This window comes from Hyla sarda, chromosome 2 (assembly GCF_029499605.1).
Source record: "Hyla sarda isolate aHylSar1 chromosome 2, aHylSar1.hap1, whole genome shotgun sequence".
NCBI lineage: Eukaryota > Metazoa > Chordata > Amphibia > Anura > Hylidae > Hyla > Hyla sarda.
The window spans coordinates 108,441,919-108,513,215 of record NC_079190.1 but is presented as its reverse complement, the minus strand read 5'-3'; the positions used below and the strand labels follow the sequence as shown (position 1 = coordinate 108,513,215).

At 43.3% G+C, this 71,297-nt stretch overlaps 1 protein-coding gene across 1 annotated transcript; it reads left to right on the top strand.

Annotated features, from left to right (window-relative positions):
- Positions 1 to 26,391: 26,391 nt before the first annotated feature.
- COPZ1 (COPI coat complex subunit zeta 1) lies at positions 26,392 to 69,756 on the top strand. The gene is made up of 9 exons (XM_056562791.1): positions 26,392 to 26,597; positions 51,164 to 51,232; positions 53,222 to 53,303; positions 59,565 to 59,656; positions 61,764 to 61,819; positions 63,544 to 63,621; positions 64,263 to 64,314; positions 67,023 to 67,061; positions 68,662 to 69,756. Exons 1-9 carry the CDS (start codon positions 26,574 to 26,576, stop codon positions 68,707 to 68,709), a joined length of 540 nt encoding a protein of 179 aa, XP_056418766.1. The 5' UTR covers positions 26,392 to 26,573; the 3' UTR covers positions 68,710 to 69,756.
- The last annotated feature ends 1,541 nt before the right edge of the window (positions 69,757 to 71,297 follow it).

Here is a 71,297-nt window from a genome sequence, read left to right as displayed (position 1 = left end):
ACACAAAATAAAGGGTAAAATACTACATATACAACCCTTACACTGTCCCCCCCAATAAAAATAAAAAACTTATCGTACAGCAGTGTTTCCAAAACAGAGCCTCCAGATGTTGCAAAACAACAACTCCCAGCATTTCTGGACAGCCACTGACTGTCCAGGAAAGCTGGGAGTTTAACAACAGCTGGAGGCACCCTGTTTGCGAATCACTGGCGTAGAATACCCCTATGTTCACCCCTATGCAATCCCTATTTTAGTCCTCAAATGCACATGGTGCTCTCTCACTTTGGAGCCAAGGAAACAGTTTAGGGCCACATATGGGGTATTTCCGTACTCAGGAGAAATCGCGTTACAAATTTTGGGGGGCTATTTCTCCTTTTACCCCTTATGAAAAGGAACAGTTGGGGTCTACATCAGCCGGTTAGTGTAAAAACATTTTATTTTACACAACCATGCTGGTGTTGCCCCATACTTTTTATTTTCACAAGAGGTAAAAGAAAAAAAGACCCACAAAATTTGTAACGCAATTTCTTCTGAGTACAGAAATACCCCATATGTGGGCATAAAATGCTCTGCGGATGCACAACAAGGCTCAGGAGTGAGAGCGCAATATGTACATTTGAGGTCTAAATTGGTGATTTGCACAGTGGTGTCTGATTTTACAGTGGTTCTGACATAAACGCAAAAAAATAAATACCCACATGTGATCACATTTTGGAAACTACACCCCTCACGGAACGTAACAAGGGGTATAGTGAGCCTGAACACCCCACAGGTGTTTGACGAATTTTCGTTAAAGTTGGATGGGAAACAAGAAGAAAATGTTTTTTCACTAAAATGCTGGTGTTACCCTAAATTTTTCATTTTCACAATGGAAAATAGGTAAAAAGCCCCCCAAAATTTGTAACCCCATTTCTTCTGAGTAAGAACATACCCTATAAGTGGATGTAAAGTGCTCTGCGGGCAAACTACAATGCTCAGAAGAGAAGGAGCGCCATTGGGCTGTTACGCCGAGCGCTCCGGGTCCCCGCTCCTCACCGGAGCGCTCGCTACACTCTCGCTCCCGCAGCGCCCCGGTCAGATCCACTGACCGGGTGCGCTGCGATACTGCCTCCAGCCGGGATGCGATTCGCGATGCGGGTGGCGCCCGCTCGCGATGCGCACCCCGGCTCCCGTACCTGACTCGCTCTCCGTCGGTCCTGTCCCGGCGCGCGCGGCCCCGCTCCCTAGGGCGCGCGCGCGCCGGGTCTCTGCGATTTAAAGGGCCACTGCGACGCTGATTGGCGCAGTGGTTCTAATCAGTGTGTTCACCTGTGCACTCCCTATTTATACCTCACTTCCCCTGCACTCCCTCGCCGGATCTTGTTGCCATTGTGCCAGTGAAAGCGTTCCCTTGTGTGTTCCTAGCCTGTGTTCCAGACCTCCTGCCGTTGCCCCTGACTACGATCCTTGCTGCCTGCCCCGACCTTCTGCTACGTCCGACCTTGCTTCTGTCTACTCCCTTGTACCGCGCCTATCTTCAGCAGTCAGAGAGGTTGAGCCGTTGCTAGTGGATACGACCTGGTCACTACCGCCGCAGCAAGTCCATCCCGCTTTGCGGCGGGCTCTGGTGAACACCAGTAGTGACTTAGAACCGGTCCACTAGCACGGTCCACGCCAATCCCTCTCTGGCACAGAGGATCCACCTCCTGCCAGCCGGCATCGTGACATGGGCTTTTGGAGAGAAATTTTGTCCGGAATTAAACACATAAAATTTGTCCCACATGTGACCCCATTTTGTAAACTACACCCCTCATGTAATGTAATAAGGGGTGCAGTGAGCAGTTACGCCCCACAGGTGTCTGACAGAGTTTTGGAACAGTGGTCCGTGAAAATGAAAAATTAAATTTTTCATTTGCCCAGCCCCCTGTTCCAAGGATCTGTCAAACGCCAGTGGGGTGTAAATGCTCACTGCACCCATTATTAAATTCTGTGGGGAATGTAGTTTCCAAAATGTCATCACATGTGGGGGGTCCACTGTTCTGGCACCACGGGGGCTTTGTAAATACACAAGGCCCCCGACTTCTATTTCAACCAAATTCTCTCTCCATAAGCTCAATGGCGCTCCTTCTCTTCTGAGCATTGTAGTGCGCCAGCAGAGCACTTGACGTCCACACATGGGGTATTTCGATATTCAGAAGAAATGGGGTTACAAATTTTGGGGGGCATTTCTCCTATTACCCCTTGTAGAAATGTAAAATTTGGGGAAAAACCAGCATTTTAGTGAGAAAATGCGTGTTCACATGAATGAGGAGAGGGAGATGCAGGCGGCGGGGATATTTAAATTAAATTTGTTTCCTATACAGGCAGAGAGCGAGCACAGCGCTCGTACCCGTGCGGCACGTGAAATTTAAATAATCCTGCCCCCTGCATCTCCCTTTCCTCATTCATTGCAGCACGCGAGCTGCAGAAGAGAGAGAGAGGAGACAGGCGGAAGAGAGCCCTGGTCAGGCTTCAGATGACGTCGCGCCTGCCGGGCCGCCCACTTCCTGCCCTCACCAGAGAGCTCAACTCTGAGCTCCTTCAGCTCTGTAAAATAAGGTAATTTTATGGGGATTTGGGGAAAAATAAAGACAGGGATAGATGTAGTTAGTGTCAGGGACAAATGGGGAGAGGGAATAGGGAAATTTAATTTAGTGATAGCTACTCTTTAACTGAGACTTCCTGTTCTGTACAGATCATATCCCAGCAGTGCCTTCTTTATTAATTTAGAGAGGATTACAGTAACTTAACACCAGTATAGAGATAACAGAGGTGCACACAGTAACTGTTGCTCACAAATCGGTCTCACCCACCCCTAGAATGACCTATATAAAAATTCACTGAGCACCCCAGACACCTTTCTTATTCATCTGAATGGGTCAGCTTTAGTCTATTGTTGCCTATGTTTATGTGGTCTACTGTATAGCATAGCTTTAAATGCTGTAACAGCTCAAACAAGGTGGCTTAGATTAGGAAAAAAAGGACATGCTTCTTCATCTGAATCTAATCATTAAAAAAAAAAAAAAAAAAAAAACATCTAGGTGATATATTACCTTTATCTTATAAATGTGGTCTATCTGTAGCTGCCACTAGGGGAAGCCTACTGTATCTGAAATTGTACAGCTCCAGAATGAATTTTATATTGTAGGGGAAAAAGTAAAAAAAAAAATTGGTGCTAAAAAGTTGCGCAATGGGTAAAAAGTTTCAACATTTTTGCGCAAATCATTTAGATTCAAGGAGGAAAATTCCTCATTTATGGTCTACTCTATGGCCCTCATTTACTAACATGATTCCGACTCTTTTTGTCGGGTTTTGCACCTAAATTCTGTCGCACGGAATGTCAGATTTGCGACAGAAAAAAACCCGACAGATTCTGAATCACTCAGAGTGGAAAAATAAAAACTACAAAATGGGCGTTGTTTTCGGAAAAGGGGCGTGTTCCCTACATTTCAGCCAAAATCACTCATCTTTTCCTGAAACCACTCTGAAATTCATGTGCATTATCTGGGAAGAAAACCCGATATGTTAAAGCATGTATAAAGTTCCAGAAAGCAGAGTAAATTCTCTGGCTGTTTGCTCCTTTGCCTGCCTCGTCTTTTTCAAGCAATTCTTACTTGGAATTTTTCATTTTTTTTTGCACAATTAAATTTTTAAGCAAGGTTTTAGCTTTATTAACACATTTTTTATGAGTCTTTTCAACAATTTCAATCGTTTCAGTAATGATGGTGATTCCAAAAAAAAGAACAAACAATAATATTAATAATAATAATAATATATATATTTATATATATACTCATTTAATACATGGATCTATATGTATCTCAGACCTGAGTTACAGTGTGTGGATACAGTACTTTATATATACATATTTTCATGAAGACATTAACCCATTAAACATTTGAAGTTTGCCGGGTCTGAATGCCATTGGAGGCTGAATATGACGTCAGCCTCCAGGGTCTATTGGTGGTGTATAGGAATGAATGGGCTATAACATTGTGATTTTTTGCCCATTGTGGTCTATGGGGATCTTGTGGCAAATGGGGTAGAAAGCTAAACAGCAGGGTCCTGGTAGTATTGTGGATGGGAGACCCTGGTGTAGGTTCAGTTCCCAGCTTGATATACAGTGTTAGGATTATACTTTAATTAGGATAGACATATATGGGTCAATTGATAGTTAAGAAAGTGTTTGAACTGTGGCAACTAGGCCAATTGGATACCATAAATGGTAGGTTAAAGGAGTACTCCAGAATAGGAAAATTGTACTCCATACTGCCAGCAGTAAAAAAAAATAAACAGGTACATACCTTCCTTCGCTCCCCCAGTAACCTGCTCCTGTCTCCGCCGTGATCCTCTTCCTGCTTGCCGGTGGTCGGAGAGTCATACTGCGCTCAGCCAATCACCGGCCACAGTGAAGTCCCGACTCAGCGGCAGTGTGACGTTTTCCTCCCCGGCACCTGCTGCCGGGGGCAAAAATGCCACACTGCCACTCAGCCTATCGCCGGCTGAGACGGGACTTCGCTGCAGCCGGTGATTGGCTGAGCGCAGTATGACTTGCTGACCACCGGCAATCAGGAAGAGGAACGCGGCAAAGACCAGAGCACCGGGGGGAGCAAAGGAAGGTATGTACCTCTTTATTTTTTTATTGCTGGCAGTATGGAGTACAATTTTCCTATTCTGGAGTACTCCTTTAATTGAAACAGGAAGTAATGTGTGGTATCCAATTGACCTAGTTCCCACGGTTCATAAAATCATGTCTATCCTAATTAAAGTATAATTCCCAACACTGTATATCAAACCGGGAATTGAACCTACACCAGGGACTCCCATCCACATTACTACCAGGACCCTGCTGTTTAGCTTTCTACCCCATTTGCTGCAAGATCTCCATAGACCACAATGGGCCCATTGAGTTCAATGGGCAAAAAATCACAATGTTATACATCTAGCCCATTCATTCCGATACACCACCAATAGACATTGAAGGCTAACGTCATACTCAGCCTTCATTGGCATTCAGACCCGGCAAATTTCAAATGTTTAATGGGTTAATGTGTTCATGGAATGATTTATATATAAAGTATTGTATCCACACACTGAAACTCGGACCTGAGGAAGGAGGGAGCCCCTCAGAAATGTGTAGTCCTACCATGTATTGACACTTTTTATGATTTTAAATAAAAAGCAATTACAAATCTATATCCGACTCCTGTGTCACCACACCGGTGTAGCGCTCCAGTGCCGATATTCACTGGAAGGTCAAGGAAACCCCTGCTGGGATTCCCACCTCCCACATCTGTACTTCTGTAGAAGAAACCCTGCGACAGAAATAAACCTGCCTGTGACAGAATTTACAGTGCGACAGAAAACCCTGCGACAGAACCCTGTAACAGAAATTACCGTGCGACAGAACCATGCGACAGAAATTACCGTGCAACAGAATTTTTCCCTGCGACTAATAATATCGGGAAAATGCCACAGATTAGTAAATACCAAGTGAAAAAAGGTTGAAAACACAAAAAAGAAACAGAAATGGACACTCCACTCTTAGTAAATGAGGGCCTAAATGTTGGTTTAGAACAGAAATGTTGCAGGTAATTTGCTGTGCATGCGTCAAATTCATCAAATGTCGTATGGCGCTTAATAAATAAGTTGCATGGCCAAATCATGCGGCCAGTTTTGAAAAATCACTAACCACTGCAAATCTCTTCTAAAGCAGTCAAAAAGCGCACTAAAATGCTCTAAATGAAAAGTTGAACAAAAGTCGCACAGGGCCTGACCGTCAATTTATGTAACAAATTTAGACAGAAAAAAAACAGCGTTAATAGTTTGATGAATACCCTCCATGAAAAAAAATGTTGTGCAAGAATTTTACAACTTTTTCACCCATTACATAAAAAATATGCAACTTTTAACAAGAAAAAACATTTTAAAATAGATAATAAATTCCCCGACCCCCACCCCATCAAAGTTTGGATTCGGAATAAAGCAGATTTCCAAACAATATGAGGCTAAAGCCATCTGTGACCAACTTGTTGTTTTCAATTCAAGTTAATTGTGAAATGAACCCTGATTTAGCTCTTAAAACGTTTGTAGTAATTTTGCAATTTACAATAGCCTTCTAACTTCTCCATGTCAGACCGCAGTTTTGCTCTCAGACGTTGTAACCAGAATGCATTACATCCTCTTTCAATTCCAAAAACTTTCTTTTAATGCCAAAAAACTGTTTCTGCGTAAGTAACAAAAGGCTGAGTGTATGTGGTAGTCCTGTAAGACCTACTGTCACAAAGATTTAACATTCACAATGAATATTAGTGTTACAATGGATCAAAATGCACTCAATTCTGGCCAGTCAGTACCGTATATACTCGAGCATAAACCGAGTTTTTCGTGCTGAAAACACCCCCCTCGGCTTATACTTGAGTGAACTCTCCGCCCTCAGTGGTCTTCAACCTGCGGACCTCCAGAGGTTTCAAAACTACAACTCCCAGCAAGCCCGGGCAGCCATCGGCTGTCCGGGCTTGCTGGGAGTTGTAGTTTTGAAACCTCTAGAGGTCCGCAGGTTGAAGACCACTGCGGCCTTCGACATCATCCAGCCCCCTCTCACCTTTAGTTCTGTACTCACCTTCGCTCGGCGCTGGTCCGGTGCTGCAGGACTGTCCGGTGAGGAGGTCGTCCGGTGGGATAGTGGTTCCGGGCTGCCATCTTCACCGGGGAAGCCTCTTCTCCGCGCTTCGGGCCCGGCCCCGGAATAGTCACGTTGCCTTGACGACGACGCAGAGGTACGTTCATTACCAACGTCCCTCTGCGTCATCGTCAAGGCAACGCCTCTATTCTGGGCGCAAAGGGGGTGAGAGGGGGCTGGATGATGTCGAAGGCCGCAGTGGTCTTCAACCTGCGGACCTCCAGAGGTTTCAAAACTACAACTCCCAGCAAGCCCGGACAGCCGATGGCTGCCCGGGCTTGCTGGGAGTTGTAGTTTTGAAACATCTGGAGGTTCGCAGGTTGAAGACCCCTCTATCAGACATTGACAAGCGGTGATGATGATGACATGTGGTGATGATGACAAGGGGATGATGAAGGGGGGGTGTGTGTGTGGGATTATGACAAGGGGATGATAAAGGGGGGGGATTATGACAAGGGGATGATGAAGGGGGGGGATTATGACAAGGGGATGATGAAGGGGGGGTGTGTGGAATGATGACAAGAGGATGATGACAAGGGGATGATGACAAGGGGATGATGAAAGGGGGTCGGGATTATGACAAGGGGATGATGAAGGGGGGGTGTGTGGAATGATGACAGGGGGATGATGAAGGGGGGTGGGGGTGGGATGATGACAAGAGGATGATGACAAGAGGATGATGACAAGGGGATGATGAAGGGGGGTGGGGATGATGACAAGGGGATGATGAAGGGGGGTGGGGATGATGACAAGGGGATGATGACAAGGGGATGATGAAGGGGGGGTGTGGGATGATGACAAGGGGATGATGACAGGCGGTGATGATGAAGGGGGGATGATGACAGGGTGATGATGATGAGGGTGTTAATGACGGGGTCTGGATGATGACAGGGGGGGATGATGTATTTCCCACCCTAGGCTTATACTCGAGTCAATAACTTTTCCTGGGATTTTGGAGTGAAATTAGGGGCCTCGGCTTATATTCGGGTCGGCTTATACTCGAGTATATACGGTAACTGTTATGAGCTCTATTGCATTAGAGATGAAAAGAAAATTAATCCAATGTCAAATCCTGAGTATTTTACTTAATCACATTAAAGGGGCATTCCAGATAGTAAGATATTTTCCTTTTTGGTCCCCTCAGTAGTGTAATGCAATGCAGTAGGGTAATGCAATTTTTGAACCATTTTCTCTGTCCCATAACAGACTCACATGCATGAAAATTGCCTGTCCTCAATTCTCTTTGTCTCAGCCCCTCGACGAAGGCAGAAGAAGCACACACCGCGCAAAATTACCGGTGATAGCCTCTGAGCGCCCAAGCATCTCTGCAGTCTCAGCCCGGTGGCCTTTTCCAGATAGGAGCATCGAGTCCCGTTTCCAGTGGTGAGTGCGGATGTCTGTTTTTTTTCTTGTATACTACATACTTTCCTATATCATTCTTGCAAGCCACATCACTTGATATGTCATTCTAATGGGCGGGAGGGTTTGCAGAAGTCTTGCAGGGAAATGTAGTTTTAGTAAGGGCCTCGGATGAAGAGTGGTGGCAGAGGAGTAAGGCACACCAGGGAGCAACTTGTTATGCTTGAAAGAAATTAGGCCACCAGTGTAAGCACTACCCACAACATATGAAAGTCTAACCTCCACCTCCTTTCTGGAGGAATGAACATGCACCTTATCCCGACCGCAAGCTCAAACCTCAATTCTAAGAGCTTGTTCACACAGGCAAAATCCACACTGAAAATTCCACCTCAAAATCATCCTGAAATCCTCTCTGGGGATTTTGAAATAACTTTTTATATGGATTTGCATAGCTTCCATTTTCCTAAAAGGTAGCTTCTTTGCAGAACTGTGCGCTTAGTGAAATGTCACTTCTTTTACTGCACAGTAAAAATGCAAGGTGTTTTTTTTCCCAACATTTCCCATTGAACCTTATGGGAAATATTTTTGTAGGTAAAACTGCACGGTCTATTATTGTGACAACAGTGCAAATTCCCTGTTCTTTTAATGCAGTATAATGGCTCATCCACATCAGTGTGTGTGCCTTAATTGCTTATGTATGTAAGAGAACTACTCTTGTCCCTCCTTCTTAGAACTTTAGCTGTGTCAGTGGTGAAATCAATTACATATGCAAAATTTTCTACATTTTATCATGGTATAACCACAGATTCCTTTTTATTTCATTGCAACTTTATATAATAGACCAACACAAAATAGTTCATCATCTGGAAACAGAGGAAATATTACATGGATTTCAAAATTTATTATTTATAAAAATGTTAAGTGTTGAGTGCAGATATCTTCGAGGGGGCGTGGCTAGACGCGCTCTCAGCCGGACGTCTTTGAGAGGTGCAGTTGAAAAAGGCTGTTGTGAAGCTGGAACGCGTGTTGCGTCTATGTTTGCTTTGTTTATGAAATAAATGAAAAAGTTTCAAGCATCATTTGAGTGCCGGGATCCTTTTCTTGCGTCTTTGAGAGGAGCTCCAGCATGAGCTGCTCTTACCGAGGACTGTAGCGCATACTATGGGTAGGACTTTCCACGATCTGGTTGCCAATGAGTTTCGGACCCTACCGGACAAGATCACCTGTGTATCCCAGGAGGGAAAACTTACCCCAGTGGAACACAGAGCCCTAAAATCCCTGAAAGAAAACACCAACATTGTAATCCGCTCAGCGGACAAAGGAGGGGGGATTGTATTACAGGATCTGGAGGATTATCATAAGGAAGCAATGAACATCCTGGGAGACACTACTTACTACCAACAAGTACAGGGAGACCCCTTTCCAAAGCTACAACAAAAAATATCTATCCTGGTGAGTGAAGGTCTGAAGAAGAAGGTGATCAACAAGAAGGAGAGGAAATTCCTCCTCATACCCAGCCCCAGTGTACCATACTACTACCATCTACCTAAGGTACACAAGAATGAGCAATGCCCCCCGGGGAGACCGATCATCTCGGGTATCAATAGCGCTACCAGCAATATGTCTCAATACCTAGACCTTATATTGCAGCCCTATGTTAAAAAGCTGCCCAGCTACCTGAAGAACTCGGACGATCTGATCACCATCCTGAAGAGCCAGGCATGGGAGGACGATATGGTGCTAGTGACAATGGATGTCACAGCACTCTATACTAACATTAGGCACGATCTGGGCCTGGCAAGTACTAGAACACATCTCGAAGGGGACACACGGATTCCCCCTGCACAGGTATCCTTTCTTATGGAGTGTCTCCAGATGATATTGGAAAATAACTTTTTTACATATGACGGCAGGACATACCATCAGACGAGAGGCACAGCGATGGGGACCCGCGTGGCCCCCTCCTATGCTAACCTCTTTATGGGGTGCTTCGAGGGTAGCTTCATTACCCCCAACCCCCTTTTTTCCAAACACGTGTCTATATACCGGAGGTATATAGACGATTTGTTCTTTCTTTGGAAGGGGGACATTGATTCTATCTCCACCCTAGTGCAGCAAATCAACGAAAACACCTGGGGTATCAAACTGACCCCCAACATCTCCAGAACATCCATAGAGTTCCTGGATTTACAGATAACTCACATTGAGAATCGGATTACTACGTCCCCGTTTTTCAAACCAGTGGATTCAAACAGTTATATTCCTTTCCAGAGTGGACATCACAAGAAATGGAAACGGAATATTCCGTACGGCCAATTCCGCAGGATTAGAAAAAACTGTGCCGAAGAAAAAACATTCAAAGAACAAGCAGGAATCTTGAAAGATCGCTTCCACGAAAAGGGCTATCCCAAACAGCTGGTTAGGGATGCATTCCAGAGGACCCTCAAATTGACTCAGGAAGATTGCCTACCGGTTCCTGAAGCAGGATCCTCGGCTTGGGTGGCTCTCCCGGAACCAGCAGCGATGGATCCTGTTGTTTCCCTAGTCCATCCCTTGGAAACAAAGGGGAATGAAATAACACCAGTACCCATATCTCCTGGCCCCAGAAAAAGGAAACAGGCAAAGTCAGACAGAAATAATCCAACATTGAATTTTATTACCACATACTCTGGAGGCCACAGAATTATACAACAAATCATCAACAAACACTGGAATGTTCTGAAATCAGATCCCCATCTCTCTGGAATAATTCCAGATAAACCTAGGTTTACCTACCGTAGGGCTCCTACTCTACGCAATCTGATCGCCCCTAGCCGTGGTAAGAAAAAGAAAAAACATCTAACCATAGGGGGTACCTTCAATACCATGACCACGAAGAATGGAGCCTTTAAATGTGGTCATCCCAGATGTTTATGCTGCACTACCATCTGCCATAAGCAATCAACCATTACGAGCACAGCAACGGGTGCCACGTTCCACCTCAAATCCCGCATGACCTGCCAATCATCTTACGTGGTCTACCTGATAAACTGTATGTGGCAAACAATACATTGGTCGGACCACACAACCACTTCACATACGCTTGAACCAACACAGGACGAATATAAGAAAAGGTTTTCTCCTCCACAGCTTATCCAGACATACCAGTATTCATCATAAGGACATCCCTAACCCAATTACCATCACACCAATTGAGCAGATCTCCATTGGTGTGGACAACAGGTCTGCAATACTGAACAAAAAAGAGATGTTCTGGATTTACTCCCTCCAGACACTTCACCCTAGGGGTCTGAATGAGGCAATTGAGCTCATCTGCTAATATCAAGCTATAGACATTACCACCCCCCTTAGGTCTGCCAGCCTATTTTTTGCCTAAACCATGTACCCCCATAAGCTGGATTCAATGGAAGGGCTTAGATTGTCGGTTCCTATGTCTCCCATCCAGAGGTTTGTCCCCGCCATGCCTGAACAGCGACTAAGTGCACCATCTGTCCATGGCCCCATACCGCTGGGACTTCCTGTGCACCATGTCGTATAGTATCACTGCCCAATACTTGGTGCATGAAACTATACTAAATATAGAACGTATCCTATCTTTTGTTTTCACATGGGGCCTTTGTAACATTCTGTGCCCCACATGTTTGTATCGCTCACGATCCTTATATATTATGTATTTGTCTGCTATTTTTTGCATTATTGTGTATTCTGTGATTATGAGCACCCAAATTCGCGGGCTTTTTTCCCTTTAAAACACAAGCCCTACCCCCTAGCCCTTATGATTGGACCTGAGGAAGAGGGGAGCCTGTCCCCTCGCAACGCGTAGTCCCTGCTTTATTCAAAATAAAGTGCATCTTTTACCTCATCACGGCTCCTGACATCATTTCCTCAGCTGCTGCACGGGTGAGCGCCAGGATCGGATTCCTTTTTCCCCGCTACCACACATACTTTCCTATATCATTCTTGCAAGCCACATCACTTGATATGTCATTCTAATGGGCGGGAGGGTTTGCAGAAGTCTTGCAGGGAAATGTAGTTTTAGTAAGGGCCTCGGATGAAGAGTGGTGGCAGAGGAGTAAGGCACACCAGGGAGCAACTTGTTATGCTTGAAAGAAATTAGGCCACCAGTGTAAGCACTACCCACAACATATGAAAGTCTAACCTCCACCTCCTTTCTGGAGGAATGAACATGCACCTTATCCCGACCGCAAGCTCAAACCTCAATTCTAAGAGCTTGTTCACACAGGCAAAATCCACACTGAAAATTCCACCTCAAAATCATCCTGAAATCCTCTCTGGGGATTTTGAAATAACTTTTTATATGGATTTGCATAGCTTCCATTTTCCTAAAAGGTAGCTTCTTTGCAGAACTGTGCGCTTAGTGAAATGTCACTTCTTTTACTGCACAGTAAAAATGCAAGGTGTTTTTTTTCCCAACATTTCCCATTGAACCTTATGGGAAATATTTTTGTAGGTAAAACTGCATGGTCTATTATTGTGACAACAGTGCAAATTCCCTGTTCTTTTAATGCAGTATAATGGCTCATCCACATCCATGTGTGTGCCTTAATTGCTTATGTATGTAAGAGAACTACTCTTGTCCCTCCTTCTTAGAACTTTAGCTGTGTCAGTGGTGAAATCAATTACATATGCAAAATTTTCTACATTTTATCATGGTATAACCACAGATTCCTTTTTATTTCATTGCAACTTTATATAATAGACCAACACAAAATAGTTCATCATCTGGAAACAGAGGAAATATTACATGGATTTCAAAATTTATTATTTATAAAAATGTTAAGTGTTGAGTGCAGATATCTTCGAGGGGGCGTGGCTAGACGCGCTCTCAGCCGGACGTCTTTGAGAGGTGCAGTTGAAAAAGGCTGATGTGAAGCTGGAACGCGTGCTGCGTCTATGTTTGCTTTGTTTATGAAATAAATGAAAAAGTTTCAAGCATCATTTGAGTGCCGGGATCCTTTTCTTGCGTCTTTGAGAGGAGCTCCAGCATGAGCTGCTCTTACCGAGGACTGTAGCGCATACTATGGGTAGGACTCGCCGCAGCAAGCACCACAGTAGCAGCCGGGACACCACAGCATCAGCCCCTACCATCACAGACTTCTTCCGCTCCTCGCAAAAGCTGCAATCAGGTCCGGTGAGTGGATTGGGGCCTAAGCCGGGAGGTACTAGAGTGAACCCTGCAGTGGAGGTGATGAAGTCACCTACCATTTCCGCCGCACCGCAGCTCAGCGCTGTGCATTCAGAACTGTCTGTCCCTTCTCCCTCCCACGAGAACTTACTGGAGTCCTCACCTGCTCATTCCTCTGCCCCTATTACAGGAGTTGAAAATCAACATGAAGAATGATTAAAGGTGCATGTGTCACCTGTTGCTCCTCAGATCTATAATGCCGTTACTAATGCTCCTGACCTCCAAGATACTGCTTCAGAAGTGAACTCCCCTGCAATGGAGTCTGATGATTCTGACCCCACTGCCGCTTTTCACTGGGGTTAACGTGTCTTGCTATTGGTTTGTCTCTGTAGATGTTAATGTCTCAGACATGTTCTAGAATTTTTCTTTTGAATTCAAGGGTTGTCTTGCCCACGTTTCTTAAGCCACATATACATACTGCGATGTATACAATCCCGGTGGTTTTGCAATTTGCAAATGATTTACTAGAGAATGAGCGGTTTAGGGTAGTGTCAAAGTAGTGATTGTCAACCTTGACAAATTGGCAGGCTCTACACTTCCCGTATCTAAAGGTCCCATTTTTCCTTTGTAGTAACCAGTTGGTTTGTGCTGTAGGTGGCATATAGTGGCTGGATACTATTCTATCCCCAACATTGCTTCCTCTTCTGAAGGTGATAAGAGGGTAGGGGCTGACTGCTTCCTTTAGATCTGGATCCATCTTGAGGATGTCCCAATGATTCTTGATAATAGTGCGTATCTCCTGGGATGCGCAGTCAAAGGTCCCAATGATGCGGGTGAAGGTATTGTCAGTGTTCTTTTTGCGGGGGCTGAGCAGGTCATGTCTGGGAGTGGAGCTAGCATCCTGTAGTGCTTTGTCCAGATGTTTTTGTGGATATCCACATTCCTGAAAACGGGAGTATAGCTTGACTGCTTCTTGTTCAAACATTGTTTCAGACGAGCAATTTCTGTGGACCCTGAGGAACTGGCCTTTAGGAATTCCCCTCCGTAGGGGAATAGGATGAAAGCTTTGCCATCTCAACAGATTATTGCCCTCCGTTGGTTTCTGGTAGAGAGTAGTTTCAATTTGTCCCTGGGAATTTCTGTAGATAAGGACATCCAGGAATGAAAGTTGGGACTCCTGGATCTCTGATGTGAAAAATAGGCAAATCTTGTTATGATTTAGATATGTGATGAAGTTGTGGAATTGTGGTATTGAGCCTGACCAAATTATGAACACATCGTCTATGTACCTGGTCCATAGGAATTTCCTAATTTCATAATTTGGTCAGGCTCAATACGACAAATCCACAACTTCATCACATATCTAAATCATAACAAGATTGGCCTGCTTTTCACATGAGAGATCCAGGAGTCCCAACTTCAATATATTTGTCCTTCCCTTCATTTCATCATATTTTAATGCTATGGTTAGCTTATTAATATACAGCCCTCAGGTTTTTTATTGGAGGATCGGAAGGAGCTGGTTCCCCTGGAGGACCTCTCCTTTCTTTCCTCCTCTTTATCATATATATCAATAGAGCTCTAGCCATAGTTGTTGCCCTATGCTACAATATTTTATGTTTGCTTTTTTGCTTTATTATTTTCTGATGGCCCTAGCTGCCTTCCATTTTCCCCCATGTAGGGCTAGTTTAGTTAGGGTGCACTGTAAGTATGGTGAATTTAGATACTGTGCAACTATTTTAGGTAGGTTGCTATGTTTCTGTTTTTTGTGTGTTTATTTTATGTTTGTAAAGGTTTTTTTTGTTTAGTTTTTTTGCGTTTTTACCGGATTATCAATGTAATTTTTTTCTCTCTCTTCTCAGTGACTCTTTATTTCATTGTCCCAATTCCCATAGTCTGGGATAATGGCTAATATTAATATTACCATGCTGAATGTTCAGGGGTTCAATATCCCTGAGAAGAGAGTGAAAATTCTTTATTCTTTTCATAAACTTAAAACCAAATACTATGTATCCAGGAGGCTCATTTCAAGACAGGACATACACCAACTCTCACTTATCGTTATTTTCCTACATGGGTTCATGCAACAAATCCCGATTCGAGGAGTAGGGGAGTCTCCATAGACTTCCATAAGTCTATCCCTGTTAAAATGTTGTATACTCTTATAGATCCTAATGCCCGGTATTTATTAATAGTGATATAGCAGGCCATGCTTTCACTATTACATCTCTTTATGCTCCTAATCGGGACCAAACTCCTTTTTTCCTCTCTGTCCTGGACTCTCTCACTGTCTTTGCTACTGGGCATATTCTTCTTACTGGTGATTTCAATGTCCCTCTACATCCTAACATAGATACATCATGAGGGATTTCCTCTATAACTAGAAGTAAACCTTCTCTGATTCTTCGTAAACTCAACTCCATGCAATTATGTGATTCTTGGCAGATATCCCATCCTCACTCTAAAGACTATATACATTCTATTCAAATCCGCAAAATATGTATAGTAGACTAGACAATATTTATTGCCTTCATGACTATCTTACATTGATATCCCAGGTTCATATAGGCTCTATATTATATTCAGACCATGCCCACGAAACAATGTGTTTTTCATCTCTGCAAAAATCCCACTACAAATGGAAGCTTAAAGGGGTACTCCGGTGCCTAGACATCTTATCCCCTATCCAAAGGATAGGGGATAAGATGCCTGATCGCGGGAGTCCCGCCGCTGGGGACCCCCGTGATCTTGCACGCGGCACCCCGTTTATAATCAGTCCCCGGAGCGTGTTCTCTCCGGGTCTGATTACCGGCGACCACGATCCGCCCCTCAATGCAAGCCTGTGGGAGGGGGTGTGACAGCTGTCACTCCAGGGACTGATTATAAACGGGGTGCCACGTGCAAGATCACGGGGGTCCCCAGCAGCGGGACTCCCACGATCAGGCATCTTATCCTCTATCCTTTGGATAAGGGATAAGATGTCTAAGCACCGGAGTACCCCTTTAATGAATCATTATAGTTTGATTCTCTTTGTCTTTCAGTCCTTCGTACTACTATTTCTCAGTTCCAGGCTGACCACACAACTGACTGTACTTCTCCACAGATGAAATGGGAAGCTCTAAAATGTGTATTACGGGGAATCCTTATAAAACATGGGTCGAGACTTAAAAAAGAAGCTGCAGCTAAACTTTCATCGTTGCTCTCTACATTGCATACCTTAGACCTTAGAATTGCAACGTACCCGATCAGAGATTAAACAATTATTGGATTCTAAGTGAAGGAGGTTTCATCAGCTGTGTGGTAAAATGTTCTATGAATGGGGGAATAAACCTGGTAAATACTTAGCACAGGCTCTGAGAGACAAAAGGGCATCCACATCTGTTCTCCTCCATTAACATTGCTAATGGCTCAATTTCTTATTTCAAGACATTATTACTGCTTTCCGTTCTTATTATTCTTTTCTGTATCAGCTCCCCCCTTCCTCACAAGCTAAGAGTGTAGCTCTAAATGTGGGTCTACCCTCTTTCACCATAGATCAAATACGTTCCAACTTTTTCTAGGGACTCCTGCTCTATTAAATATTTGGGAGTTAGAGTTCCCTCTAACCTCTCAGATATTTATGTTTTAAACTATCCCCCCTCATTACAATCTATTAAAACTGATCTTCTTAAAGGGGTACTCCCGTGGAAAACTTTTTTTTTTAGATCAACTGGTGCCAGAAAGTTAAACAGATTTGTAAATTACTTCTATTAAAAAATCTTAATTCTTCCAGTACTTTTTAGGGGCTGTATACCACAGAGGAAATTTTTTTCTTTTTGTATTTCTCTTATGTCACGACCACGGTGCTCTCTGCTGACCTCTGCTGTCCATTTTAGGAACTGTCCAGAGCAGTAGTGAAGAATTGTGTGTCTTGAAGCGTTCTCACACTTCCGCTCAGCCTATCACCGGCTGAGTCGGGACTTCGCTGCAGCCGGTGATTGGCTGAGTACAGTATGACTCGCCAACCACCGGCAACTAGGAAGATGATTGCGGCGGAGGCCGGAGCCGGTTACCGGAGGCACTGGGGGAGCGAAGGAAGGTATGTACCTGCTTATTTTTTTTACTGCCGGCAGTATGGACGATACTTTTCCTATTCCAGAGTTCTCCTTTAATTAAACCGCATGGTCAATGGTGTACGCGCAAAAAAATTCCAAAGTCCAAAATAGCGTATTTTTTGTCACTTTTTATATAATGAAAAAATGAATAAAAAGTGATCAAAAAGTCTGATCAATACATAAATGGTACCGATAAAGGGCGCAAAAAAATGAGCCCTCATAACACCTCACTAGTCGGACCAATATATGGAGGGTTAAATTAATTTATCAACCTATAGATCCCTATTAATAGGAATCCAAAAATCCCTATTTTCCCATATATATTATCTTTATGGTGAACCCACAAGCTTTATTAAAGTAATTGTGCATAAACATATAATGAAGACTCACATGAATTAAAAATTAGCAGAGCAGCAGCTCAGTGTTTGAACTAATATCTAGCTACTGTACATCACGGCCAGTGTACTCCAGCCTATTCTGATTGGCTATACTAAAGTGGAGATGCCCGGCGTGCCTGCAGTGCACGCTGAGCAATTTCTGAGCTACTGATTTGCTTTATATTAAAATTGAGTCCCTACTCTGCCCCCCTCGACATGTTTCGCTGCCTCTGCAGCTTTATCAAGAGGTAGCGGGCATATGGCATTAGTTCAAACACTGAGCTGCTGCTCTGCTAATTTTTAATTCATGTGAGTCTTCATTATATGTTTATGCACAATTACTTTAATAAAGCTTGTGGGTTCACCATAAAGATAATATATATGGGAAATTAGGGATTTTTGGATTCCTATTAATAGGGATCTATAGGTTGATATATACTCATAACACCTCATGCGCAGAAAAATAAAAAAGTTATAGGGTCAGAAGATGGCAATTTTAAACGTATAAATTTTCCTGCATGTAGTTATGATTTTTTCCAGAAGTACGACAAAATCAAACCTATGTAAGTAGGGTATCATTTTAATCGTATGGACCTACAAAATAAAGATAAGGTGTCATTTTTATCGAAAAATGTACTGCGTAGAAACGCGTACATTTGCGTAGAAAAGTTACAAAATTGCATTTTTGCTTCAATTTTGTCACAGAATTATTATTTTTTCTGTTTCGCCGTATATTTTTTGGGTAAAATGACTGATGTCACTGCAAATTAGAATTGGTGGCGCAAAAAATAAGCCATCATATGGATTTTTAGCTGCAAAATTGAAAGGGTTATGATTTTTAAAAGGTAAGGAGGAAAAAACAAACGTGCAAAAACTGGAAAACCCTCCGTCCCCAAGGGGTTAAATATTCTTAAAATTAATGCATTGACTAAACTTCCATATTTATTTCAAAATCTTCCTGTTTTTCTACCTCACTTCTTTTTTATTTCTTTTCATTCTTCTTTCTCTAACTTTGTTTGGTCCCATAAACCTCCTCAGATGGATCCTAAATAGACGCAAGGAATCTGGGAGTTTAGGCCTGCCTGATTGTAGTTTTAATTACTTGGCCTCTGTATTAGTGAGGATTCTTGATGGCTTTCAACTTTATCCATCAACGTTGAATCTATGCTGGTGTTGTAATCAGGAAACTGGCATTATGACTCATATATGTTGGTCCTGCCCCATGATTCAAACATTTTGGCTACAGGTTCTTGAGATTATTCGGGTGGTTATGGGTGTTACTATTGAAAATGACCCTGCTCCCTTGCTCCTCTCCGTTTTTCCTTTCAGTATCACTCGTACATCCAAATCCCTTTTTAGATTCTTGATACTGATGCCGCGAGAACTGTGATCCTGAGACTTTGGAAGGTCCAAAAATCCCCCTCTATCAATGAGTGGCTTACTGAAGTTAACAGGATTTCTAGAATGAAGGAACTCCTAATGGCTAACACACCCAGAGCTATTGTACAAGCCAGACTTTGGTTGTCTTGGACTTAGTTCACCCATTCTAATCAATATGCTACAATATGTATTCCCCCGGGATCTCAAGTACCTACTGCTTTGTCCCCCTTACCTTGCTCTTGATCTGATCTCTCCTGGATATTTTCTCCTATTCTTGTTTTGATCTGGCTTTCTGTTTTTATCCTGTCTGCCTTGATGATATATATTGTTTACTTTAAACATCTCATCCTTGCATTATTGGTGTTTCTGAGTGCCTTAGATTATTTGTTATTGTATTATAATATAAGGTTATACTGGAGGCCGGATCTCCAAAAGGATATAGATACTCTAGAGAGAGTTCAGAGAAGAGCTACTAAACTAGTACATGGATTGCAGGATAAAACTTACCAGGAAAGGTTAAAGGACCTTAACATGTATGGCTTGGAAGAAAAAAAGAGACAGAGGGGATATGATAGAGACTTTTATATACATAAACGGAATTAACACGGTAAAGGAGAAGAGCATATTTAAAAGATGAAAAACTACTAAAAGAGGACATAGTTTTAAATTAGAGGGACAAAGGTTTAAAAGTAATATCAGGAAGTATTACTTTACTGAGAGAGTAGTGGATGCATAGAGTAGCATTCCTGTAGAAGTGGTAGCTGCAAATACAGTGAAGGAGTTTAAATATGCATGGGATAATCATAAGGTTATCCTTGGATCTAGAGGAGCGACTGGAAACATTGAGAAGCATTGACAACTTGGAGAGCAGTCTCCTGCTCACTGAGCAAATACTCTCTGGGGTAGAGGTGGGGAGGATAGTGGGACGGAGGTGCAGGACAGTCAGGCAGCTAGCTGGGTTACAGTTAGAAAACGAGGTAGAGGGAAAAGTGTATGGGAGGCTAGTCCTGAAATGGCACACCCCAACAAGTTTGGCCGGTTGGCAGATGAGGGGATACCATTTTAGAACTAGCAGTACTGCAGCAAGATACTGCCTCTGACCGCCAAGGGGGTGTCTGCTCCAGTAAAGAGGGAAGAAGGAGTGCAGGGCAGGCCAGACAGGTACTGGTAGTGGGGGACTCTATTATTAAGGGGACAAACAGGGCGATCTGTCACAAAGACCGGGATCGCCGAACAGTGTGTTGTCTTCTTGGCGCTCGAGTTCGGGAAATCGCGGATAAGGTTGACAGGTTGATGGGTGGGGATCCAGCAGTCATGGTACATATTGGCACCAATATTGGCACCAATGACAAAGTAAGAGGTAGGTGGAGTGTCCTAAAAACTTATTTCAGGGACTTAGGCAGCAAGCTTAAGGCAAGGACCTCCAAGGTAATAATTTCTGAAATATTACCTGTACCACGAGCCACACCAGAGAGGCAGTGGGAGATTAGGGAGGTAAACAAGTGGCTCAGAAGCTGGTGTAGGAAGGAAGGGTTTGGGTTCATGGAGAACTGGGCTGTCGGTTACCGGCTCTACCGTAGGGACGGGCTGCACCTCAATGGGGAGGGTGCAGCTGTGCTTGGGGAGAAGATGGCTAGAAGGGTGGAGGATTGTTTAAACTAGGGACTGGGGGGAGGGAACCTACAACATAGAGGGGGAAGATAGTGTAGATAGAGAGGGGGGACTTATCAATGTACCTGGGGGTGGAGCGGAGGGAGGGGTTAGAATAGTTCATAGGGATAGGCTTCATAGGAAGAAAAAACATACACCTTTGAATTGCATGTTGACTAATGCCAGAAGTCTTACCAATAAAACGGATGAACTGGAGTGGTTGATGTCTGAAAAAATATGAAATGCCAGGTGAAATACAGTGTGATAAGGTAAACTCCCCAGTACAGGTCACCTGTCTAACACAGGAAGAAGTACAGTGCCACCTACAAAAAATCAAAATAGACAAATCACCAGGTTCAGATGGCATTCACCCCCGTGTTCTAAAGGAATTAAGTAATGTGATTGACAGACCCCTATTTTTAATATTCAGGGACTCTATAGTAACAGGGTCTGTTCCCCAGGAGTGGTGCATGGCAAATGTTGTACCAATATTTAAAAAGGGATCAAAAGGTGACCTCGGGATATATAGACCTGTTAGTTTAACCTCTGTTGTATGTAAATTGTTTGAGGGTTTTCTAAGGGATGCAATTCTGGAGTATCTTAATAAATGTATGACCCCATATCAGCATGGCTTTATGAGGGATCGGTCCTGTCAAACTAACCTGATCAGCTTTTATGAGGAGGTGAGCTCCAGACTGGACCAGGGGCAATCGCTGGATGTCGTATATCTGGATTTTTCCAAAGCATTTGATACGGTGCCACATAAAAGGTTGGTGCAAAAAATGAGAAGGATGGGGCTGGGGGAGAATGTGTGCAAGTGGGTAAGTAACTGGCTCAATGATAGGAAACAGAGGGTGGTTATTAATGGTACTTATTCTGATTGGGTGACTGTTGCTAGTGGGGTACCACAGGGGTCCATCTTGGGTCCTGTTGTATTTAATATATTTATTAATGACCTCGTAGAGGGGTTGACTAGTAAAGTAGCAATCTTTGCAGATGATACTAAACTCTGTAAAGTGGTAAACACTATAGAGGACACTGCACTGTTACAAATGGATCTGGATAGGTTGGCGGTTTGGGCTGGGAAGTTGCAGATGAGGTTCAACACTGATAAATGTAAGGTAATGCACATGGGGAAGAAAAATTATGTATTAAATGGGAGAACATTTGGGACGACTGACATGGAAAAGGATTTAGGAGTCTTAGTTAATAGTAAATTTAGCTGTAGTGACCAGTGTCGGGCAGCTGCTGCCAAGGCAAATAAAATCATGGGATGCATCAATAGGGGCATAGATGCCCACAACGAGAAAATAATTCTACCGCTGTACAAATCACTAGTCAGACCACACATGGAATACTGTGTACAGTACTGGGCACCAGTGTACAAGAAAGATATAGTGGAGCTGGAGAGGGTTCAAAGACGGGCAACCAGGGTAATACGGGGAATGGGAGGACTACAGTACCCAGAAAGATTAGCAGAATTAAGGTTATTTAGTTTAGAAAAAAGAAGGATTAGGGGAGACCTAATAACTATGTATAAATATATCAGGGGGCAGTACAGAGATCTCTCTCATGACCTATTTATACCCAAGACTGTATCTATAACAAGGGGGCATCCTCTACGTTTAGAGGAAAGAAGGTTTCTACACCAGCAGACAGGGGTTCTTTACTGTAAGAGCAGTGAGACTGTGGAATTCTCTGCCTGAGGAGGTGGTCATGGTGAACTCTGTAGAAGAGTTCAAAAGGGGTCTGGATGCATTTTTGGAGAATAATAACATCGCTGGTTATGGATACTAGATTTATAGGGACAGAACGTTGATCCAGGGATTTATTCTTATTGCCATATTTGGAGTCGGGAAGGAATTTTTACCTCTAGTATGAGGGTTTTTTGCCTTCCTCTGGATCAACACAGTAGGGACCCATTAGGGTTATAGGTTGAACTTGATGGACTCTGGTCTTTTTTCAACCTTATGAACTATGTTACTATGTATATAAGATAGGGCAAGGGACTATTGATAGGATTCAGATTGGGCAGACTAGATATGCTAAATAGTTCTTATCTGGTGACACATTCTATGGTGGAGATTTATCAAAACCTGTCCAGAGGAAAGGTTGCTGAGTTGTCTATAGCAACCAATCAGATCGCTTCTTTCATTTTTGAAAAGGTCTCTGAAAAATGAAAGAAGTAACCTGATTGGTTGCTATGGGCAACTCAGCAACTTTTCTTCTGGACAGGTTTTGATAAATCTCCCCCTATGTTTCTATATTATATGATCTTTTATTTTTGTGTTTAACACATATTGTTGATACTACAGTATTTGTATATTGGGCGTTTTATAGTCCTTTCTTTTTTCCTTAATTGTCCCCTTTCTTTTCTTTTGTATTTTTTGCTTCCCCTTTTTGTTTTCCCTTCCTTTACATTTTGTTTCTGTACCCCATTTATCTTGCTTTAAAAATAAAAACTTTTAATAAGTGCATATATATTCACCCCCCTTACTGTGAAAGCCCTGACAAAGATCTGATACAACCAATTGCCTTGTGTCATTGTCATTTGCCTTGTGATTTGCAAATCACATATTTAGTTTATGTTTACTTTGAAGAGGAGAGTGACCAAGATAATTATTGATATGGGAGGATAAGACACCAAGACAGATTAACAAGCTTGGGGATACTTATGTTTGTAGAAAAGACGTCATAGGGGCGACTTGATCACAATGTTAAAATATATGAGCGGACAGTACAGAGATCTCTCTATGGATATTTTTATACGTAGGCGGGTAACCATTCCAAGTTTGAGCAGTGAGGGGAAAAATAAAAAATAGGCAAGTGTGTGGTGCAGTTTGAAGCAGGTACCAATGCAAAGTCCAATATTCCCCTGTTCTTATTCCCCCCCCTGCTTTAGCATACTCTACATCTTTTCTGGAGGTGTTTCCTTCTTCCAGTAGGCAGAATAGGTAGCCAATTTGGCTTTCCCCCATTACTGCCTGGGGAGCAGGTACATCTTAGCACACGATTTCTGAAATGACCTGGAGTTAAAACTGCAAAAAAGTCAGCTTCATTTTGGGGTTGTAATCTTGTACAATAAGAAAGCATTGTGGCAAATATATTACAACCTTCTTGTACCAGGCTTTCTTCTTTCCTATTATAAAGAAGGGCTGGAGGAGTTGATCTGCCAGATCAAACCCACACATCTATTATAGGCCTTGATGCACTTGGTTTCTTGTGACCCCATCTCTGCCGCAGACAGAAACCACCTCCATACTCTCATCATAGATGGTGCTCAGCATGCTCATATCCCTTGCCTTTGAACTTAAAGGAGTACTCCGATGCACCACCCAAAACATGACACAATGTAGCCCATGCAATTACCTTTTAAACGACCCCTCTTTCATGAAAAATGGCCCAGCCGTTCTTTTATTGCCGCCCGAAGTTTCCGGTACTTCCGAGTTCTCTTCCTTGCCCGCTATGTAAAAAACTACTTCTCCCAGCATGCCCGCTCCTGTCTTCCGGCCAGCTCGTGAATAAGCGTACCTAGTACGCAAGATTTTTGCAATAGTGGGCCGTGCGCATGCGCGGTACGTAAGCGCTGATTGGAGGTCAGCGCTGCGATAGGTGTATGCTGAGCTGAGCCTATGGTAGCTCAGCGCATAAATGAATAAATTAAGTTAGGGGGAGTAGCCGACTCCGGGCTGGGAGGCCGGCACGGCCCACAGTGACTCATGGGATCGATCAGTCACCGGGCGAAGATGGTGCAGGATCGAGAAAAAAACGCGGTTGAGCGTCATCAAAGGCACCAGCTTCCGGCCTGATGGAAAACCGATGAGAAGTCCGGGAAGAAGACGATATGGACAAGGTGAGTACATTACAATGCAATATAACTTTTATTCATGCTTCTTTTCACAGGTAAAAGTTTTGCGTCGGAGTACTCCTTTAAATGCCAAGAGCTCCTCTTGGAGAATTGAGGTCTCTTCCCTTTGTAGCCTTGATTATAGGCCTTGATGCACTTGGTAGTAGTAGCTTTCACAAAGGGAGACTTGTGTAAAAGTTGTCCACATACAAGTGCACCCTTCGTTCATTTAGTTTCCAAACAATTGTGGCATTGGTTCCCAGATTTTCTGGCTATCCTAGAGGGTCACAGTAAATATCCTTTTCCTCATATGCCCAGAAGGCCTGAATGTACCCAGTCTCGCTCTCGCAGAGCAGCCACAGATGCATCACTAGTTGATGTGTCTAAGAACTGACCAAAATCAGAGTCCGCTAGGATGGCATGAGACTCCTCAGCAGAATACAAGCAGTCAGACATTGCCATTTTGGGTTTTACTCAGCGCTGATCTTTGGCAATTAAGGGGTTCATAGCTCTAAAAAAAAAAAAAAATCTTTTTGGTCTCACTAGTTTATCTCTAAGAGCTTTTATTTTTTTTTACACTTTGACAATACAAAAAATGCAATATTTTACAAATATTCACTCTGATCGGGCAATAGACGACAGTGTTTATACATTTGGGGCACTTAATTAGATTCCATGCCCCTCCCAGCAACAGTGAGCTCCTGTGCTCTGCCAGGAAAACGACAGTGCTACCTTACTTTTTATTCATGGTGGGACCAGATGCCCATCCCCCAGGCTCCCACCCCAGAGACAGGTATCACTACACTGAGTAAAAGAGCTTAGATGGAAGTGATCACTTCCTAAGCCTGTTCTGTGTTATGAGCCTGGCGAAAGCAATCACTGGAGTCCCTATATCTTTTTTATTTACTGTTGTTGAATGTCGCCGCACCTCCATTCAGCAACACTTAACGCTTGTTCTAACAGCGCCGGGGTTTTTATCACTCCCCAGCTAGCGGGACTGGTCAGGGAAATCACTACCACTTGAAACGCTAATGCTGAATTCCGCCATACGCTGATCGATTTCTCTTCTTATACTGCAAGACGGATCAGGTCTGTCACATGTCGACAACGTTTTTCCGTGACAGACCTGACATTAGTATTAAACAGAAGAGAACCTATAAATTGCACTGTGTAAAAATGAAACTCTCCAACATCACAAAAATGCGGTTTTCTTTTCAATGTCCCCATAAAATATTTTTTTCGTTTGCGACGTACACTATGGTAAAACGAAAGGTGTCATTACAAAGTAACACTGGTCGCGCATAAAAGAAGCCCTCATATGGGTCTGTGGATAGAAAAAAATTAAAGTTATGCCTCTTAGGTTGTAAGGAGTTAAAAACAAAAATGAAGCCCGGCTGTGTCCTTAATGGGTTAAACAGTACAGTGTGAACAGGACTCTAGTCTTATGGGTCTGACGTGTCGACGACAGGACAGAGACCCCTCACTCCTCACAGGCAACATGTTCCAATCTCCACATACATATCGGTTATAATCAGCAGCCATGTTATGTGCCCTATCTTCACAGCTGGCTCCGCCACATTAGCTGGAACCTTAATGCGGAAGCCATGTCTTCAGCCCGCCAGTTGCCATAGCAACTGGAATACGCTTCCCATTGGTTTGCATTCTGGGACCAATCAGACGTTAGAACTTTCTCTCCTAATAGAATATGAACCAATCCCTGTGCAGCTGGAGGAAAACGTCACAGTTACTGATGGGCGGGCTTCATCGATACATTAGCCAATGAGCTTACACTCGCCCATGGAAAGCTGTAAACCAATGGATGCGACTTCCGTCTTTCATTTAGAAGTGACGTGCGCTGTCCTGTCAGCCTGGTGAGACGTGACCAATAGGAGAGCTCAGCGCGTACACTTCCGGTCTCTCGCTGACGGTGTCCAATAAAAATTTTGGAAGGGCGGGGCTTATTGTGAAGATTGACAGCTGCAATAACCAATCCGTGTTTAGCTCCACGTCGGCAAGACTGATGAAGATGGACGCGGTAGTGTTGGTGAGTGAGGCTACTGGGTCTGTATGGGAAGCTGAATGGATTGTAGCATGTGTAAGAATGTGTTGTGTGGTGACAGTATGACAAGCAGTGCCTATAGCATAACCAGCTGCCATGGCGTCACGTCTTGTGACATGGACTGTGTATTGTGTGAACTGCCATGTTCTCAGTCAGAAACCTCTACACTCTGTGGCAGTGTTTGCCTAACTGTGGCTCTCCAACTGCTGCAAAACTACAATTCCCATCATGCGCTGTCCGGGCATGATGGGAATTGTAGTTTTGCAATAGTTTGAAAGCCGCAGGTAACTTTTGGCAAGAAAATTCTATACAACAATACTTGGTCTTAAGAGAATTAACCATTTATAAAGCTGATCTCCATTGGAAACCTATCCTGCAAGTGTAAACAGTGGTAGTATCCACCAGCCCAGGAAGCTGAGATAGGAGGAGATGTAGGGTCAGGGTGTCAGAAGAGCCTTATATTCTGCCATATTGCTGCCCCTGATGACTGTTTTGTGCAGGTTTATAATGCAGTGTCTGGGAATAGTGGGCGAGACTTATAAGAACCTGTGCAGAGGGAAAAGTTGCCCATAGCAACCAATCAGCTTCTTTCATTTTTAAAAAGGCCTCTGAAAGATAGAAGCAATCTGGTTGTGGTGGTGGTGGTTGGACTCAGGACAGACAGGGGGAGAGAAGCGGGTTGCGGCAGTCTCTGGCCATGCAAAACCCATTGCAGTTAATTGATTTAAAGCGCCCGGCCGGGGGGTGGGGGTGGTTAACCCCTTAAGGATCGGGGTTTTTGCACTTTCGTTTTTTGCTCCTTGCCATTAAAAAATTATAACTTTCAATTTTGCACCTACAAATCCATATGATGGCTTATTTTTTGCGCCACCAATTCTACTTTGTAATGACGTCAGTCATTTTGCCCAAAAATCTACGGTGAAACAGGAAAAAAAAAATCATTGTGAGACAAAATTGAGAAAAAAAACGCTGTTTCGTAGCTTTTGGGGGCTTCCGTTTCTATGTAGTACATTTTTCGGTAAAAATTACACCTTATCTTTATTCTGTAGGTCCATACGATTAAAATGATCCCCTACTTATATAGGTTGGATTTTGTCGTACTTATGGAAAAAATCATACGTTTAAAATTGTCATCTTCTGACCCCTATAACTTTTTTATTTTTTCGTGAATGGGGCGGTATGAGGGCTCATTTTTTGCGCCGTGATCTGAAGTTTTTAGCGGTTTACCATTTTTGCATTGATAGGACTTATTGATCGCTTTTTATTCATTTTTTCATGATATAAAAAGTGACCAAAAATGCACTATTTTGGACGTCGGAATTTATTTGCGCGTACGCCATTGACCGTGCGGTTTAATCAACTATATATTTTTATAATTATAATATAATTTTATATTTTTTTATGGGAAAAGGGGGGTGATTCAAACTTTTAATAGTTTGATCTTCACTTTTTTTTCACTTTTTTTTTGCAGTGTTATAGCTCCCATAGGGACCTATAACACTGCACACACTGATCTTTTACATTGATTCTGCCGCTTGACTGCTCATGCCTGGCTCTCAGGCACTGAGCAGTCAATAGGCGATCGGACAGCGAGGAGGCAGGTAGGGACCCTCCGGCTGTCCTGTAAGCTGTTCGGGATGCCGCGATTTCGCAGTGGCTATCCCAAACAGGCCACTGAGCTAACCGCCACTTTTTACTTTCACTTTTAGCCGCGTGGCTCAGCTTTGAGCGGCTAAAGGGGTAATAGCGCGCAGCACCGCGATCAGTGCCGCGCGCTATTAGCGGCGGGTCCCGGCTTCACTATGTTGCCGGGCCCGCCGTCATATGATGCGGGGTCACCGTGGGACCCTGTGTTATATCACGGGAGCGGGACCAAGGACGTACTCATACGTCCTTGGTCCTTAAGAGGTTAAAAAGCCGATAATTTATAACGGAATATCGGTATACGTTATCAGCCTCAAAGTTCACAGATTATCGGTATCGGCCCTAAAAAATCAATATCAGTCGATCCCTAGTATTTATTACCCCTGTTTATATGTCCTGTTAGAACACGTATGTTATTGGCGGGGAGGCTGTTGAGGGTTCCCTCCGCTACAACAAGCATTAGGGGCTTGGGTAAGACAGGCCATGTTCATATGAAAGAATTTTCAAGCGAAAGCCAGTGAAAGAGTCTTTGTTTTCAATGGGATTCTGCTGCACTGTGCACGTGGCAGAAATATGCCACAGAAATCACAATTCTAGTTTGCGGTGGAATCCACTTTGAAGTCTATTGCCATCTATCTAGACGGCGCATCTCTAAATGATCCTGGCACTGACATGTTCTTCCCATGCCTGCTATTTGCAGAATGTCATCTGGGCAGACTTTCTGCAAATATTCTGTGAACATAGCCAATTCACATTACATATTTTTCAAGCGGAATTCCGCTTGGAAAATACGGTGCAGCAGCTTCCCATTGTTCTCAATGGGTTTCTGCTTCACCATTCACATTCCTCACTCTCCGCCGAAAGCATTAATATGTTTATTCTTTCAATGGAATCTAAAATGCATTTGCTGTTTATTGAGATTCTTGAGTGGTCCTAGCGCTGGCTTGTATTGCCAGCACCTGCTACAGATGGAATCTCCGCCCGGAATATCTGAAATGCCGGAAAAGGAGTCGAGCGCAATTTTGCACATTGTCCCACTTTATAACTAGGGATCACAGTGAGTATTTTGGCCCCATAAAAATATTTTAAAGGAAGTTAGGGTGGTCTGAAGAAAATAAATGAACATTGTCACCTTTCCAGATCCCTCGCTACAGCTGTTATGACAACTCTAGGTGCTTAATGAATCCTATTGTAAACACTTCTGACCAGCCCTTATAGCCTACAGTACTATGAAGAATGAGGTGGGTTTATACCATGCTGCCTTGTTCTGAACAATGTGACAGAGGAGCAGACAAGCAGGGAATAGCAGGTGCTGCAACTTCACAGATTGTGTACAGAAATGTTCTATAACAACTTTTGGCTGGAAACTGTCATAAGTGCTGTTGAACAAAAGTAATGGAGATAAATACGTGGATAAGTTCCTCTCAAGAAGGCGCTGGTACCCGGGGATGGAGATAAACTTCTTTATTGGCAACGCGTTTTCGATCCCGAACCGGGATCTTCGTCAGGCATTCGTGCCTGACGAAGATCCCGGTTCGGGATCGAAACGCGTTGCCAATAAAGAAGTTTATCTCCATCCCCGGGTACCAGCGCCTTCTTGAGAGGAACTTATCCACGTATTTATCTCCATTGCTACTTACCGGACTGACGGACGTCACACCTTGTTGTTCCTCGTGGCAGCGGTTTCCCTTGATTGTCTACACATAGACACTACTGTAGGTGTTGTGCTCTGAGCGCAACACCTAGGGGTAAGAACCCATCTTTACGTTAACCCTCTATCATTGTCAAACGGTCCTCACTAGGGGCGCACCTCCTGTTGTTTTTTCTCGTTTATATATTAGTTGGACAAAAGTAGGCAGGGTGGGAGGAGATCTGAAAGTGTATTCTGGGAATTGTAGTAGCAACTAGGGATCGACCGATATCGTTTTTTTAGGGCCGATACCGATACCGATAATCGGTGCAGGTTAGGGCCGATAGCCGATAACTTATACCGATATTTCGGTATAAGTTATCGGCTATTTAACCCCCAGCGACAACGCTGCAGATCATTGATTTAAAGCGGGCGCCACCACCCGCTTCTCTCCCCTACCTGCCAGGGTGCTCCGGGCCATCCATCCATCGTTCCTGTAGTGTCCGGGGGCGTTCCGGGTGGAGGGTGGTCCGGTCCGGGCTGTCCTTCTTCTCCGGCGGGCCTCTTCTCCACTCCGGGCAGGCTCCGGCCTAGTACGCTGCATAGACGTCGCTGCGCAGTGACGCCCGTGCGCAGCGACGCACCTGACGTCACGGCGTAGCGGCGTCTATGCAGCATACTAGGCCGGAGCCTGCCCGGAGTGGAGAAGAGGCCCGCCGGAGAAGGACAGCCCGGACCGGACCACCCTCCACCCGGAACGCCCCCGGACACTACATGAAGGAAGGATGGCCTGGACCACCCCCATTACGGGTAAGTTTAATTTTTTTTATTCACTCGGAGGGTGGGGGAGGGGCCCGACCGGTATAGCGGTATGGGAAAAAATCCATACCGGTATACCGCCTAGCATCACGGTGGGGGGTGCGACGCGGTGCGGTGGGTCGGAGGTGCGGTGCGGCGGGTCGAGGGGGTGGCGGTCGCGGTGCAGTGGGGGCGGTGCGGGGGGCGGGGCATTATCGGCTTATCGGCAAGATAATTGCCGATACCGATAATGCCCAAAATCGGGATTATCGGCCGATAATATCGGCCATACCGATAATCGGTCGATCCCTAGTAGCAACTGCTTAAAGGGGTACTCCGCTGGAATCTTTTTTTTTTTTTTTCAATCAACTGGCTCCGGAAAGTTAAAATGATTAGTAAATTATTTAAAAAATTGACCACACCTCAAGGGTACCGCCCTAGTGGGCACACAATGAAAAAGAGATTGAGAACAGTTTGTTTGAAGAAAATGTAGGTCCAGTTTACAGGGTTTAAACCATTCTCTAAAGCAGAGAACGGGTTAAACCTGGTGGGTTCTGGTTGCTACGGGCAGCCAGGACCCACGGCCGGCCCATGCCCGGCATTAACCCTTTAGACGCTGCAATCAAAGATGATCGTGTCTAAAACGAAAGTAAAAGAATCCCGGCAGCTCAGCGGAGCTGATCGGGACTATCGCGACAAAATCACAATGTCACGATCAGCTTACCGGACAACGGGAGGGTCCTCACCTGCCTCTCCGTTATCCAATGGGTGATCTACTGCTCCATGTCTGCACAGCAGGCAGGACCAGCAGACCGCCGGTTACATTGATCAGTGCTTTGCATAAACTGATCAGTGCTCTGCTATTGCAATCAGAAGATTGCATGTTTTATCCCCCTATGGGGGCTAATAAAAAAAGTGTAAATTTTTTTTTATATAAAAGTTCATTAACCCCTTCCCTATTAAAAGTTAAAATCACCCCCCTTTTTCCCATTATTTAAAATAAAATAATGTAATAAAGAATAAAAATATGTTATGCTAATGTATTCGGAAATGTCCGAACTATTAAAATATTAGGTTAGCTAAACCACACGGTTAATGGCGTACACGTAAAACAAATACCAAAGTCCAAAATTGTGCATTTTTGGTCACTTCATATACCATAAAAATACTAATAAAAAGCGATCAAAAAGTCCCATCAAAACAAAAATGGTACCTCTCCATATACCACTCCATACACGGAAAAATAAAAAAGTTATAGGGGTCAGAAGATGCCAATTTTAAACGTACTAATTTTGGTGCATGTAGTTTATAATTTTTTTAAGTATTAAAATAAAACCTACATAAATTGGGTATGGACCTACAGAATAAAGATAAGGTGTCATTTTTACCAAATATAGAAACGGAAGCCCCCATAAGTTACATTTTTTTATTTTATTTTATTTCATCCCACAAAATTTTTTTATTTTTTTGGTTTTGCGGCAGGTTATATTCTAAAATAAGTGATGTCATTGCAAAGTACAATTGGTGATGCAAAAAACAAGCCCTTATATGGGTCTGTAGGTGCAAAATTGAAAGCGTTATGATTTTTAGAAAGTAAGGAGGAAAAAGCGAAAATGCAAAAAATGAAAAGTTCTTAAGGTGAAAATAGGTCTAAGGTCCCTAAGGGGTTACGCCTATCATTGCGACAATGTATGTGGCTAGATCCGTCAGGGTTTGGACTGATCAACTGGGAGAACAAATCAAAAATGGTACCCCTTAGATCAACTTTTTTTGTCTATACATGCTCTTGCCGCTGCGGTTATTTCTGATGCCTCAGCTGATTCATTGAGGCTTTCAGCTAGAGCTTCAGATTTGTCAAACTCAGCCAGGAGCTCTTTGGCTGAAGGAGTGGAAGGGAAACGTCTCATCCAAATCCAAGTTATGTGCTGTTTCGTATGAAGGAAATTATTTATATGGCAAAGCATTGGATCAAGTCCTTGAGAAGGCCTCAGATAGAAAGAGATTCCCTTCAGTCCCTTCCTTTCCCAATAGAAAGCCCTTTTGGGGGAGGGGGGACTTGTGAAAAGAGGGTCCTTCAAGCCCAAGGATTCTAGAGGCCAGAGAAAAGGCGGGGGAGTATTGTTTTCCACCCCTGACTCTGACTTAAAACACCATGTCAGCAATGACTGGAGGTTCCCAGTGGGAGGCAGGTTATCCCACTTCTATCCTCAGTGGGAGAAGATATCTGCAAGCCACTGGGTCCTTTTCACAATAAAGCACAGTTTGAAAATTACCTTTTCATGTCTTCCAGCTTCCAGATTTGTAATTACAGATCTCCGCCCACATCCGGAGAAACAGGCTGTACTCGAGAAAGAGAGGTTTTTTCCTTTCTGGACAAAAGTTCTGGCTCAGGATCCGGTACAAGAAAGAGGACAGGGTTTTTACTCAACCCTGTTTTTGGTGAGCAAGCCATATGCCTCTTCCGTACCATAATAAATTTAAAGTGTCTGAATCACTCCTTGAGATATGACAGGTTTCACGTGGAGATGATTCAGTCGGCAATCCTGAACCTGAGCCAAAAGTGTTACATGGTCACTCTGGATTTAAGGGACCCATACTACCATGTCCCAATTTTCAGGATCACCAGAAATAACTTTGGGTGGCTGTAGTGGTAGGGGGATCTCTGATGCATCTGCAATTTCAAGCTCTTCCTTTTAGTCTATCCCAGGCTCCAAGGGTCTTCATGAAGCTGATGGCAGAAGTGATTGCTCATTTGAGGGAGCAGGATGTTGTCATTGTTTCTTATTTGGACGACTTCCTGATTGTTGCCGATTCAAGGGAGCTCCTGTTAAAGCAGGTCCAGATAGTTCAGGACATTTTTGTAAAGTTGGGTCTGGAATTGAATCTAGACAAATCCCACCTAAGAGTACATTCACACGAGCGGATTTTCGCAGCGGTTTTCGCTGTGGATCCGCTGGTGAAGGCCCACTCTATGCTGTTTTTACACGTGCCTGCTCGTAGCGGCAAAACGCCGCTACGAGCAGACACACTGCGATGTGCGAGTCGCAGTGTACTTCGCTGCAGTGTGTCTGCTCGTCGTGGCGTATTGCCGCTACCAGCAGGCACCTGTAGAGATGGGGAGCCATGCTAGGGACCAGGACTGAGATGGGGAGCCATGCTAGGGACCAGGACTGAGATGGGGAGCCATGCTGGGGACCAGGACGGAGATGGGGAGCCATGCTGGGGACCAGAACGGAGATGGGGAGCCATGCTGGGGACCAGGACGGAGATGGGGAGCCATGCTGGGGACCAGGACGGAGATGGGGAGCCATGCTGGGGACCAGGACGGAGATGGGGAGCCATGCTGGGGACCAGGACGGAGATGGGGAGCCATGCTGGGGACCAGGACGGAGATGGGGAGCCATGCTGGGGACCAGGACGGAGATGGGGAGCCATGCTGGGGACCAGGACGGAGATGGGGAGCCATGCTGGGGGCCAGGACGGAGATGGGGAGCCATGCTGGGGGCCAGGACGGAGATGGGGAGCCATGCTGGGGGCCAGGACGGAGATGGGGAGCCATGCTGGGGGCCAGGACGGAGATGGGGAGCCATGCTGGGGGCCAGGACGGAGATGGGGAGCCATGCTGGGGGCCAGGACAGAGATGGGGAGCCATGCTGGGGGCCAGGACGGAGATGGGGAGCCATGCTGGGGGCCAGGACGGAGATGGGGAGCCATGCTGGGGACCAGGACGGAGATGGGGAGCCATGCTGGGGACCAGGACGGAGATGGGGAGCCATGCTGGGGACCAGGACGGAGATGGGGAGCCATGCTTGGGACCAGGACGGAGATGGGGAGCCATGCTTGAGACCAGGACTGAGATGGGGAGCCATACTACATACTAGAACTGAGATGGGGAGCCATGCTGGGGTCAAGGAAGATATGGGAGCCGTGCTAGGGACTAGGAATCCGATATGGAGTAATGCTGTGGACCATGAATGAGCAGGTGTACCTAGCTGGCGACTAGTAATTTGACTCAGAAGGTTTTGATAAATCTCCCCAATATTCATTTTAGAAGGCTTCAGAAGGCTGTATGAACTGGCTTTTTTCTTTGAGGAAACAACAGTATTTATCAATTGTCTTGTCCTAAAATTAATGTGCCCAGTCTACCATGGTGGTGCATTAGTGTCTACATACAGGGAACCATGAGCTTTTGGATGCTTCATTCCTTTTAGCATCTGCTGAGCAGTTTCTGGGATGACTGTTCCTGGATGATCTGTACTGAGTTGTAGGTTAACCCCTTAAGGACTAGGCCCATTTTGGCCTTAAAGGGGTATTCCAGGCAAAACCTTTTTTTATATATATATATATATATATATATATATATATATATATATATATATATATAATATATATCAACTGGCTCCGGAAAGTTAAACAGATTTATAAATTACTTCTATTAAAAAATCTTAATCCTTCTAATAGTTATTAGCTTCTGAAGTTTTCGGTCTAACTGCTCAATGATGATGTCACGTCCTGGGAGCTGTGCATGATGGGAGAATATCCCCATAGGAACTGAGTCATCAGAGAGCAGTTAGACAGAAAACAAAAACTCAACTTCAGAAGCTAATAACTATTGGAAGGATTAAGATTTTTTAATAGAAGTAATTTACAAATCGGAATTCAGGTAGAAAACAAACATGGTGCACATCTACAATCTTGCATAATGATCTGATTGCTTCTCAGCGTAATATCAAAAACGAACAGGTTGTTTGTATACATTTTTGATCAAAAAGTACAAGCCCACTCGCCACGTCAAGGCCACCTATTTAGAGTGGGTCCCTAACGTCCCTAGCATAAAATGGCATAGCACTGTGCGGCGACCACCACCGCCGCGACACCAGTGCCCACGGGGGGGGGGGGGGGAAACGACCCACCGGCAGAGCGGCCCCAGTGCTACTTAATCCAGTCTATGGGTCGCACCTCCCCGCAGACACAGCACCACGGCAGCAACGGAGGCCGCACAGCACCACACCAGTGTGAACAAGGTGTAATAGCGCACTTACCATGCATGCTCTCCCAGTCAGACTGGGAGGCTGCTAGGAAAGAAATGGCCCTTGTGTAGCTAACTACTACTTATGTAGGGTTGGGCTGAGGGGGTGGGGAAGAGTGCAGACACATGTTCAAACAAAAAAAAAGGAGGGGATAGAAAACACAGTGTGAATTCGGGTAGAAAACAGACTCTACAATCTTGTATAATGATCTGATTTTATTTTGTTTGAACATATGTCTGCACTCTTCCCCACCCCCTCAGCCCAACCCTATAAAAGTAGTAGTTAGCTACACAAGGGCCATTTCTTTCCTAGCAGTCTCCCAGTCTGACTGGGAGAGCATGGTTAGTGAGCTATTACACCTTGTTCACACTGTTGTGGTGCTGTGCGGCGTCCATGGCGCCGTGTCTGCGGGGGGTGCGACCCATAGACCGGTATGAGTGGCATTGGGACCGCTCTGCCACACACTGTGTTTTCTATCCCCTCCTTTTTTTTTGTTTGAACATGTGTCTGCACTCTTCCCCACCCCCTCAGCCCAACCCTATATAAGTAGTAGTTAGCTACACAAAGGCCATTTCTTTCCTAGCAGCCTCCCAGTCTGACTGGGAGAGCATGCATGGTAAGTGCGCTATTACACCTTGTTCACACTGGTGTGGTGCTGTGCGGCCTCCGTTGCTGCCGTGGTGCTGTGTCTGCGGGGAGGTGCGACCCATAGACTGGATTAAGTAGTACTGGGGCCGCTCTGCCGGTGGGTCGTTCCCCCCCCCCCCCCCCCCCCCCTTGGGCACTGGTGTCGCGGCGGTGGTGGTCGCCGCACAGTGCTATGCCATTTTATGCTAGGGACGTTAGGGACCCACTCTAAATAGGTGGCCTTGACGTGGCGAGTGGGCTTGTACTTTTTGATCAAAAATGTATACTAACAACCTGTTAGTTTTTGATATTATGCTGAGAAGCAATCAGATCATTATACAAGATTGTAGATGTGCGACCATGTCTGTTTTCTACCCGAATTCACACTGTAATTTACAAATCTGTTTAACTTTCCGGAGCCAGTTGATATATAAAAAAAAAGTTTTGGCCTGGAATACCCCTTTAAGGACCAGACCAACTTTATTTTTGCATATTTGTTTTTTCCTCCTCGCCTTCTAAAAATCATAACTCTTATATTTCCATCCACAGACCCATATGAGGGCTTGTTTTTTGCGCCACCAATTGTACTTTGTAATTACATCACTTATTTTACCATAAAATGTACGTCGCAACCAAACAAATATTATTTATGTGGGAAAATTGAAAAGAAGACTGCAATTTAGCAAATTTTGGAAGGTTTTGTTTTCACGCTGTACGCTTTCCGGTAAAAATGACATGTTTTCTTTATTCTTTGGGTCAATATGATTAAAATGATACCCATGATTATATGCTTTTCTATAATTGTACCACTTAAAAAAAATGAAACCATTTTAACAAAATTAGTGTTTGAAATTGCCCTTTTTTGACCACCTATAACTTTCCAATTTTTCCGTATATGGGGCGATATGAGGGCTCATTTTTTGCGCCATGATCTGTAGTTTTTATCAGTACCACTTTTGCTTAGGATCCAGCTCAAATGCAACTAAAATCCAATTTATTTAGGTCACGGACAGGAACAAGAAGGCAGTTACGCGTTTCAAGCGTCAAACGCTCTTAGTCATACTTGAAACGCGTAACTGCCTTCTTGTTCCTGTCCGTGTCCTAAATAAATTGGATTTTATTTGCGTTTGAGCTGGATCCTACCGTCCTTGTTTTCTCCATTGTGTGGTGTTGTCCAGCACCTGGATCCGTGCTCCTTCTGTTCCGAGTGGGGTAAGCTGGCTGGAGTTTTCTCCTTCCTTTCTTCCACTTTTGCTTCGGTTTTACCGTACTTTTTATTAAGTTTTTTATTAGTTTTTTTTTTTGTAATAAAATGTGACTTATTTTTATTTTTTGTACATTTACGCCGTCCACCGTACAGGATAATTAACAATATATTTTAATAGTTCAGACTTTTACGCATGCAGCGATACCAAATATGTGTATTAATTATTTTTTTTTAATGCTTTTTTGGTGGTAAAATGGGAAAAACGGACATTTTACTTTTTTATTGGGGATGGGGATTTTTTACTTTTTCACTTTTTTATTTTACATTTTTTTTTATTTTATATTTTACACTCTTTATGTCCCCATAGGGGGCTATTCATAGCAATCAGTTGATTGCTAATACTGTTCAGTGCTATCGGTCATCTTCTGCTCTGGTCTGCTCGATCTCAGACCAGAGCAGAAGACCCCAGGAGATGGCCGGAGCCAGGTGAGGGGACCTCCGGCCGCCATGCTGGATGATCAGATCGCCGCGGCAGCGCTGTGGGCGACCTGATCATCCATTGAAATTACCGCACTGCTGCAGATGCCGTGATCTGTATTGATCACGGCATCTGAGGGGTTAACGGCGGACATCCGCGCGATCGCGGATGTCCGCCATTACCGGAGGGTCCCTGGCTGCTGATAGCAGCCGGGACCTACTGGCCATGACGCGAGCACCGCTCCGGTGCTCGCGATCATGGTGGTGCGTAAATGTACGTCATGGTGCGCTAAGTACCACGTCAGCATGACGTACATTTATGTCCATTGTCGCTAAGGGGTTAAAGGAGTATGAGCAGAAGAAAGGCCGGGCTCTAAAGTCTTGATGGAAGGTATGTGAGTGACGTCTCGGGCACAATTAGCGGTATGTCATATAGCAATATCACTGTCTGTCCAGCATTTAATGGCCAGGTCAGTATTTATTTCCGTCAGCCTTTGAGAGGTAACTGGCGCACTAGTAAATAATGCGCACATGAGAATTAATTACTTACTTTCCTCCATCACATCCAGATCACTCATCTTCCATCTCCAGAGTCAGATTAATCATCTGTTCCACCGCTGTCCCGGCCACCAGCAATAAATTTGTGAAATGATTAAAAGGACGCGGTAAATGCATTTGCTTTATTTGGAATGGGTTGGATTCTGATTCATTATCACAAAAGCCTCTGGTAATGAATAGGGTTTATATGGGACTTGAGCCTGGCCAGGAAAATGCTTAGCAGGGACTTCTTTATAGAATATGTATATTAGGTAAGAAGTCTGATGATCGAGCATTTCTTTCTTTGTTTACTGGTGATTTTTCTGCTTTCATTCTGAACAGTGAGCTTTTTTCTTCCCAAAAAAAATGTATTTGGTAGTTTCCTGGTTATATCTTATGAGAAAGCTCAGTAAGCACTAATAGGACGGTTATTGTAGTTCTCACTGCAAATCTTTACATGTTTTCCAAAGGTTTCCTTAACCCCTTAAGAACCACGGGCGTACGGGTACGACCTGATGTCCTGGTACTTAAGGACCAAGGGCATACCTGTACGCCCATGGGAATTTCTGTCCTCGCCGCTCGCCAGGTGGGGACCAGACTGGGATGACTGCTGATAACCATCAAAATGCTGGTGCTACCCTAAATTTTTCATTTTCACAAGGGAAAATAGGAAGGAAAAAAAAATAATTTGTAACCCCCATTTCTTCTGAGTTAGAACATACCCCATATGTGGATGTAAAGTGCTCTGCTGGCGCACTACAATGCTCAGAAGAGAAGGAGCGCCATTGGGCTTTTGGAGAGAAAATGTGTGTATTTGAATTGAAGGCCCCTGACTTCCATTCCAAACAAATTCTCTCTCCAAAAGCTCAATGGCGCCAGCAGAGCACTTGACATCCACACATGGGGTATTTCCATACTCATAAGAAATGTGGTTACAAATTTTGGGGGGCATTTTCTCCTATTACCCCTTGTAAAAATGTAAAATTTGAGGAAAAACCAGCATTTTAGTGTTTCCCCCCCCCCCCCCCCCCATTTCATTTACACATCCGACTTAAACAAAAAGTTGTCAAACAAGTGGGGGGTGTTAAGGCTCACTGTACACCTTGTTACTTTCCTCGAGGGGTGAAGTTTACAAAAAAGTATGCCATGTGGTTTTTTTTGTTTGTTTTTTTGCTGCTGTTCTGGCACCATAGTGGCTTCCTAAATGCTACATGCCCCCCAAAAACCATTTCAGAAAAATTTGCTTTCCAAAAGCCAAATTGTAGTTCGCCCGCAGAGCTTTTTACTTCCTAACATGGGGTATTTCCATACTCGGAAGAGATGGGGTTACAAATTTTGGGGGGCATTGTCTCCCATTAACATTTGTAAAAATGGTAAATTTGGGGAAAAAAACTGCACTTTAGTGAAGACATATTTTTTTTTTCCCCTTCACACATCCTACTTTAACGAAAAATACCTCAAACATCTATGGGGTGTTGAGGCTCACTGGACCCCTTGTTATGTGCCTTAAGGTGGGGAAGTTTCCAAAATAGTAAGCCATGTGTTTTTTTTTTTTTTGCTGTTCTGGCCCAATAGGGGCTTCCTAAATGTGACATGCCCCCCAAAAACCATTTCAGCAAAATTCACTCTACAAAATCCCATTGTCGCTCCTTCCCTTCTGAGCCCTCTACTGCGCCCGCATAAAACACTTCCCATACACACATGAGGTTTCTTTACTCGAGAGAAATTGGATTACAAATTTTGGGGGCGTTTTCTCCTATTACCCCGAGTCTACAAGAACATACGAGTGTAAAAAAATTAAGATTTAGAATTTTCTTCTTTACTTTGCTGCTATTCCTGTGAAACACCTAAAGGGTTAACAAACTTTCTTTTGAATACTTTAAGGAGTGCAGTTTTTATAATGGGGTAATTTATGGGGTATTTCAAATATGAAGGCCCTTCAAATCCACTTCAAACTGAACTGGTCCATGAAAAATTCAGATTTTAAAATTTTTTGTGAAAGATTAGAAAATTGCTGCTGAACTTTGAAGCCCTCTGATGTCTTCCAAAAGTAAAAACATGTCAACTTTATGATGCAAACATAAAGTAGACATATTGTATATGTGAATCAATATATAATTTATTTGGGATGTTTATTTTCCTTACAAGCAGAGAGAAAAGCAAAATTTTAAATTTTTTTTCATCAAATTTTTGAATTTTTCACCAAGAAATTATGTAAGTATCGCTGAAAATTTACCACTAACATAAAGTAGAATATGTCAAGAAAAAATAATCTTTGAATCAGAATGAAAAGTAAAAGCATCCCAGAGTTATTAATGCATACAGTGACAGTGGTCAGATGTACAAAAAATACTCTGGTCCTTAAGGTGAAAATGGGCTTGGTCTTTAAGGGGTTAAAGTAGTACTGCAGTGTAAGACACTTAAGCCCTATCTGCAGGCCAGGGGATAAGTGTCTGATTGTGGGGGTCTGAACGCTGGGACCACCCGCAATCTCCTGTATGGGACCCCGTCTCTGCCGCCCCCTCCATGTATCTCTATGGGAGAGGCGGAGATGCAACATTCTTGCATCCCTGCCTCTCCCATAGAGCTATATGGGGGGCGTGTCGTCGACCTCAGTGAGGTTGACGACATGCGCATTGGCCGCGTACAGCCGCGGGTCACAGTACGGGGGGTCGCGGGGGTCCCAGCAGTTGGACCCCCCGCCATCAGACACTTATCCCCTGTCCTGCAAATAGGGGATAAGTGTCTTACACTGCAGTATACCTTTAACACATGACACTACTGCTCCTATATATCCTCTACTACTATATTAGTACACATCTAGGGACATGCATGATTCAGTAGTCGGGCTGTAGTGGCACCCATATTGATTATCACCCAGCATTATGACAAAAACACTAAGAAATCATCACATCTCATTTTTAACCCCTTTAAAGGGGTTGTCCCATGAATCAACAAATGTGCACCACAGACATATATGTAAAGGAACAGAAATGTGCTGTGTTTTAGTAAAGTAACTTTCATCCCTGTAGAGTTCCACCATGGATCTGATCACTGTGACCCTGCTGTTGCCAGGCACCAGAGTCCACACTTTCCCACAATCCCCGTTGCTTACATGTACAGTGGAGACCAACCTCCCCTTTTCCCATTTTTTAAATAAAACACTGTACAAACAAAAAAATACACATATTTGGTATCACCACGTGCGTAATGGTCCGAACTATTAATTGATTGTTTCTGATCCTGCAGGGTGAACGGCGTTAACACAAAATTCAAAACGCCAAAATTGCTGATTTTTGGTTACATTACATCCCCAAAAAATGTAATAAAAAGTGATCAAAAAGCCAGAACTACACAAAAGTGGTACAGTTAAAAACTACAACTCATGGCGCATAAATGAAAACCCTAAAACAGCTCTGGAGGGGGAAAAATAAAAAAAAGTTTTAGGGGTGAGAACATGGTAATGAACAAAGTTTTTTTTTTTTTTTCTAAGGTTTTAAAAATGTTTTAAAGGAGTAGTCCAGTGGTGATTCAGTGGTGAGCAACTTATCCCCTATCCTAAGGATAGGGGATAAGTTGCAGATCGCGGGGGGTCCGACCGCTGGGGCCCCCTGCGATCTCCTGTACGGAGCCCCGACAGCCCGCGGGAAGGGGGCGTGTCGACCTCCGCACGAGGCGGCGGCCGACACGCCCCCTCAATACAACTCTATGGCAGAGCCGAAGCGCTGCCTTCGGCAATCTCTGGCTCTGCCATAGAGATGTATTGAGGGGGCGTGTCGGCCGCCGCCTCGTGCGGGGGTCGACACCCGCTATCTCGGCGGAGAGCCGGGGCCCCGTACAGAGAGATCGCAGGGGGCCCCAGCGGTCGGACCGCCCGCGATCTCAAACTTATCCCCTATCCTTAGGATAGGGGATAAGTTTTTCACCACTGGACTACCCCTTTAACAATAAAACAAAACAAAAATGATTCAAGTTTGGTATCATTGGAATCGTACTGACCCATAGAATATATATGGAATGTCAGATTTACCGCATGTTGAACTCCGAAAAAAATTATTGCCTTTTATTTTTCAATTTTGCCCTGCATATCATTTTTTTCTGGCTTTGTAATACATTGTATGATTAAAAAAAAAAAAAATAAATAAAAACGTTATAGGTCTTAGAATGTAAGGAGGAAAAAAACATGAGCCAGAAATCTAAATTTGCTGGGTCATGAGGGGATTAAAGCGCAACTGTCAAAAAGAATATGCTTGTGAATCTGTGCACTAGGGCTTCACAAGTATATTCTTGACACACCTTTAGAGGTCCAGTAAGCTGCTTCATACTTACAGAATGCAGCTTTATAATCCCAGCTTTATAATGCAGTTTTGGGACATTGACATAATTCTAAAATTTTTTGCTTTATACACCACAATGGATTTGAAATTAAACAAATAAGATGTGCTTTAACTTTCCTTGATTTAGTTGGCCTGGTCAGCGTGGAGCGATCTCGGCTTCCGGCTATTAACCAATTAGATGCTACTATCAAAACTGACAGTGCCATATACAGTCAGGTCCATAAATATTAGGACATTGACACAATTCTAAAATTTTTGGCTCTATACACCACAATGTATTTGAAATGAAACAAACAAGATTTGCTTTAACTGCAGACTGTCAGCTTTAATTTAAGGGAATTTACATCCAAATCAGGTGAACGGTGTAGGAATTACAACAGTTTGCATATGTGCCTCCCATTGTCAGAGTATGTTCACACTGCGGAATTCCACGCTGTGAACATTACCATCAGTGTGAATGGGTCGTTCACGAGGCGGATTTTCAGCGGCGGAGATTCTGCAATGTGAACATACCCTTAAGCAACCAAAAGTAATGGCACAATTAGCTTCTCAGCTGTTCCATGTCCAGGTGTGTGTTATTCCTTCACTATCCCAATTACAATAAGCAAATAAAAGATCCAGAGTTCATTTCAAGTGTGCTATTTGCATTTGGAATCTGTTGCTGTCAACACTCAAGATGAGATCCAAAGAGCTGTCACTCTCAGTCAAGCAAGCCATCATTAGGCTGAGAAAACAAAACAAACCCATCAGAGAGAGAGCCAAAACATTAGACGTGGCCAAAACAACAGTTTGGAACGTTCTTAAAAAGAAGGAAAGCATCAGTGAGCTCAGCAACTCCAAAAGACCCGGAAGACCAAGGAAAACAACTGTGGTGGTTGAGCGAAGAATTCTATCCCTGGTGAAGAAAACCCCCTTCACAACATTTGGCCATATCAAAAACACTCTCCAGGAGGTAGGTGTATGTGTGCCAAAGTCATCAATCAAGAGAAGACTTCACCAGAGTGAATACAGAGGGTTCACCACAAGATGGAAACCATTGGTGAGCCTCAAAAACAGGAAGGCCAGATGAGAGTTTGCCAAACGACATCTAAAAAAGCCTTCACAGTTCTGGAACAACATCCTATGGACAGATGAGACCAAGATCAACTTGTACTTGATGGGAAGAGAAGAGTAGAGAAGGAAAGGAACATGATCCTAAGCATAGCACTTCCTCCTCAGTGAACATGGTGGTGGTAGTGTCATGGCATAGCGGGCATGTATGGCTGCCACTGGAACTGCTTCTCTTGTATTTATTGATGTGACAGCTGACAAAAGCAGTAGGATGAATTCTGAAGTGTTTTGGGCGATATTATCTGCTCATATTCAGCAAAATGCTTCAGAATTCATTGGACGGTGCATCACGGTGCAGATGGACAATAACCCAAAGCATACTGCAAACGTAACCAATTTTTAAGGGAAATAAGTGGAATGTTATGCAATGGCCAAGTCAATCGCCTGACCTGAATCCGATTTGAGCATGCATTTCACTTGCTGAAGACAAAAACTGAAGGGAAAATGCCCCAAGAACAAGCCGGAACAGAAGACAGTTGCAGTAGAGGCCTGGCAGAGCATCACCAGGGATGAAACCCAGAAATATCTGGTGATGTCTATGCATTCCAGACTTCAGGCTGTAATTGACTGCAAAGGATTTGCAAGCAAGCATTTAAAAAAGTGAAAGTTTGATTTATGATTATTATTCTGTCCCATTTCTTTTGGTCCCTTAACAAGTGGGAGGCAAATATGCAAACTGTTGTTGTAATTCCTACACCGTTCACCTGATTTGGATGTAAATACCCTCCAATTAAAGCTGACTGTCTGCAGTTAAAGCAAATCTTGCTGGTTTCCTTTCAAATACTTTATGTTGGTGTATAGAGCCAAAAATGTTAGAATTGTGTCGATGTCCCAATATTTATGGACCTGACTGTATGTTTTTGTTTTCCAATATAAGACTCTGTGAGACTTTTATGGAAGATTCTAGTTTAAGCCTATGCTTGAAAGGCAGAGCAGAAAGTTGAAAAGCTCATTGACATTACACTAATATCTACACATCCGTTTCTGTCGCATATTGTTTATTGACTCATTTTATTCAGTTCAGTGCCCAGAACTGCACTCCAACACCTGTTCTATATTCATAGTCTTCTGCGTGACTTTTGTGAATATTACACTGGGAAGAAGTATGGATACCCTGTGAATGTTCAAACAATATTCCGTATGCAAGAGGAAAAAGTGTGTGGGTTGTTGTGTGTGTTTTTTTTTTTCATTTTATTTTTTTATCTTTCCATAGATATATAATTTTTTTTATATATTTTATTTTTCAAAATTGCATCTTTCTCATGGCAGATATCCTGTAAGTATAATGGAAATAGAGTAAGGGAGTCTCTCTGTAATGCAGCACCGTAAGAATGTATAGATCAAAAGAAAATGCTTAAAGTGTGCCTGTTGTTAACAAAAACTTTTTATATAATGTAGATAATACCATTATATGTATATTTCTAATATACATTGGTTAAAAAATGAGTATTTTTTTAAGGTAGCTACTGCCCATGTGTCTCTATGAGGAGTCCAAATACAGGAAGTGAGGGTGGACAGGCAGGGCTCTGTGCGCTGAGGACAGGCAGGGCTCTGTGCGCTGAGGACAGGCAGGGCTCTGTGACATGCTCCCAGCTCACATCAGAATGGTTGACAAGCCAGGATCCTGTACAGAGCCCTGCTTATCCTGACCTCATTTCTTGTATTTGGTCTCCTCATAGAGTCACACAGGTAATATCTGCAGGAACAGCATTTTTTTTTCACCCAAACAAATACACAAATATACACTTTTTTTTGTTTTGCTTTTTTACAATGTATATCACAAATATACATATAATGGCATTATCTACATTATATAAAAAGTTTTTGTTAACCACAAGTATTTGCCAACCAAGGTGCCTCCAAGTGTTGCAAAACTACAAATGTGAAGCCAGTAGGTGAATTCCGATCGGCAGGTCTTCCGACAATCCGCATTTGAGGTGAAGTTCTGTAATACACTCAGGCTGTGAGTATGTGGAAGTCAGTGCATCACAGAACTTTGTCTCGAGGGCTCTGGTACATCTACAGGACAGACAACTAAGGAGAGGCATGAGCCAAACGACTGCTCAAGGTGTGGAGGGGGATGACTTGGAAGATATTCCCCTCACTGCTCCGGCCTCAACCCTCTCTTCTATGTCACGTCTTGCTTCCATTTCATAACTCACATCTTTGTGTTGCCCCTCTGAAGAGAGTTGGTACTGTTAGCTTTACATATATAGGGGATAAGTGAAATAGAAAGAGGCCTTTATTGGCTAACTGAAGATATAGGGGGACACTTACCAAGGTTGATGCACGTTCACTGATATTTTACACTGTTTTGATGGTGTAGTTGGAGTGTACATGCACCAGATTTATAAAATGGTACAGGGCATGTGATTTGGTGCTCGTACACATTTTTTTTGAAATTTCACTTTGGAGCACCACTTTTTTTTTTTTCATCCGTGCAACTTTGGAACTGCTGACTACAACCAGTTATGTAAGCCAGGTCTGAGCTGGTGTAGGTTTGTGGTGTAATTAAGGGCTGTGCAACAAATCTGCAACTTTTTATTTTTTTTGTTAAGTCACACTTTGTAAATCTCTTACTGCAAAGTGAAAAAACAAAGTTCAATTTAGTCAAAATCACTTTAGCAAAAAAGTTGCATACTTTTTGCGCAAGTGCAACAGATCTGCAACAATTTTACACAAAAAAACTGTGTCAAAGGGTTGATAAATGTCCTCCATAGAATGCAAGCATTCAAGACCTCTTAGGTCCCTTCATCAGGCAAATAATAATGCTGTTGAACGAAACTTAAAGGGGTACTCCGCCCCTAGACATCTTATCCCCTATCCAAAGGATAGGGGATAAGATGTCTGATCGCAGGAGACCCTCAGCTGGGACCCCCGCGATCTCTGTGCAGGACCCGGCATTCTTTTAGAACGCTGGGTTTGGGGGTCGTGACGTCACGTCACAGCCCCTCAATTAAAGTCTATGGGAGGGGCGTGGCCAGTGGTGTGGCTGTGACATCACGACCCCCGCCTCCAGCTCCAAGCATTTGGAACAAAATGTTCCGACTGCTGGGGCAACAGAGTACCCCTTTAAGAGGGGAATTTATCAAACCATTAAGACTGCTTTTTTTTCGGCTAAATTTGTTGCTTTAAAAGTCGCAAACTGGTCCCGCGGGTCATTTTCTGCAAAATTTTATTTAGAATGTTTACATTTACTGGCCATGAAGTGATCTTATTTAGAGCACTTTGTGCAGTGGTCACTGATTTATTATGTGCATCAAATGTCGCACGGGCCAGATTTAAAAGTTATCACAGGGCATTTGAACCTTGCCCTATAGAACTATCGAAATGGCTCTCCGTGCGACATTTGGTACAATTGCGGCAAAGCCCGCGCTTCTCTGCAACGTTTACCAGAATGAAGTAGAACAGTTCTATGGGGATTCATCAAAGCCTGGGCACCATTTGATAAATTTGGTGCACGTCAACCACTTTTTTCACAACATTTGTGCTCTAAACAAGTTCAAACCTCACATCAGTCTTCGTAAATGTCCCTCTGAGTCTTAAAAGATTGTAATCTATATCTTCTCAGTTAGCCAATAAAGGATCATAACTACTCCACTTACGTCCGACCTTTCTTAGAGAATTTCTGTTAAGTTGCAAACATTACTTGGTCAGTGGTAACATTGGCACTCCATTGATGCATTAAAAGGGTACTCCACTGGAAAACATTTTTTTTTCAATCAACTGGTGCCAGAAAGTTAAAGATTTGTAAATTACTTCTATTTAAAAAATCTTAATCCTTCCAGTACTTATTAGCTGCTATATGCTCCACAGGAAGTTCTTTTTCAATTTCCTTTCTGTCTGACCACAGTGCTCTCTGCTCTCTTCGTCTTGATCATACAGCAGCTGATAAGTACTGGAAGGATTAAGATTTTTAAATAGAAGTAATTTACAAATCTGTTCAAATTTCTGGCACCAGTTGATTGAAAAAAATAATAATAATGTTTTCCAGTGGCGTACCCCTTTAACCCCTTAAAGGGGTTCTCCGGTGCTTAGACATCTTATCCCCTATCCAAAGGATAAGGGGATAAGATGCCTGATCGTGGGAGTCCTGCAGCTGGGGACGCCCGTGATCATGCACGCGGCACCCCGTTTGTAATCAGTCTCCGGAGCGTGTTCGCTCCCGTGTGACGTCATGCTCCGCCCCACAATGCAAGCCTACAGGAGGGGGCGTGATGGCTATAGCTATCACTCCCCCTCCCGTAGGCTTGCATTGAGGGGCGGAGCGTGACGTCACACGGGGGCGGAGGCGTGACGTCACACGCCGCCGGCCCTGTAGTCGCCCGTAATCAGACCCGGAGCGAACACACTCCGGGGACTGATTACAAACGGGGTGCCACGTGCATGATCATGAGGGTCCCCAGCTGCAGGACACCCGCGATCAGGCATCTTATCCCCTATGCTTTGGATAGGGGATAAGATGTCTAAGCACCGGAGAACCCCTTTAAGGACTCAGCCCATTTTCACCTTAAGGACTCAAAACAATCTTCGTTTTTGCACTTTCGTTTTTTCCTCCTCATCTTCTAAAAATCATAACTCGTTCAATTTTGCATCTACAGAGCCATATAAAGGCTTGTTTTTTGCGTCACCAATTGCACTTTGTAATGACATTACTTATTTTATAACATAATCTGCAGTGAAAATTTTTTTTTTGTGGCATGAAATGAAAAGGAAAAAACACAATTTTACAAATTTTTAGGACTCCAGGTTTATTCTGTATCCTTAAGGTTACAGGGATACCCAATTTATATTGGTTTTATATATTTTACTACTTTAAAAAAAATTATACCTACATGCACCAAAATTAGTATGTTTAAAATTACCATCTTCTGACCCATATAACTTTTTTTTTATTTTTCCACATATATTTTCCCTATGAGCACTTTTTGCACCATGATGTGTAGTTTTTATCGGTACCATTTTTGTTTTGATGGAACTTTTTGACCGCTTTTTATTAATATTTTTATGGTATATGAAGTGACCAAAAATTCACAATTTTGGACTAATATTTTTACATGTACGCCATCGACCGTGCGGTTTAGCTAACCTATTTTAATAGTTTGGACATTTACGTATGCGGTGGTGCCACATATGATTACTTTTTTTTTATTACATTATTTTATTTAAAAAATAGGAAAGGGGGGTGATTTAAATTTTTATTGGGGGGGGGCTTATTCACATTTATTCTAATTTTTTTTTACCACTTTTTTTTTTTTTAGCCCCCTTAGGGGTCTATACCATGCAATCTTTTGATTGCATACACTGTTTAATGCTATGTCATAGCATAGCATTGATCAGTGTTACCGGCGCAGGCATGGCGCAGTAGATCACCGATCGGACGACAAGGAGGCAGATCGGGAGCTGATCGGGACATCGCGATTCTGTCGTGATAGTCCAGATCAGCTCCACTGAGCTGCCGTGATAGTTTCACTTTCAGTTTAGACACGTGATCAACTTTGATCGCGGCGTCTAAAGGGTTAATGCCGCGCATCAGCCCGATCTGCGGTGCCCGGCTTTAGCAGTGGGTGCTGGCTGCCCGTAGCAACCGGGGCCCACAGGGTTTAACCCGTTCTTCGCTCGTGAGAATGGTTTAAACCTTGTTAAAGGGATCAGGGTGTACAGGTATGCCCTCAGTCCTTAACTCCTTCAGGATGAAGGGCGTACCTATGCGCCCCTCGCCTGGTCCCGGTGTTTAAAACGGGGTCAAGCCGTGACCCCGCATCACACCGGGTCGGTCCCGGCTGCTAACGAAAGCCGGGACCCTGTTCCGATCAGCTAGGACGCGAGCGGAGACCCCCTTACCTTGCTCTGTCGTGTCCGATTTGAGTTTGATTGCTCCAAGCCTGAGCTACAGGCTTGAGCAATCGAGCCCCTATCTCGCTGATCGATGCAAAGCTATGGCTCTGCAGGGATCAGGGTAAAAGATCAGTGTGTGCAGTGTTATAGCTCCCTTTTTATAAAAAAAAATTTTTGCAGTGCTATAGCTCCCTATGGGAGCTATAGCACTGCAAAAAAAAAATTTAGAAAAAAGTTAAAGGTCGTTTAACCCCTTCCCTAATAAAAGTTTGAATCACCCCCCTTTTCCCATAAAAAAAAAACTGTGTAAATAAACATGTGGTATTGCGGAAATGTCCGAACTATAAAAAAATATATCGTTAATTAAATCGCACAATCAATGGCGTACGCGCAATAAAAATTCCAAAGTACAAAATTGCGTATTTTTGGTCACTTTTTATATCATGAAAAAATGAATAAAAAGCGATCAAAAAGTCTGATCTATACAAACATGGTACCGATAAAAACTTCATAACACGGCGCAAAAAATGAGTCCTCATACCGGCCCGTACGCAGGAAAAATAAAAAAGTTATAGGGGTTAGAAGATGAGAATTTTTAACATATAAATTTTCCTGCATGTAGTTATGATTTGTTTCCGAAGTACGACAATATCCAACCTATATAAGTAGGGTATGATTTTAACTGTATGGACTTACAGAATAAAGATAAGGTGTTATTTTTACGGAAAAATGCACTGCGTAGAAACGGAAGCCCCCAAAATATACAAAGTTTTCTTCAATTTTGTCGCACAATGAATTTTTTTTCCGTTTCACTGTGGATTTTTGGGTAAAATGACTGTCACTGCAAAGTAGAATTGGTGGCGCAAAAAATAAGCCATAATATGGAATTTTATGTGCAAAATTGAAAGCGTTATGATTTTTAGAAGGTGATGAGGAAAAAATGAAAATGCAAAAACGGTAAAACCCTTCGTCCTTAAGGGGTTAAGGACTCGGCAATGGGGGCCTATCGGGTACGCCTTGGTGTGCAGGATTTTCTGCTGCAGATTTCAATGTAAACTGAACACCGCTTGAAATCCTGCGCATCAAATCTGCGCAGAATACTCTACGTGTGAATAGACCCTTAAGGTGCCATTTTGAAACATGGCTATTGTGCACGGTCATTGAACACCCCATCGGGGGTATGCTTTTAAATCCGTTTCTCCTCTCCATTCTAGTCATTGAGGCTGGTTTTTTTTGAGGATTCTGGGGAGGGAAGTGGGGTGTGGATGCTGAATGATAGTGATTTCTCTGTTGTTTTTCTGTTTTTTTTCTGGCAGGACCCATCCCTTTACACAGTAAAAGCTGTGCTCATATTAGACAATGATGGAGAGCGGCTGTTTGCTAAGGTAATTATCCACAGTCAAATTTAGAAGCCTTTCATGAGCAAGTATACAAAGATAAATACACTTTGCAGTGAGCAAAAAAGGGGAAAACTTAAATAGTGCCCTGGTATGGTTATATAGTAATATTATACTTACTGTTAAAATAGTTTCTGCCGGTCTCTACAAGACCTATGTATACCATCGCCCTCCCTTGTTGCATTTTATTCATGGCTATTTTGTCCAGTCATTGCTAAGAGACTTAATTTAAAGCAGTGGTTCTCAACCTTTTTTGCCTGAGTACCCCTTTACAGCCCATTCCCCAAAAAATTGTACCCCCATATTAGAGACATATTTTAATGACTATAGTATAATTCATATGCTTCCCTTTCCTCTATAACAGGCCCCCTGTTTCTCTCCCTATCTTCCCAGTCCCCCGATTTACAGGTGACGTCTTCTCTAACCGGAGTTGTTTACTTGTCTTTTCTTCACTATCTGGCCTAGACCGCCATTAAGATTTCTCCCACACAAGACTTCTCCACAGAACCAGCCAAACAAACATTTTAGGCTCCTTTCTGCAGTACAATACCCACCCATTTACAAACTCCCCATGTTTATTGTCACACACAGTAATAATACCCTCTTTGCATCCCCATAAATTTGTTAGGCCTCCTCTGTGCCCCCAAATATAGCTGTAGGCCCCCCAAACTGCTCCCATATATGTCTTGTATGGGAGAAATCTAAGAACTGCTAAGTACCCCTGGGGATACTTGTACCCCAGGTTGAAAACCACTGACTTAAAGGGTACCCCTTTTACAGCTATTTCTTGTTTAATTTTGATGCTTTAAATCAGTGTTCCTCAACCAGTGGGCCTCCAGTTGTTGCAAAACTACAACTCCCAGCATGCCCGGACAGCCTTTGGCTCGGAAACACTGCAATAAATAAAAGAATGATGGGACACTGCAAATTGTATCAATTAAAATATCCAATAGCTCCTGTTCAGACCCATGTGTCTCCATATTAAGACTAAAGAAAAGTGTGCAGTTCAATACATTAAAAAGGTTCTCCAGGAATAGAAAAACAGAGCTAATGTATTAAAAAAAACAGCACCACCCCCTGTCCTCAGGTTGTGTGTGGTATTGCAACTTGACTCTATTAACTTAAAAAGAACTGAGCTGCAGTACCACACACAACCTGAGGACAGGTGTGGTGCTGTTTTTGGAAAAATTAGCTTTTGTTTTTCTATTCCTGATTACCACTTTAAACATGCTCCTTAAAATCACTGGAAAATTGGGGAAAAAAAGTCCTATTATTAGAGGGTTTATCATACTGTGTGCAAAGGAACAGTTGCCCATAGCCACCTGTCAAATTCCAACTTTCATTTTTGAGGCCTTTTAGATTTGATAAATCTCTCCGTGTGACTGACCTTGTTTACCATTCACATTATATGAACGTTACAGGATCTATGGGGTTAAAAATCCAGGAATACAGCCATTGCAGCAGTGTCATTGTATGTTCCAGCTGACACCCGCTGTGGATGGCATAGGCACAGCTCTTGTGCTAATTACTTAGTGCCAGGACCATAAGTGTACATTGTGTGGCGCCAAGATGTATTTACACTAAAGCAGGCCAACAACATTACATAGCGGATAAAACTATTGTTTGGCCCACATCTTTTGTGCCAACACTACTATTCATGTGCATGCTTGGCTCAGCCAGTCATGTATGTGGTTTCAGTGGCTGGATAATTGGCTGCCGGACCCCATAGCACTATTCGTACATAGAATTCCAACCTCTCCAATCCTTATTTTCCTAAACTACGGGGGTCAGGTGTGGGGGATCATTATTCCTTTCTGTCAGCTCCTCTGTACATTTAAATTTTAGTTTTTTATTCTGGGTACCTTGTGGCCAATATTTACTTGCAACAATTGTGCTTTAATCTGTCTGAAAGGCTTATCCCAGACTGTTTACTGTACTGACGATGAATTATCACATCCTGTCCTGTTAACTCTACAGTACTATGATGAGACCTATCCCTCGGTGAAGGAGCAGAAGGCTTTTGAAAAGAACATCTTCAATAAAACGCATCGGACGGACAGTGAGTGTGGCATCATATGGACTCGGTATACCATTACTTAAAGGAGATTTGTAGTAAACATTTTTTTTAAATCTCCTGTGCCCGGGCTGCAAAGAGTAACAAAGCAAACTTCAACTCACCTTCTGACGTTTCCCCATTGCTCCGTTATCGATGTCTCAGTCCTCCGGTCCTCTGGTGCAGCCGGCTGCTTCTTGAGGACGGTGACTCATACTGCGTTCAGCGTATCGCCGGCCGCAGCGACGTCCCGCCTTGACTCGTGATAGACTGAGTGCACTGTCATGTAAGAAGCCTGGGTCCCACCTTCTCCCTGCTGCCTGGGCTCCTTACATGACAGTGCATTCAGCCTTTCACATGCTGAAGCAGGACACCATTGCGTCTGGCTTTACGCTGAACGCATTGAGTCACCATTCCTAGGAAGCAAGTAGAAGCCCATCGGTGGAACATCGGAAGGCGATTTAAAGTTTTTGTTACTTTTTGCAGCCCGGGCACAGGGGATTATAATAAAAAAAAAATGTACTAAAGATCCCCTTTAAAGCAAATCTGTCCACCCAAAATGGTGTTTTTTCTGCAATTATGTCATAACAATGTGTGTTGTAATGACATATCCCATGAATGTAGCACCCACTTATTAAGTTGTCATTGCATTCAGGGATGAAATGCGTAAAAGTTGCAAAAAATAGTCAACTGGTTAAGAACCAAGGACGTTTATACTAGGGATCGACCGATTATCGGTTTGGCCGATATTCACGATTTTGGACGTTATCGGCAAATACCTTGCCGATAATCCGATAATGCACTGCCCCGGCCAGAGACCGCCACTGCCCCATTGCATCCCCCATCCCCAGTTTTATAATTACCTGTTCCCTGGGTCCGTGCTACTTCTGGCTCCTGCGGCGTCCTGCGTTATGATGTGCGCTGCGCAATGCCGAGTGACGTCCTCAACTCGACGTCACCATCAGTGCGCACAGTGACGGCTCAGGACGCTGCCGGAGCCAGATGTAGCGCCGACCCCGGGAAAAGGTAATTATAAAACCGGGGATGGGGAGGCAATGGGGCGGTGGCGGTGGTTGGGCTCATGACCGTCAGGGGGAGAGAAGCGGGCGGCGGCGGTCTCTGGGCAGAGGATAGGCAGGGGGGCGGGCGGGTTGGTGAAATAGCCGATAACTTATACCGAAATATCGGTATAAGTTATCGGCTATCGGCCTTAACCTCCACAGATTATCGTATCGGCCCTAGAAAATCGATATCGGTCGATCCCTAGTTTATACACGTCCTTGTGCCATTAACTGGGTATGGCGCAGGCTCCCGACTCAAGCCCGTGCCATACCGGCCGGCCCTCAGCTGATTCTTGTGGCTGAGGGCCAGCGTTAATAGCCAACATGTGGGTAACTATTAACCCTTTAGATCGCTGCTGTCAAAGCTGACAGCGGCATCTAAAGGAACCTGTAAACGCTCCCTGGGGGTGGATTGCGATCACGATCCACTGCTGAGGTAGCCAGAGGGCTTACCTCTCCTTCTGTGCTGGCTGCGGCTCTGAGAACGATAAAGCCTGGCAGGACCAGGCTTTATCAATCGAGCGCAGAGCGCACACTGATCTGTATGAGGAATTTAATGATTCCTCCTAAGGGGACTAAAAGTGTAGAAGAAGAAGGGAAAAAAAAGTTTTTAATAAAACACAAATTAACCCCTTCCTTATTAAAAGTTTTAATGACCCCCCTTTTCCAAAATTCCATATTAAAAAAATATTATAACATAATCTAAAAAAAAAAAATTGGGTACTTTTGGTCACTTTGTTTACTATAAAAAAATTTTTTACAGATGAAAATTTCAGATCATGGCGCACAAAATGAGCCATCATACATCCCCGTATATGGAAAAATAAAAAAGTTATAGGGGTCAGTTAAACTGAACATTTTAAACCTACAAATTTTCGTGCCTAAAGTTATAATTTTTTAACATAAGTGAAACAAAATCAAACCTATATAAGTAGGATATCATTTTAATCGTATGGACCTATAGAATAAAGATAAGGTGTCATTTTTACCAAAAAGTGCGCTGCGTAGAAACGGAAGCCCCCAAAATTACAAAATGCTGTGTTTCTTTGTTTTTTTCAAATATTTATTTGCTGGTTTCACTGTAAATTTTGTGGTAAAATTGAAAGCGTTATGATTTTTAGAAGATGAGGAGGAAAAAACAAAAGGTCAAAAATGATAAAACCTTTGATCCTTAAGGGGTTAATGACGATAGTGGTCTATGATTTTCCTTATTGACTTAGTTGGTCTGGTCAGCGTGGAGCGATCTCGGCTTCCGGCTATTAACCAATTAGATGCTACTATCAAAACTGACAGTTTCATATACAGTCAGGTCCATATTGGGACATTGACACAATTCTAACATTTTTGGCTCTATACATCACCACAATGGATTTGAAAGGAAACTAAGAAGATTTGCTTTAACTGCAGACAGTCAGCTTTAATTTGAGGATATTTACATCCCAATCCCAATCATATTTGCATTTGGAATCTGTTGCTGTGAACTCCAAAGATGAGATCCAAAGAGCTGTCATGATCAGTGAAGCAAGCCATCATTAGGCTGAAAAAAACAGAAAGCCAAAACATTAGACGTGGCCAAAACAACTGTTTTGGAACATTCTTAAAAAGAAGGAAAGCATCGGTGAGCTCAGCAACACCAAAAGATCCGAAAGACCAAGGAAAACAACTGTGGAGGATAACTGAAGAATTCTATCCCTGGTGAAGAAACCCCCTTCACAGCATTTGGCCATATCAAGAACACTCTCCAGGAGGTAGGTGTATGTGTGTCAGAGTCATCAAGCGAAGACTTCACCAGAGTGAATACAGAGGGTTCACCACAAGATGGAAACCATTGGTGAGCCTCAAAAACAGGACGGCCAGATTAGAGTTTGCCAAACGACATCTAAAAAAGCCTTCACAGTTCTGGAACAACATCCTATGGACAAATGAGACCAAGATCAACTTGTACCAGAGTGATGGGAAGAGAAGAGTATGGAGAAGGAAAAGAACATGATCCTAAGCATAGCACTTCCTCAGTGAAGCATGGTGGTCGCAGTGTCATGGCATAGCGGGCATGTATGGCTGCCACTGGAACTGCTTCTCTTGTATTTATTGATGATGTGACTCCTGACAAAAGCAGCAGGATGAATTCTGAAGTGTTTTGGGCAATATTATCTGTTCATATTCAGCAAAATGCTTCAGAACTCATTGGACGGCGCTTCACAAATAAATAATATATAAATAAACCCTTCCCATAAGACAAACATCAGTTGCCCGAACTAATAAAATATGACTCAACAAGAAAAATAATTGGAGTTTTTTGGACACATCATATCCCAGAAAAATGGGGGTGGGGGGAGGGAAGCTATCAAACAGTCACATCTGCCCTATAGTAAAGCTAGAAACTACACATTATGGAGCAAAAAAAATTATCCCTAATACAGCTATATATATTAAATAATAAAGAGTTATAGGAGTCAGAATACGGCAGTTTAATAAAATTTCATAAAGTTCTTATCCGATTAATTGCAAAATTATCAGCTAACTAATACATTAAAGGGGTATTCCAGGCCAAAACTTTTTTTTTTTATATATCAACTGGCTCCGGAAAGTTAAACAGATTTGTAAATTACTTCTATTAAAAAAATCTTAATCCTTCCAATAGTTATTGGCTTCTGAAGTTGAGTTGTTGTTGTTTTCTGTCTAACTGCTTTCTGATGACTCACGTCCCGGGAGCTGTGCAGCTCCTATGAGGATATTCTCCCATCATGCACAGCTCCCGGGACGTGACATCATCATTGAGCACTTAGACAGAAAACTTCAGAAGCTAATAACTATTGGAAAGATTAAGATTTAAGATTAAGTAATTTACAAATCTGTTTAACTTTCCGGAGCCAGTTGATATATATAAAAAAAGGTTTTGCCTGGAAAAAATTGTCATCTTCTGACCCCTATAACTTTTTTATTTTTCCGCGTACGGGCCGGGATGAGGGCTTTTTGCGTCGTGATTAGAGATGAGCGAATTTACAGTAAATTCGATTTGTCACGAACTTCTCGGCTCGGCAGTTGATGTCTTATCCTGCATAAATTAGTTCAGCTTTCAGGTGCTCCGGTGGGCTGGAAAAGGTGGATACAGTCCTAGGAGAGAGTCTCCAGCCCACAAGAGCACCTGAAAGCTGAACTCATTTATGCAGGATAAGTCATCAACTGCCGAGCCGAGAAGTTCGTGACGAATCGAATTTACTGTAAGTTCGTTCATCTCTAGTCGTGATCTGAAGTTTTTAGCGGGACCATTTTATTATTGATATAAAAAGTGACCAAAAATATGCTATTTTGCACTTTGGAATTTTTTTGCGCGTACGCCATTGACCGTGCGGTTTAATTAATTATATATTTTTATAATTCGGACATTTCCACACGCGGCGATATCACATACGTTTATTTTTATTTACACTTTTTTTTTTTTTTTTAAATGCGAAAAGGGGTGATTCAAACTTTTATTAGGGAAGGGGTTAAATGATCTTTTTAGTAACTTTTTTTTTATTTTTTTTCACTTTTTTTTTTTGCAATGTTATAGCTCCCATAGGGGGCTATAACACTGCACACACTGATCTCATAGGAAACCATTGATCAATGATTCTGCCGCTTGACTGCTCATGCCTGGATCTCAGGCACTGGGCAGTCATTTGGCGATCGGACACCAGGAGGCAGGTAAGGGGACCCTTTTCGTGTCCTACAGCTGTTTTGGGATGCTGTGATTTCACCGCGGCGGTCCCGAACAGCCCCCTGTGCTAACCGGCATTAGTTTCGTTTCCATTTGAACTCAACTTTTAATGCCGCGTCTAAAGGGTTAATAGCGCGCGGCACCGTGATCACTGCCGCGCGCTATTAGCCACGGGTCCCGGCTGTTGTTAGAGGCCGGGCCCGACCTGCTATGACTGCTTGGCCCTGTGCTATAGGACGGGAGCAGACTCAGGACGTACAAGTATGCCCTGAGTCCTTAATGGAGAACTCCAGAATATAAAAAATTGTCCCCCATACTTCCCGCAGTAAAAAAAATAAAGATGTACATACCTTCCTCCGCCGTGATCCTCTTCCTGGTTGCTGGTGTTCGGAGAGTCTTACTGCGCTCAGCCAATCACCAGCCGCAGTGAAGTCCCGACTCGGCCGGCGATAGGCTGAGCGGCAGTGTGATGTTTTTGGCCCCAGCAGCAGGTGGTGGTCTAGTGAAGAATTTTGTATCCTGAAGCGTTCTCACACTGCCGTTCAGCCTATCGCCGGGCGAGTCGGACTTCGCTGCGGCTGGTGATTGGCTGAGCGCAGTATGATTCTCCGACCACCGGCAACTAGGAAGTGTATCGCAGCGGAGACCGGAGCAGGTTACCGGAGGCACCGGGGGAGCGGAGGAAGGTATGTACATCTTTATTTTTTTTACTGCCGGCAGTATGGGCGACAATTTTTATATTCTGGATATTTAAGAGGTTAAAGGGATCTTGCCATCGGGATTTAGAGCAAAATAGCATGCACAATGTGTAAGAGGCATCATAATAATCCTTTTGTAAACTGAATGGTCTAAGGCCTTGTTTACATTGCCTTCTGCTATTCGGAGTTCCATTGGCAGTTCGGCCAGGAGGACCGTAGTTTAGCAGAGAGAAAAAATAGTGCAAGCGCTGTTTTTTTTTTTTTTTTTCTCTGCAGAAATTTTGTAAAGTCACCGGGTCACCGACATACCCCTGCAGGTGAATGGCCCGGTCATGAATAGTCGTTTGCATCCGACCAGTTTTGGGTCCGATCAGCTCTCTTTTTTGGAGCCAATCGGACCTTCAACAGGTCAGATGCAAATGGCCGTGTGAACCTAGCCTAAGTGGGGGGGGGGGGTGGAATACTTTTAATGTGGCACTCGGGGTATGCTAATGAACCCTAAGTAGTCATCAGGACCTGCAGCAGGGCGCAACTGGTCACAGCGCCTCGCCTGTAATCCTGTGATTGACAGGTAAAGAGGCTTCTACATCCCGCTCTGCCCAGAAATAGAGGCCTTTTTTCCTGTCAATCATTCCTGTAGAGCTATTCCTATTTCTGAAGGATTTTACCTCTAGGTTATATTCTTAATTTTAGGAAACTTATGACTCTTGTATGTAGTAGTAAAAAACACACACATGTACACCCCTCTGCAGTGTTTATGTTGAGAAGTCTGATATGCAGCGTTGCTATTGCTTTTCTCTTTGTGCAGGTGAAATTGCTCTCCTGGAGGGCCTGACTGTGGTGTATAAGAGCAGCATTGACTTGTACTTCTATGTCATTGGAAGCTCCCATGAAAATGAGGTATGTTTCACAGCTTGTTCTGCTAATACGTTTTAGAAGCTGCCATCATTTGGTTAGATAACATTACCCCTGCCTGTGCTCAGCGCTATTATATTACTGTGTACATTAGCTAATATTAATCCGCTGCATCCGACAGCATGTTAATAGGGCGATATAATCTAATGGTGATCATTAAATCTGCCTACCTAACAGAAGTGAACTAGGAAAGACATTCATCCCATAAACGCCTAAAGTGTCTGCATGTTTTGTCATTCTTATATGAAGACAAATGGTCAGTATAGGTGAAGGCTCTTGTTAGTAGTCTCAGTAGTCTTCTCTCTTAAGCCCCCCCCCCCACTTCTGACTTCGACCTGTAATGTAATGGTTGTCCATATGTCATAGTTTTAAAGGGATTTTCCTGCATACATTTATGTTATACAAGCAGATGATGTGCTTGCAGTTTAATATCTAATCTGCAGTATATTGCTCCTCTACTATACATCTGCAAGTTCCTGGATGTTTCAGGACTTATAGCAGTGATTCCCAACCAGGGCGCCTCCAGCTGTTGCAAAACTACAACTCCCAGCATGCCCAGACAGCCGGTTGATTGAAAAAAAAATGTTATCCAGTGGAGTACCCCTGAGGTACTCCGGTGGAAAACTTATTTTTTTTCATTACAACTGGCTCCAGAAAGTTACAGTTTTGTAAATTTCTTCTATTAAAAAATCTGAATCCATCCAGTACTTATCAGCTGCTGTATGCTCCAGAGGAAGTTGAGTTGTGGTTTTCTGTGTGACCACAGTGCGCTCTGCTGACACCTCTGTCTGTATCAAGAACTGTCCAGAGTAGAAGCAAATTCCCAGAGCAAACTTCTCCTGCTCTGGACAGTTCCTGACATGGACAGAGGTGGCAGCAGAGAGCACTGTGGTCAGACTGAAAAGAACTCAACTTCCTGTGGAATGTAATGGTTGTCCATATTTCATAGTTTTAAAGGGATTTTCCTGCATACATTTATGTTATACAAGCAGATGATGTTTAATATATAATCTGCAGTATATTGCTCCTCTACTGTAAATCTGCAAGTTCCTGGATGTTTCAGGACTTATAGCAGTGTTTCCCAACCAGGGTGCCTCCAGCTGTTGCAAAACTACAACTCCCAGCATGCCCGGACAGCCTTCGGCTGTCCGGGCATGCTGGGAGTTGTAGTTTTGCAACAGCTGGAGGCACCCTGGTTGGGAAACACTGACTTATAGAGACTGCATTAAAGTTCTATCTTGATTACAAAAAAAATCACTCTGTCTGGATATGACACCGCAGGACTGACTTGTGCGATTTAAAAGCTATAGACAGTAGAAAGGGAGGCGAGCAGATACAAGGCGAGAATTACGTAGACTGTGTACAAGTGTAAAGAGAAAATATAGCACATACAGCATGTTGCAAATACCGTAGAAAAGAAATTTAAAATGAAGTAATTATTTTAATACAGGCCTATGGGGAAAATGTTTCTGTCTCATAAATACAAAGCAAGAATAAAAAAAAAAAAGCTTTTCAGCGATGTCCATAGCCTGGTGCCAGAAAGTTAAACAGATTTGTAAATTACTTCTATAAAAAAAAAATCTTAATCCTTCCAGTACTTATTAGCTGCTGAATACTACAGAGGAAATGATTTTCTTTTTGGAACACGGAGCTCTCTATTGAATCACGAGCACAGTGCTCTCTGCTGACATCTCTGTCCATTTTAAGAACTGTCCAGAGTAGGAGAAAATCCCCATAGCAAACATATGCTGCTCTGGACAGTTCCTAAAAAGGACAGAGATGCCAGCAGAGAGCACTGTGCTCGTTATGTCAGCAGAGAGCACTGTGTTCCAAAAAGGAAAGAATTTCCTCTGTAGTATTAAGCAGCTAATAAGTACTGGAAGGATTAAGATTTTTTTTTTTTAATAGAAGTAATTTACAAATATGTTTAACTTTCTGGCACCAGTTGATTTAAAAACAAAAAAAAAGTTTTCCACCGGAGTACCCCTTTAATGGACGCCCACTTGTGTCCTTTGTGTGATGGATCCAGCACTACATTGTGTTTTTTTTTTTGCCTCTAATGTTTCTGTATTTTCTTTTCATTCCTTTTAAGCTCATGCTGATGGCTGTCCTAAACTGCCTCTTTGACGCATTAAGTCAGATGCTGAGGTAGGTAAAGGAATAGTTACTTTTACTATAAATCAAGACTACTGTATATGTAATTATTTATACCAGTGGGTATTTAGACTTCCCATTTCTAGAGAACCAGAGTTTGGTTACCTCTGTGCCTAGATGATCAATAGGATTCAGATCAGGGCTCATAGAAGCCACTTCCAAATAGTCCAATATTTAGCTCTTCTTAGCCATTCTTGAGGGTTTTGGGTCATTATCCTGTTGGCGGACTAATTACCTGCAACTGATTTTTTGTTTTTCTAAATTATTCAGTTGACCCACAATTCAAAAGCAATGTCTGATTATCATCAATTCATTTTCAGTACATTTTTATTCATTATTACCTTTGCCAGTTTCAAGTTCTTTCAGGGAACATTACTGGATTTTCTGTCTTTCAAGGGGCACTCCACTGGCCAGCGTTCGGAAGTAAATGTTCTGAACGCTGTTTTTGCGCTGCGGGGGTCGGCCAAGCCCCTCGTGATGTCACAGCCATGCCCCTCAATGCAAGTCTATGGGAGGGGGCGTGACATCACACTAAACCCAATACACTTGGTTACAGTGTGGGTGAAGAGGAGACCGATGAGAAGTCAATGAGTTAAAATATGTACCTGTAGTCTAGAGCTGTGTCCCTCCGAAGATCCTCTACTATCCCCGCTGAATTGTGCCCAGGAGGCGGGCCCGCCGGGTGACCAGCTGCAATAAATATTCAGATTTCCCAGCGGGCCCGCCTCCAGTGCGCAATTCAGCGGGGATAGTAGACACAGCTCTCTGGTATTTTAACTCATTGAGCTCTCATCGGTCTCCTATTCATCCACACTGTAACCCAGTGTATTGGGTTTGCTGTGGATGAACAGGATGACTGTTTTCCTTTAAGAAGAAATATCATTAAGATAGACCAGTGTTTCCCAACCAGGGTGTCTCCAGCTGTTGCAAAACTACAGCTTCCAGCATGCCCGGACAGCCAAAGGCTGTCCGGGCATGCTGCGAGTTGTAGTTTTGCAACAGCTGGAGGCACCCTAATTGGGAAACACTGAGAGAGGCTGATTTTTTTATTTTTTTTCCCCCCAACAATTTTCTGTGTAAGCCTATGACAATATTTTATAGTGTGATCCTGCATAGAGAGAGTTCACAATAGGACTACACATACCACACCACAGTTTTTAACACTTTCCTGGAGACACAGAGTGGCCTGCTCTTAGGCTGCATTCACACTTAGTTTTTACATTGCAGGTGCCGGATCTGGCTGGGGGAGGGGCAAACCAGGCTCTCCTATACCCCAGCCGGACCAGCGCTGAACTCCATTTACTTTAATGAGCCGTATGCGGTTTCCTGACCGGACTTAAAACCGTAGTATACTACGGTTTTAGGTCCGGTCACAAAACCGGATACGGGTCAAAAATGAGCCGACCGGAGTCACCGTTTGACTCCGGTCGGCTCATTAAAGTAAATGGAGTTCAGCGCTGGTCCGGCTGGGGTATGGGAGAGCCTGATTTGCCCCTCCCCCAGCCGGATCCAGCACCCGCAATGTAAAAACGAAGTGTGAATGCAGCCTTAGTTAGGATTTGAGGAGTTGAGTTATATTAATGTCCTGGAAGTATGGTGTTTTTTGTAATCTTTTTTTACTTTTGCGTATGAATTGTTACCTTTTTAATCCTGTCAGTTTCTCTTCTACTTTCTGTCTGTGGAAACATGGCTAATGAGAAACCTTCATAATTCTGCAGGAAAAACGTTGAAAAGAGAACACTGCTTGAGAATATGGAAGGGTTGTTCCTGGCGGTTGATGAGATTATAGATGGCGGGTAAGAGATTAATTGGATTTCTGGTCTATCCTCCTCTGATATACAGCAACATCTGTTCCCACTCTGCATTGTGTGATGGGGGTGTGCCATCGAAGCCATTCCTTCATTTCACCTCCATCTATTTCTCAGGTTATAAAGTCTGCGCAGCATTAAATGCTACAGCGCTCTTCTCCATCTTGTAAAGCGCGGCACTGTCGGCTTAAATGACTGGCAGCGCAACGGTTAAACATTCAGCGTGAACATTAAGGCAATTCACATTCACAAATGAAGACAGTAAAATCCTCCTGTGCTAGTAAATAGAAGTGTTAATCTGGAAGCTGTACATTTCCCGTCTGTGCTTGTTTTTGTTTGAATTGTGATAGCACAGCAGTTACCACCATAGAGACTCTGTAAGGAGAACAGCTCCTAACAATGTCATTACCGTGTAAGAGCCGCTATGTATCCGTGTAATGACATCATTAGGAATGCTTCCATCATAGGCTGCTGCAGATTGAGTGCTCCGGCTATAAAGACGTGTAAGAATTGCATTTTCTTTAACTCTCGAATAACTGAAGCCCTTCCCCTGCCAGTAGTGTACAGTAAACTGTGTATACCTGACTTGGATTATATTTGATCTGGATGTCCTGTACTCTTCTTTTCAGTGTCATTTTGGAAAGTGACCCCCAGCAAGTGGTTCATCGTGTTGCCTTGAGGGTAAGTTGAATATTTATGGGTATATTCTGTACTTAAAGGGGTACTCTGGTGGAAGAAAACTTTTTATTTTTATTTATTTATTTTTTTATCAACTGGGGCCAGAAAGTTAAAGAAATTTGTAAATTACTTCTATTAAAAATACTACAGAGGAAATTATTTTCTTTTTGGAACACAAAGCTCTCTGCTAAATCATGAGCACAGTGCTCTCTGCTGACATCTTGGTCCATTTTAAGAACTTTCCAGAGTAGGAGAAAATCCCCATAGCAAACATATGCTACTCTGGACAGTTCCTAAAATGGACAGAGATGTCAGCAGAGAGCACTGTGCCCGTAATGTCAGCAGGGAGCTCTGTGTTCCAAAAAGAAAATAATTTTCTCTGTAGTATTCAGCAGCTAATAAGTACTGGAAGGATTAAGATTCTTTAATAGAAGTAATTTACAAATCTGTTTAACTTGCTCAGATTTAATGTCAGAGCCAAAAAGTCATATACCTGATCACAGAAGTTTTGAGATGAGGAATTCATCTGGAGAAATAAGCTGCTTGGAAGCTAGCCCATACTTTCCAATAGTATACATTTACAGCAGGGTTAGACAATGCAAAGGATCCAATTGGCTAAGGTGGCTAGAACGCTGTTACTGGCACCTAACCTGTGGCTATTGTAATTGGTACATCCTGCATAGTTACATGGCTAGTGGGTTATATTAAGTTCAAAAGGGGTACTCTGGTGGAAAACATAATTTATTTATTTATTATTATTATTATTATTATAATTTTTATCAACTAGTGCCAGAAAGTTAAACAGATTTGTAAATTACTTCTATTAAAAAAAGCTTAATCCTTCCAGTACTTATCAGCTGCTGTATAATACAGAGACAGTTTTTTTTTCCTTTTTGAATTTTTCTGTCTGTTCATGTCAGGAACTGTCCAGAGCAGGAGAGGATTACTATGGGAATTTGCTCCTGCTCTGGACTGTTCCTGACATGGGCAGAGGTGTCAGCAGAGAGCACTGTGGTCAGACAGAAAATAAATTCAAAAAAAGGAAAGAACTTTCTCTGTGTTATACAGCAGCTGATAAGTACTGGAAGGATTAAGATTTTTTAATAGAAGTAATTTAGAAATCTGTTTAACTTTCTGGCACTAGTTGATAAAAAAAATTATAATTTCCACCGGAGTAAGTAAATACTTACAAACTTTATAGATTATCTAAAGCAGTGCTCTCCAAACTGTGGCTATCCAGCTATTGCAAAACTACAACTCTCAGCATGCCCGGACAGCCAACGGCTGTCCGGGCATGCTGAGAGTTTTAGTTTTGCAATAGCTGGATGGCCACAGTTTGGAGAGCACTGATTTAGAGAGAGGCAGAAGCTATCCTGAATTCAACAGACCAGTTTGCCATGAAGCGGGGAAAATTCCTTCCTTTTAATATTTAACCCTTCTATTTTATATTTTTGCGTCCCGACTTTAACTTTCATCTGGCTGGCAAGCAATGGCTGCATCGGTTGTCAATATTTAGCCCCTATTATTCGGAAACCACAGCGAAGGTCACGGCCAGACCCAAGGGGAACATTCTACAGAGTTAAAGAGCAGTTCTGTTTTGAATAGTTTTTTTTCTCGTGTGGACCGCAGTTGTTTTCTCATACATTACTGCTCCTTAGTTAAATGCATAGAAATAATAACTACAGGAGCAGTCATAGTTTTCATATATAATTGATCATTGGCACTAATCTGCAGTAAAGTCCATTGTGTTGCACTCTGGAGGGCTCTTTAAAGTCTCTTTCGAGCAGTATAAACTGCTGGATGTACTTTTGAGTGTACATTTTGATCTGACAGTGGTGAAGTGGTTAAGTGCCGTGTCGCCATATGTTGTTTCTCTTGCTAGCATCTGTCCCCTGGGTCCTCCACACAGCTCCCTAAGAATGCCTGCTGAGAAGGCAGATTTATGGGCTCCATTAGCATGCTGTTACAGTGTTTGCTGTGCTCTCATAGGAGTCTGTGCCCAGCTACTGGCAGAGCCACCTGCTGAGCTGTAGAATGATGCAGAAGGTTTCAGTCTCGCTGTAGTGGAGTGAAGATCAGTAGGGTGTCTGGAAGAATGGAGGTTGACATGAGGAGGGAAAAGCTGCTATTTTAGGTCAAAGACTTCAGGTGAGGGACCCAAGTCTCTCCAATTATTTAATAGAGGTTCTTTGTACACTGTATTTGCAGTGTGTTTACTGTGTCTACTAGGAAAGAAGAAATTTTAATTTCAGCTCACCTCCTATGTAGTGTGCCCGAACCTTCACCCTGCCAGGTGACTTGCATAATCCATGAAAATATACAGAAGATAGGTTCAGCACGCCAGTTAAAGAAATACAATAAAAGCTTGGAATTTTAACATCAAAGTCCATAATGCAAGACAACACACCATCAGTGCCCAAGAGCGCGCACAGGCTCAAAACGCGTCTGACCCAGCTGATGCCATTGCAACTAGAGGGTGTGTTGGTCTTGCATTATGGACTTTTAAAGAAGTACAATAAAAGCTTGGAATTTCAACTGGCATGCTGAACCATTCTTCTGTATATTTTCATCTACTAGGAAAGCACCTGCCACATGCATTAAAAGTATCTGTAGATCCCTATTCATCTTTGGCCTCCATTGGGCTGGTATATTTCAGTATTCTATACAGAGGAATAGTTATAATAACGAACATGTGTTATTTTGTTCTGCAGGGTGACGATGTGCCTCTCACGGAACAAACCGTCTCACAGGTAGGTTGCACAGACAGCAATGTCGTACCTTTACTTACACACACACACACATATATTGTAATAAACAGCCATCATTATGACAACTTAACCTTTAGTTTTGTTCAGAACCAGATTTTAGCAATTTCTGGACAAAGCTAGTATGACGATTCTTAAAGATATTTAGAAAAATGGGACAAAGGTGTACATTACCCCTTCTGCGTTGAGCACTTTGGCGGTTTTAACTATGAAAACTCTACCAAGCCTATTGATCATTGTTGGCTCCAATTCTTTAAAGTATGATTGTCACTAAAAACAACTTTTGACATGTCGATCAGGGCACATCCTCAACCGCTGCTTCATTTAACTGGGAGGGGGGATATGGGACCCCTGTTTTTGGGATCGGTGGGGCTTTCAGTGGTTGGACTCCTGCAGATCAGATTTTTGTATACTTTCAGTGGCATTGTATCTATATACTGTAGATAGGAGAGTAGGGCTGGGCGGTATGGCCAAATATGTGTATCACAGTATTTTTGTAACTTATGGTGGTTCCACGGTATATAACGGTATTAGCCCAGTCGGGGTCCCCATCGGGGTACTACTCGCGTCACCCACAAGCGCTGCTCTCCTCGTCCTCCTGTTTGCTGCGGCCGCCGGTGCTGACATTCTATAGCTGTATCCCTATGCCCGGGCTGCAAAAGGTAAACAAAAATATACTTTAACGCATGTTCCTATGTTGGCCTTACGCTCTTCCTGGGGACGTGAATGTCGGACAGCCGTCAGCCTATCACCGGCCGCAGCGATGTACCGCCTCGGCCGGTGATAGGCTGAGCCCACTGTCATGTAAGAAGCCGGCTTCTTACATGACAGTGCACTCAACCTATCACCGGCCGAGGCGGAACATCGCTGTGGCCGGTGATAGGCTGACGGCTTTCCGACATTCCATTCCCTAGGAAGCTGGTCTGGACCGACGGGGGAAGGTGAGTTAAAGTTTATTTTGTTTACCTTTTGCAGCCCGGGCATAGGGATACAGTATAGAGCAGTGGTCTTCAACCTGCGGACTTCCAGATGTTGCAAAACTACAACTCCCAGCATGCCCGGACAGCCAACGGCTGTCCGGGCATTCTGGGAGTTGTAGTTTTGCAACATCTGGAGGTTGAAGACCACTGGTATAGTGTGTCAGCGCCGGCGGCCACAACAAACAGGAGGACGAGGAGGGCAGCGCTTGCGGGTGACATATGAGAGTAGTACCCCGATGGGGACAGCGCAGCGCTGGGCTAATAATTAATTTGGGGGGGGGGGGGGGGGGCAGAACAACGCTCGCGGGTCAAACTGTTATTGCGGTATGGGTTAAAATTCATATCGTGCAGCACCAAAATTTCGGTATTCAGTATGAACCGGTATACCGCCCAGCCCTATAGGAGAGTATGTTGTAGTGAGTGTAATTCCTAAGAATATGATTAGTGAAAAGAGATGATCGATGTTCAGCTTGTTAATGCAGTGCGATTGTGTATTGGTATTTATACACACTTAAGTAGACTAAGTAGAAAGTGGGCTACACTTCGTGATAATGCTCATCATTTATTTTTTATTTATTTTTTTATTTTTTTATTCCTTCCTTCAGGTGCTGCAGTCTGCAAAAGAGCAAATAAAGTGGTCTCTGTTACGATAGCTGTTCATTCCAAACGAAGACCTGATCATTCCATCTTGATGGCAGGGCTTGCCCTAGTCCCACCTTCGCTCAATTGTTTTGTTTTTATACTATAAAAAACTTACGTTTAGGGCAATGGCACTGATACACATTCATCATCATTTGCATCAAAAAAGGGATAATAACTGGTGGCACTGCGCGTGTATTTCTGGAATGTTATGCCTTCTTACTAGAAAAACCTTTCTTTCAAGTTCCTTGTCCTAGAATCTTTTACAGGTTTATCCTGTGTGTGTGAACAGTGTACCTCCTTCTTGCTGCCCTGCTAAGAAAACTATTACACCATATTATAGCTGTATAAATATAAATAGAATATTGATTCTAAATTATGTTTTATCTCCTGTATTTGCATATTCTTTGTTCTACCCATGCAGGGCCTAACTGTTTTACATCAGCAGCTCACAGTCTGGGACTGGCAACAGATTACTGTTTAGAAGTAAATTTTTGCAAGGTGACCAAGGGGACCAATAAAGGAAGGCACAGATATAAAGTCTATGGACACTTAAGATTGCAATATAATTTTATTATTCGTTGTACTTATTATGGTGCAAAAACATTTTCCCATATGTGTGTATTCAAATTTTTGCTCAGTTTCTCTTTTTGTTTTCACATATAGTACAGACTGCTTTATCCCATTCAAAGTGAAATCTGTCAGAGGAGCTGCGTGATGGCTTGGTCTCCTCCTCTTTTGGCTCCTAAACATTTTTCTAAGCTAATCTTTGACCAGATGAAAGGTTAGCTTTGGTCATAAATAGGCTAAGTAGATCATTTTAGGAGAGGAGAGAAAGGATCAGTAGTAAAACGGAGCACATTTATGTATTCTGGTATTAAAAAAAAAAAAAACTCCAGAAGTACAATGCAATAATAAACTAAACTTGCATTCAAAGGTGTCTGTAGCCTGAAGGGCAATATTGTTTCTGTTGCTTTAACAACTGGTGTTGTTCTGCCTTACACTTTGTAATGTGCTGTACAAATCAGACCTATACAACAATTAATAAATTACTGACAGAATTCTGACTGTTTTATTTCCATTATTGTATTTAACTAGAAATTTTTAGTAACTATATCAGACTTTTAGGTAGGGCTGAGCAAAGTGTGCTGAAAATAAAATAGGTGCTGTGGATTTAGCAAACTTTACACAAATCAGTCGTGCAAGTGCATATAAGAAACTTTGTAATATATCTTATCGGAGAAAAATACCTCTTTCTCGGCCGGCTCCATTGGGGGACACAGAGACCGTGGGTATATCTTGCTGCCACTAGGAGGCTGACACTAGGCATACAAAAAAAAAGGTCAGCCCCTCCTGGCAGGATATACTCCGCCTACTGACGCTTAGATAATCAGTTTTAGCTTGGTGTCAGTAGGAGGCAGACACAGGTCTGGAGTTCTCCAGACCTGGTCTTCTTTTTTATTTTCTAGCTAGGGCCTGTTTAGATTTCTTTCTCCTTTTTTTATTTCTTGTTTTTAGGTTGGGGTTCAGGCGCATGGCATTACCTGTCCCCCCCCATATGCGGCTAAGGGGCGTAGAGTATGCACCGTTAACCCCTTCCCGCAAACGGCCAGAGAGCTCGGGGGTTTTCTCCCAGGGTGATTGGCACTATGCTTCGGGCTCGGAAGCCTTCCTCCGCTAGGATTTACCACCGCACTTGGCGGACTTATTTCTGGTGGTGTGAGGCTCAGGCTTTCTCACCGGTGTTTTTTTTTCTTTCCACGCCGACTTGCCTTTTTGCAATCTGGTCTGGATCAGCACTTGGCACTCAGCTCTTTTAAAGGTCAAGTGTCAGCTCTTTCTATTGTTTCAGCAGCCTTTGGCTTCCAATTCTCACGTCTGCACCTTCCTGCAGGGCGTGGGCCATGTGGGATCTCCATTTAGGTCTCCCACTCCTCTCTGAGATCTCAACCTGGTGCTTAGCTCTTTGAGGGAGGCTCCGTTCAAACCTCTCCTGGACTCCTCTCTTCGCATCCTTTTGTGGAAGGCTGCCTTCCTAACTGCGATTACCTCAATTAGGAGGCTCTCCTGTCACTCTCCCTTCTTGGTTCTTCATCAGGACAAGGTGGTTTTTCAGCCGCCTCCCTCCTTCTTGCACAAGGTGGTTTACCCCATTCACATGAAAAAGGAGTTCATTCTTCCTTCATTTTGTCCAGCTCCATCCAACGCTAAGGAGCGTTCCCTTCATAGATCCGGACAGCTCGAACAACGTCCAGACTATCTTTCCGTCACCTCCTGCTTTCGGCAGTGACTCCTTCTTTGTGATTCCGGAGGGTGGTCGCAAGGGTCTTCCGGCTTCCAAGGCAAACCATTTCGCGGTGGATCCGTTCTGCCATCTCGGAATCGTACCGTCATAAAGGGAAGGTCCCACTTTTTCGGGTGACTGCGCATTCCACATGTTCCGTTGGGGCTTCTTGGGCACTATACAATAAGGCTTCGGCTTTGCAAGTCTGTAAGGCGGCCACCTGGTCATCCTTGCACACTTTCACTAAATTCTACCAGGTGTACACGTTTGTGTCAGCTGACGCTGGTTTGGGTCGCAAAGTGTTGCAGGCAGCAGTGG

Coding starts and splice junctions, on each gene's coding strand:
- COPZ1 (XM_056562791.1), top strand. CDS start 26,574: ATGAAGATGGACGCGGTAGTGTTG. Junction 26,598..51,163: donor AGATGGACGCGGTAGTGTTG/GTGAGTGAGGCT, acceptor TTTTTCTGGCAG/GACCCATCCCTTTACACAGT. Junction 64,315..67,022: donor TTCATCGTGTTGCCTTGAGG/GTAAGTTGAATA, acceptor TTTGTTCTGCAG/GGTGACGATGTGCCTCTCAC.